Genomic DNA, 72,089 nt, shown 5'->3' with positions numbered 1-72,089 from the left:
CGGCAGATACGAGCGATAGTTACTTGGTTAGGTTATGATCTGGCCTTAAAAAGTGAAATAAACTAAAGATTTGTAAACAAATGAAAATTTAAGAAATTTCTTTTATTAGGAACATAAGAGTAACGAAAGAAAACAATTGAAAACCTAGTATGACATGTTTCAATACTAAATAAAATTGAGAACAAACAGCGGTGTGCATTGGCATTGTCTACGCCGAAGAGAAACGTAAAAAAACGATAGAGCTTATTAGGAATAACAATGAATAATCTTTTAATTCGTATATATTGATAATGATACTGTCGACAGTCGTCAGGTAAGTGAAACGGCAGATAAGAGTGATAGTGAATGGCTTTAAATTAAATACGGTTTTGATCTGGCCTTAAAAAGTGTAAAAAAAAGAAAAGATTTTTAAACAAATAAAAATTAAAGAAATTTTGTATTTGAATGATTGGTAGGTCTAATATAAGAGTGACATAAAGAAAAAAAAAATTTATAACACTAATATAAAATGGTATAGTCACTTGTAAAACTCGACAAATACGGATAATATACAGCGGTGATGTGTCATCAATGGCATTGCCGAAGAGAAACGTGAAAAACGAGATATGTTTGGTGGCCTTTAAAAAGGCCTTTTGTGGGGCGATGTTGCGCGCGGAACAGTCGGCAGCTCAGCTTAACCTCCGAAACCGTACAGTGTGCGGCCCTGGCGTTTGAGCGCGTACACGACGTCCATGGCGGTGACCGTCTTCCTCTTGGCGTGCTCGGTGTATGTGACCGCGTCACGGATCACGTTCTCCAGAAACACCTTGAGCACTCCGCGGGTCTCCTCGTAGATGAGGCCCGAGATACGCTTGACACCGCCGCGGCGAGCCAGACGACGGATTGCGGGCTTGGTGATGCCCTGGATGTTGTCACGGAGCACCTTCCTGTGACGCTTGGCGCCTCCCTTTCCCAGCCCCTTACCACCTTTGCCTCGACCGGTCATGTTGCTGTTGCAGTGGCGTTAGAAACAGATGATAAAATCGCCCGTTCTCGGTAGTTTTGTCAACTCTGGCCGCTCTGTGATTGGCCGGTAGCGCGGCGACCAATCACAGTCGTTCTCAGCTCGTGCCGGCCCGTATATAATAAATTGGACTTGAATTTCGAAATCACTCTCATTTCGGCTAGACTAGCTGATGATATGGCACGTACCAAGCAGACCGCTCGTAAGTCCACCGGAGGCAAGGCGCCCAGGAAGCAGTTGGCCACCAAGGCAGCCCGTAAGAGCGCGCCGGCCACAGGAGGCGTGAAGAAGCCTCACCGTTACAGGCCCGGCACCGTCGCCCTGCGTGAGATCAGGCGTTACCAGAAGAGCACCGAACTGCTGATCCGCAAGTTGCCGTTCCAGCGTCTCGTCCGCGAGATCGCCCAGGACTTTAAGACCGACCTGCGTTTCCAGAGCTCCGCCGTCATGGCACTGCAGGAGGCCAGCGAGGCTTACCTGGTCGGACTCTTCGAAGACACCAACTTGTGCGCCATCCACGCCAAGCGAGTCACCATCATGCCCAAGGACATCCAGCTGGCGCGCCGCATCCGCGGAGAACGAGCCTAAGTGACACACAAGCGTGCACTGCCTGCCCCGCTGCCGGTGGCTACGACAAACGGCCTTTCTAAAGGCCACCAATAACTCGTTCGTTTTCGCTTATTTTACCGCTTATAGTTGTAAAACCGGTGTAAACCTGGTTGTTTCAAGTCGCTCTCGACTATATTTTCTATCGAAAATACCCAATTTATGACTTTGTGCTTGTCATAAATATTTTATTCCAGGAATTTTTCAATTCCTTTTTACTTTTTAAACATAGTCCGATTTCACTGAAAAATTTTATAATTTTCTGTTTATTTATTTATTTTATTTTTATTTTTCAAACAAACATTTAGTTTACAATAATAATACGTCAATTGCAATCCGATCGAAAACCATAGTTTCGGTCATGTTTTATACACATGACTTCTAATTAACCAAGAACCGCGTTGAACTCTGATTAAACATAACTTGTAATTTTCGCTTATTTTACCGCTTTTAGTTAAATAAACATTGGAATTCTGTTATTATATTGAAATTACATAATTACAGAGTTGTCTGTTAACAAGTGTAAATCTGCTCCGTCTAGCGAACCTGATTGCGATTGCTTGATTTATACCTCTAATGTGATCCAAGTCAGTTTACATTTAAGTTTACGAGTTTATTAATTTCCGTACGAAAAAAAACACAAATTAGTAATGAAACACGTTTAAAACAATATACCCTACTATTCTGAATTTAACAAAATTTTCAGAATGGGTCAGATCACGCGATGCTTGCCTGCTGCGCAGCGCTTCGCGCTGCTTGCTCTTTTAGAAAAAAAATTTACTCGAGCTTGCAAACTCCAAGCCCAGATCAAGCGGCGCGCGTTTATCACTGATATTTAATTACGATCTTTGTGAATGCGGGGACATATTAGTTTGCAAGTTTGCTCAAAATAAAATATTGACATCACACTACAATATGGTATTATGATTTAACATAAATATTAATGTATATGACCCAATGAAAAGAACTAAGAAATTAGTGTGTGTGTGTGTGTGTGTGTGTGTATATATATATATATATATATATATATATATAAACGAACGGAAGGTTATTTATAAACGTTGGGATTTATATCTTATGAAAAGTTTATCAATAGAAGAGACTTAGGTAATATTGAATGTACATAAATATCTTTCTAAACTAAACATAACATTAACGTGAAATCGTATAACATATAGTGTTCATTTATAAATCCAAAAATCAATCGTAATTAGTTATAAAAAAACCGTTAATATTGATTATAATATGTGCATGTGAGTATTTGTAATTATGAGTCAAACATTAAATAAATTTCGTCAAATACAAGACGGCAAACAATATTATAACTTTTATAATAATAAAAAAAAAAAAAAAAAAAACAAAACAAGCCGTATCGTAATGTAGGCTATTTGTTATAATAACATCAACAAAAGAAAAACGTGGTTAGCTAATAAAACACGTTAAAACGAATGACATTTTGGGTGGCCTTTAGAAAGGCCGTTTGGATTTCCCACAGTCGAGGGAGGAGAGCGACTGGCCGGCCGGTTTACTTCTTCTTGGCGGCGGTCTTCTTGGGCGTTTTGGCTTTCTTCACGGCCACTTTCTTCGGTTTGGGCGACTTGGGCTTTTTGGTCGGCGGTTTTGGCGACCTTCTTTGCCTTGCTGGGAGTCTTGGGCTTGGCGGCCTTCTTGGTCGCGGCGGCGGCGGCCGGTTTCTTGGCTGCGGCTGGCTTTTTGGCCGCCTTCGGCTTCCACTCTCGTCTCACCCGCCGTACTGCTCGGACGTGCCGCGCTTTCGCTCCGCTCAGTTTGTGCCTTGTTTGTGGTTTACTCACAGTGTTGTTTAAAACTGTGCCTATTTCCTAGTGACACCATGTGTTAGTGTGGCGCTGTGCTGTTTTTGGATTAACCATTCATCGCTGCCCTGCTATTTGTGAGTTCTAACATTAGTACTTTACAAACTAACAATTTTTCCCAACTATTATATTTATTTTAGACTTTTGTTCTGCCCTTAACTATTCCCTTTTATAAGGAGAAGTTTAGTGTTTGTCCCACATGGAACTCTGTCGGAAACTAAATCCTATTTGCACACTATAAACAATTATCAAATAGTGTTACTAAACTTGTTATTTACGTAGTGTAATAACACCAGACTTGCCTTTTGGCGGAACGCATCGTGTTTATTTATCATTCTCATTAATTAACATATTTATTATTGTAGTCTTGTTATTAATACACATATGAATTGTTAACAATGTTAGCTAAGTTTTTTGTACAGTGTAGTAGTTTGTAAGATAACCAATACACCAACTGTAAGTGTGCAAAACATTCTTGGTCGCCACGTGGTCCGGAGCCAGCGGAAGCTAACGGTACTTGTAACGGTACTCCCGCTCGCCCGCCCAACAACCGATCAATACTCGGCGCCTACACGCGCCGCTGCCCTGCCTGTGTGTTAATTTAGTAAACTTGTTTTACAAATATCTCAACACAGTGAAACAGTTTGCCTGCATCCGAGACATTAGCCGAAATTAATCATGGACTAAATAATTTCCTAAATGCAGCAAGAAACTCTATTATCATAACATAATTGTTAATATAGAATTGTAATTATTATTAATATTATATTATTATAGTGTAATAGCATAGGACTTGTCCTTTGGCGAAGCGCCTCGTGTTTACTTATTGATATTCTTTATTTATTTATTACTCTTAAAACTCAACATATTATATTATAGTATTCTAGTAATTTTATTCCGCTTAAGAATTGTTAACAGTGATGTTAAGTTTTGTGTATATACAATAGTTTGTAAGATCAACCATTATAACTGTTAGGTATTATATCAATTGTTAGTGTGTAAGCATTCTTGGTCGCCACGTGGTCCGTAGCTAGCGGAAGCTAACGGTACTTGTGGCGGGGCTCCCGCCCGCCCACCCACCCACCGATCAATAATCAGCGCCTACCAACACCGCTGCCCTGCCTGGCGGGACTAACTACACTACTCCGTAGTAGTAGAACCCCACCCCAGTGAAGACGCTCCGGCCACCTCCGATCCGCACAACGGTGAAGACGAGCAATGGCAGGCCGTGCACACCAGGAAGAGAGGGAGACGCGCCTCAAACGCCTCCAGCTCATCAAACGCCTGCACAATTCCACAGGCACGAGAACCTGCTGTCGGCGAGCGCCGCAAACAAAGGATCCCTCCTTTAGTTGTCCAAGGCGTAACCGCGTGGACGCCGCTATTTCGCCGGCTAAGGGACGCTGGCTGCCAATTTGAAGCTAAATATGTAGGCACCCGCATGCATGGTAGCACCTGTAGACCCCACGTATTACCCACCGCGACTCAACGCCCTCCCTGACGTGCTGGACCTCTTCCTGTTCAAGGAACTCCAACATCAGGTGGACTTAAGCGTAGCCAACGACCTGTCATCTGACCACCTACCCGTACTGGCGACAATAGCTACATCCCCAGTCTCGAAAACTCCACCCACTGGCTTGTCAGTTAGGACGGACTGGGAACGCTACAGCGGCCTCCTGAGCGAACGACTCCAGCCCCCACCCCCAGCAGCGACGCCCAACGAGCTTGACGTCTATGTTTCAGAATTGCACACCGCAATCTCGGACAGCTTGGTGGAAGCGTCTCGACCTGGTCGCCCCCCGCACACCAGATCAGCACTGCCTGCCATCATCCGAGCCGCGGTGGACAAACGAAGACGCCTGCGACGCATCTGGCAACTAACCCGGCAGCCAGTTGCTAAACGAGCCTTCAACGCCCAGTGTAACATCGTCAAGCGGATGCTGTTCGACTACAGGACCGAGACGTGGAACTCCTATCTCTCTGGCCTGGAGTTGGAGGACGGCAGTGCTTGGAAAACGGCGAAGATCTTGCGCAGCGAGAAACCGACAAACCAGCCCCTCCACGGACAGCGAGGCCTGGCCTATTCCGCCATGGACAAAGCAGAGGCCTTTGCTGACACCATGGAGGAACAGTTCAGGCCTAACGCAGACATCTACAATGAGGACCACTGCGAGCACGTGGAGGAAACTCTTGAACACTTCTTTAGTATGGAGCCTGAGGAGGAGCTGGAGCAGTTCACCCTGGAGGAAGTACAGGCGTTCATCAAAAAATCCAAACCGAGGAAAGCTCCCGGACTGGATAGAATTGGTAACAGAGCCCTACTCGCTGCCCCTGCATCACTGCTGAATTGCCTGATTAGTATGTTCAACAGCGCCGTCCGACTGCATCACTTCCCGGCTAGCTGGAAGGTGGCCAAAGTCATTCTCATTCCCAAACCTGGAAAATCCCGCCTGTTCCCACAGAACTTCCGCCCCATATCACTCCTCCCCACTATCTCTAAGCTCTTTGAGAAGCTTCTCCTTTCCAGATTAGTTCCCTACCTAAATGACTTCATCCGGCCAGAACAGTTCGGATTCAGGAGAGATCATTCGACGACTCAACAACTAGTTCGCGTTGTGAACATGCTGGCTGACAACATGAACTACAACCTGTGCTCAGTTGCAGTATTTCTAGATGTCAGCAGAGCGTTTGACAGAGTATGGCACGAGGGGCTCCTGTACAAACTTGCAGATTCACCAGTTCCCCCCACCATGGTACATCTCCTCCGCTCCTACCTCACAGGAAGAACCATCCGCATCGCCGTGGACGGCGAACTTTCTACAGAAAGGACGATCGAGGCGGGCGTGCCACATGGCAGCGTACTAGGACCAGTGCTTTATCTCGTTTACACCAACGACATGCCACTGGTACCTAGGGTAACGTTGTCCTTGTACGCAGACGACGCCATGTTCCTCTGCAGGAGCTTTCAGCCGACACGAGCCGCTGACGTCATGCAGCAGCAGATGGACCTTCTCTCTCCGTGGCTGGAAAAGTGGCGCATTTCCATCAACACTGAGAAGAGTTCAGCTGTCTGCTTCAGAAAGCGTAGGAAAATGCCGAAGAGACTCCCGCCACCCGTGACTCTGGATGACGATCCAATTGCATGGAAACCCCATGCCAAATACCTAGGAGTTATTCTTGACTCTAAACTAAATTTCGGACCCCACGCTAAGAAAAAAGCCGAGGAGGCGAAGAAAATTGCTGGGTCAATAGGCCCACTAACAAAACCGTCGCTCGCCCCTCCCTATGAGCGTCAAGACCACAATTTTTTTCGCTGTGGTTAGATCGGTTATGATGTATGCCTCCACAGCTTGGTGGACCAACTGCAGCCGATCTAACCGCAAGTCACTTCAGACCATACAAAACAAGGCCCTCCGATCCATCACCCGGCAACCATGGTTTGTGCGGAACGAAACCATAAGGAAGTCCCTAGAAGTCCCGACGTTGGAGGTGTTTGCGAGAGCATCGGCTGAGAGGTTCTTCCAGACAGCTGCAGCGTCGGATCATCAACATATTGCTGCAATCACAGCGCCGTACGATGGTCCGGACGACTACAGGCGGCGCCCCATCACCATCCTGGACGACCCACCGTAGCAAATTCATCTACAGGAGAGAGCCTGCGATCCCAACTTGAGACGCAGTTGTTAAAATTCAATATTTTTCTTTTAAATTATTAATTTGTTTCGTAACAGTGATTTCTAATTAGGCGACTCTATAAAAATTTTAAGTTTCAGCGCTTCATTCTACAGCCAGTGAACCTAGAGTTCAGGTGCTGTACGGCCACGAAGGACGTGGCAGCAGAGTGGTTTAGTGCGGTAAGAATCCCACATAACCGGGACGCCGGTACCTTTTGAAGGTTCCCTCTGCTTAACAAAAAAAAAAAAAAAAAAAAAGCCTTCGGCTTCTTGTCGCCAGCTTTCGGCTTGGCCGGTGCTTTCTTGGCGGCCTTCTTGACCGTCTCGCTGCCGGCGGACTTGGCTCCTTCTCCGGAGGATTTCACCGACAGTTTGAAAGAGCCGGTGGCCCCCTTGCCTTTCGGCTGGGTGAGAGCGCCGGACGCTACGGCCGACTTGAGGTACTTCCTGATGAAAGGGGCCAGCTTCTCGGCGTCAACCTTGTAGTTGGCCGCGATGTACTTTTTGATGGCCTGCAGCGACGAACCGCCGCGCTCTTTCAGGCTCTTGATGGCCGCGTTCACCATGTCCGACGTCGGTGGGTGAGCCGGCTTGACGCGGGGCTTCTTGCTGGCGGCCGCGGCCTTCGCCTTCTTCGGTGTGGGAGCGGCTGGTGCCGGTGCCGTTGTAGCGGAGTCTGCCATTCTGTATGTCGGGAATATCAGATGGCTCCGCCGCCAGCCGCGACTCGGCTCGCGGCCTGAGTACGTACCGTACAGAGGTCGCCGAGCGGTGCCGTCCCATCGCCACGCCAGTCTGCCGGATTTTAGTCGTTTCTCGACACTAAAACCTCTCGTAAACAGTACGTAAGGTCCTGATTAAACGTAAAAATCCGTTTTTTTTCCGATGGCCGAGACGTCTTACCAACGATAAGCGAGTAGAACGCCGTTTTAAAACGAATTTTAACGTCACCAGACAGTATTTAGTGGAGGTCGAACCCCGTCTGTACGCGTTACACAGCCAAAAAACTGTCTATAAAAACTATAAAACGCGGTCTAATATCGGATTTCACTCGTTTATATTGTACACTGAACGTGTCCGGAGGGCTACAATGAGGAGCGGAGCACAGGATCTAACCGACACGACGGTGAAACGCGATAAAGTGAGGCCCTGTTGACACAAGTACCGTGATGGTGTGTACTCTACATACCGGTCAGAGAAATGGGCCCGTCAAGTCTGTACGGCTAATACGTACTAAAGGATTGTTTTAATCTATAAATCCGAGTGGGAATATAGTGTTTAAGTAAAAAAAAATAAAAAATAAAAAAAAATGTATGTCCAATTTACACGCAGTGAGTGTTGCGATACGCCTAGTTTTTATAACGCTTAGCTGTGCAAGATATCACAACATGCCGTAATGATAAACGCGTGAGTTACGATTATTGTCTATAAAGTTTTTTTTTTCTAGATAGGAGTGAAATTAAATATTATTTTCATTATCAAGATTAAAATATTATCAACGACTGTAACGATCGAGCTTGATTGAATGCCGTCAGAGAATTTATTAGTGCACTAATCTATTTACTTACATCGATATACAAGTGATATAACTAAACAATATTCGTCGTAAAAAAAAAAAAAAGCGTAAACAAAAAACTAGTGATGATTTAGGTAAATAAACTTCAGTTTTACTTGATGGCATCACGACCGAAGGTATATGCTCGACCGTTGAACTAAACAATAAGAATATAGTAGACTAATAATAATAGCTAATTAACTCAGCCAATTTCATAAAAATTGTAGAATTTGTTGATATATATAAGTATTTCTAGTATTTCGGTAAATAAGTGAGAAAAAAAAAAACGCGTCAATATTGAAGATATTCGTTTGTTAAATACTGTTTAAGCGTAACATCTATGTACAGTGCGAAAGTTATAATTGTATTCAGTTTCAACCAGTGCTCGGTACGATGTATATATGCTGGGCGTGAATCCTATTGAACATCGTTTATTGTAATTATTATTTAAAACCACTACATTAATTCGGGGGAAAACAGTGCGTTTTTCTCCTATACGTTTATTCTTATTACGATTTAAATTATTCACGTTGCATTTTCGTTTCAATTACTTTAAATTTCAAACAATACGGAAATATTTGTATGTACTGAATGAACATACTTTTCCAACTATGTTTCAGATTGAATCTAAATAGTATAATATAAAAAAAGGAATAAAATTAAATTTATTATTAAAAGTGTTTACACTGAATAAAACAATGTGGATTGGTTTGAGATACGATAATTGTACATTTGGCAGTTACGTCACTTGATAATGTTAAAATAATATTGTCTCTATTTTAATAGAAAATTACAAAGGCAGTACAGAGTAATCGGAGTAACTATTCAAAAATGAAGCTCTTTTCTATAAATTGCTAATACCGGGCGATATCCATAGAGGCCAAAATAACAATAACAGTACTAGCCAAACATTGATTAACACATATTATGATATTACGAAACTATAAACATAATGTATAGATCGGATTTAGAACACATACTCGGTTATGAATATACTCGATTTCGTCTGTAGTACGATTGTCAACACGTTTATTTTATTTACTCTAAACGATTTCATTGGTTAATCACTATGTTCCAAAATTATTAAAATAATTGGCCGGAATGTGTACTGAATATATCGGTATTAGTCTGTATTTTCAAATAATTCTTCAACTCATTATCAATACTCGACGTGAATTAAGTAAATAAGTTTCATTTCGAACAAGGATCGTCATTAAAACGGTCAAAATTCATTGTCAATTGAAAGGCGGGAAATCTTCTCGACTCTGGTTGGTCACTTTTAACCGACGAATCACGAGTTTGGCCACCTCCTACCTATATAAGCGTCTTAACAGTTCACCGTATATATTCTATCTCCACGCACATGCGCAATGAAGAAATCGCCAAGAATCGACCAATAGGAATACAGAATATGATTTATCGGTAGTGATAAACGCGGACCGCTTGGTCTGGGCTTGGAGTTTTGCAAGCTCGAGTAAATTTTTTTTCTAAAAGAGCAAGCAGCGCGAAGCGCTGCGCAGCGGGCAAGCGTCGCGTGATCTGAGTTATTAATTGGCAAGCTAGGTTCTGTTGTGCCTAAGGAAATAGAGAATATAATATAATGAATAATCTTGTATATGTTGTATATTGATAATGATCGGCAGATACGAGCGATAGTTACTTGGTTAGGTTATGATCTGGCCTTAAAAAGTGAAATAAACTAAAGGTTTGTAAACAAATGAAAATTTAAGAAATTTCTTTTATTAGGAACATAAGAGTAACGAAAGAAAACAATTGAAAACCTAGTATGACATGTTTCAATACTAAATAAAATTGAGAACAAACAGCGGTGTGCATTGGCATTGTCTACGCCGAAGAGAAACGTAAAAAAAACGATAGAGCTTATTAGGAATAACAATGAATAATCTTTTAAATTCGTATATATTGATAATGATACTGTCGACAGTCGTCAGGTAAGTGAAACGGCAGATAAGAGTGATAGTGAATGGCTTTAAATTAAATACGGTTTTGATCTGGCCTTAAAAAGTGTAAAAAAAAAGAAAAGATTTTTAAACAAATAAAAATTAAAGAAATTTTGTATTTGAATGATTGGTAGGTCTAATATAAGAGTGACATAAAGAAAAAAAAAAAAAATTTATAACACTAATATAAAATGGTATAGTCACTTGTAAAACTCGACAAATACGGATAATATACAGCGGTGATGTGTCATCAATGGCATTGCCGAAGAGAAACGTGAAAAAACGAGATATGTTTGGTGGCCTTTAAAAAGGCCTTTTGTGGGGCGATGTTGCGCGCGGAACAGTCGGCAGCTCAGCTTAACCTCCGAAACCGTACAGTGTGCGGCCCTGGCGTTTGAGCGCGTACACGACGTCCATGGCGGTGACCGTCTTCCTCTTGGCGTGCTCGGTGTATGTGACCGCGTCACGGATCACGTTCTCCAGAAACACCTTGAGCACTCCGCGGGTCTCCTCGTAGATGAGGCCCGAGATACGCTTGACACCGCCGCGGCGAGCCAGACGACGGATTGCGGGCTTGGTGATGCCCTGGATGTTGTCACGGAGCACCTTCCTGTGACGCTTGGCGCCTCCCTTTCCCAGCCCCTTACCACCTTTGCCTCGACCGGTCATGTTGCTGTTGCAGTGGCGTTAGAAACAGATGATAAAATCGCCCGTTCTCGGTAGTTTTGTCAACTCTAGCCGCTCTGTGATTGGCCGGTAGCGCGGCGACCAATCACAGTCGTTCTCAGCTCGTGCCGGCCCGTATATAATAAATTGGACTTGAATTTCGAAATCACTCTCATTTCGGCTAGACTAGCTGACGATATGGCACGTACCAAGCAGACCGCTCGTAAGTCCACCGGAGGCAAGGCGCCCAGGAAGCAGTTGGCCACCAAGGCAGCCCGTAAGAGCGCGCCGGCCACAGGAGGCGTGAAGAAGCCTCACCGTTACAGGCCCGGCACCGTCGCCCTGCGTGAGATCAGGCGTTACCAGAAGAGCACCGAACTGCTGATCCGCAAGTTGCCGTTCCAGCGTCTCGTCCGCGAGATCGCCCAGGACTTTAAGACCGACCTGCGTTTCCAGAGCTCCGCCGTCATGGCACTGCAGGAGGCCAGCGAGGCTTACCTGGTCGGACTCTTCGAAGACACCAACTTGTGCGCCATCCACGCCAAGCGAGTCACCATCATGCCCAAGGACATCCAGCTGGCGCGCCGCATCCGCGGAGAACGAGCCTAAGTGACACACAAGCGTGCACTGCCTGCCCCGCTGCCGGTGGCTACGACAAACGGCCTTTCTAAAGGCCACCAATAACTCGTTCGTTTTCGCTTATTTTACCGCTTATAGTTGTAAAACCGGTGTAAACCTGGTTGTTTCAAGTCGCTCTCGACTATATTTTCTATCGAAAATACCCAATTTATGACTTTGTGCTTGTCATAAATATTTTATTCCAGGAATTTTTCAATTCCTTTTTACTTTTTAAACATAGTCCGATTTCACTGAAAAATTTTATAATTTTCTGTTTATTTATTTATTTTATTTTTATTTTTCAAACAAACATTTAGTTTACAATAATAATACGTCAATTGCAATCCGATCGAAAACCATAGTTTCGGTCATGTTTTATACACATGACTTCTAATTAACCAAGAACCGCGTTGAACTCTGATTAAACATAACTTGTAATTTTCGCTTATTTTACCGCTTTTAGTTAAATAAACATTGGAATTATGTTATTATATTGAAATTACATAATTACAGAGTTGTCTGTTAACAAGTGTAAATCTGCTCCGTCTAGCGAACCTGATTGCGATTGCTTGATTTATACCTCTAATGTGATCCAAGTCAGTTTACATTTAAGTTTACGAGTTTATTAATTTCCGTACGAAAAAAAAAACACAAATTAGTAATGAAACACGTTTAAAACAATATACCCTACTATTCTGAATTTAACAAAATTTTCAGAATGGGTCAGATCACGCGATGCTTGCCCGCTGCGCAGCGCTTCGCGCTGCTTGCTCTTTTAGAAAAAAAATTTACTCGAGCTTGCAAACTCCAAGCCCAGATCAAGCGGCGCGCGTTTATCACTGATATTTAATTACGATCTTTGTGAATGCGGGGACATATTAGTTTGCAAGTTTGCTCAAAATAAAATATTGACATCACACTACAATATGGTATTATGATTTAACATAAATATTATTGTATATGACCCAATGAAAAGAACTAAGAAATTAGTGTGTGTGTGTGTGTGTGTATATATATATATATATATAAACGAACGGAAGGTTATTTATAAACGTTGGGATTTATATCTTATGAAAAGTTTATCAATAGAAGAGACTTAGGTAATATTGAATGTACATAAATATCTTTCTAAACTAAACATAACATTAACGTAAAATCGTATAACATATAGTGTTCATTTATAAATCCAAAAATCAATCGTAATTAGTGTAAGACTTATGTAATTATTAGTAATATAAAATTCATAGAATCAATGTACAGATAGTTGCTGGAAAGGAAGTCTCGTATTGCAATTCGAGACAAACATCCTCCGGATGTAAGTAGATACGCACATCCGCCCAGACGCCGATGGTGAACAAACAGGAAATGCTTATTTGTAAAAACCGTGCGACAATGTAAGGGACAGCCATGCTGATATGGAAAATTGTTACTCACCAATTATGATGGATAGATTTGGCAGAGGCGTGGTCAATGAGCTGGCGGGAGAAGAACATCAAAACTGAAGAACAAGGAGGAGAGGTGGAAGTGGAGGCCGGGAATTCGAAAAGTGAAGTTCGGGAGTGTTTGTGTTCGTGTGCGGAAAAATATCTCTAGGCGTAATAAGTGTGATGTGAAATAAAATGTAAGTAATTTTAAGAGCTTAGTATATTTTAGGGTTCATTAATCATTTTCAATTCCATATCTATTTAAATGTTCACAATTTCGAAAATATAAATTCATGTAAATGTTTAGCTATTTTAAAGAAAGTTTCTCATGTTAGTCCATGAACTCATTATTATTGCAACACTACAAAATTACTAGTAAATGTTATAATGAATTAAATTCAAAATAAATTGTAATGAATAATTTAATATTAAATATGTCTTCAAAGTATTAAGACATTAAGTTTTGTGCTTAATATGTCGATTGACGCAATCAATTAATCAATTTAATGAAATGTTGTCACAAATAAATGTGTTGGTTCATTTGAGGGTATTTGTACTGCCAATCTAACCTATTATTAAATCCTCTCACAGCAACCCTTGCTCAAAATATGTCACAACCTTAATCTTAAACTAAACCAACCCTACAAAACCTTACATGGTGGAGGCGCTAAAACTCGATTGGCATTCAAATTCCTCACATGGGCGAGCACATAGTTTCATAGGCTAGGTATAAATTAGAACTAAATAATATTTATAAGAAAGTATTTAACTAAAATAGCCTACTTCAGTGACAAACCACTCATTTACCTAAAAGATAAATTAAATTTCCAATAACTCAAAAATATTTTCAAACCCGTAATTAGAGTAACGCCAAGTAAACTAACGAGGTACGTCAATGGACATGTATAATTAAATGGAAACCATACTACATGAAGATTTAATACCATTAGACACATATAGGACTTCCAAAAGTGATATAATAAAAATATTAAATGAAAATGGAATTCTATCTAGAGACACAGACACTGTAGCAGACCTCAGACCTATACTAGCGGCACTTAAGAACTTAACACGTATAAGCGCAAGTCACCCTAATATTAAAACCATATTTAATTATTTAACTACACGAAAAACTCACCTAAGTGAAGAGGACAGGGAAAACTATAAGGATCTAGCTACAATCGAGGATTTTCTAGTGCAGAGAACAAATTTATACGACATAGTACATAACCCTGAGGCGGACATCAAGACACAAGCACCCCCAACCTTAGCACAACATTACGAGCCACTCACACTACCTGACAGAACGAACACAGCAACCATGGGGGAAAACATACCGCTAATATCAGCTGGGACTTACACAGGTCTCCAGAGCGAAAATCCACAAGATTTTTTAGACAAATTCTTAGTTGCAGCAACTTCAAACAGATGGACAGATAACACTAAAGTTAATTTATTCCCAGCGCATTTATCAGGCACAGCACTAACTTGGTTCAAACACTACAGGCAAAAACAACGAGGGGAAGCCATACAATGGGATCAACTTGCTAAAAGTTTCATAGAGGCTTTCACTCCATTAGCACAAACCCAGAGTCTACAAATGATTTTAGAACACAAAATACAGGGAGAGAACGAGCCAACACTAAACTATTTTTTAGATATATTAACAACATGCCGAAGATATGACCCTACAATACAGGACAAGCAAATTATACATTTTATCATACAGGGACTAAAACCAGAAATCTGTGAACGAGTTATAGGACTGAAAAACGACACCTTAAGTGATCTAGAGACTAATTTAAAAATTACAGAACAGCTAGTTCTAACACAAATGAAAAACAAAGAAAGATACAATAGGGTTGCAGCAAACAGACCCTATAGTACACCCTTATATGAACAAAACATCATCCATAAACTACAAGCAGAAGTTAACACCCTAACCAATTTAGTAGCTACCCTAACTACAAACCAAATTTCAAATCATAACCACAGGTACGAAAGGTCTCCATCCCCGTATGAAAACTCAAAATATAAGCCAAGATATGATAGAACACCTAGTCCTCACCAGAATAGACATATGGAAAGCCCAAACTACCCCAAACAAACCCAAAGGCCACCTATGATTAAACACGTTACTTTCAGTGATAGGAGAAGACAAAACCATTCCCAAATACAACCTGCTAGACAAAATAGGTATTGCACTATTTGCCGTAAAGACAACCATAATACTGAACAATGTTGGTTCAAGCAACGTTCATTAACTTCTCAACCCCAAAGTAACCGCTTGGCACCTAAAACCAACAATACACAAGAGCTGTTCTGCAGGTACTGCAAGCGAACAAACCACAATATCGAATCATGTTACAAGTCTAAATATTATAAACAAAATCAACAAAAAAACGGGAAATAGGGGGAGGTTATACTAACCCTTACCGAACTTCCCCCTTACTAAAAGCGAAAACAAATAACACTACAGATTTTAACCAAAGGAATCGACAAACTTACAAATGTATAAAGTCTATGACATTTACTCCAACTAACCCCAAAGTAATACCACTATCAACCCCTGGAAAGACCAGTTCAGAAGTGATATTTAAAGCCATAGATTATAATCAAGAATTCCCACCCTTAAAGAAGATGGAAGAAATTGAACAACCTATTATGCAAAAGCCTATACACACCATAAAACTTCAATCTGTCTTCAATCCAACACCAACCCTAAGCGAACCAAATATAAATAAAACCAGCTTTACAAGAAACCTTGCAGTCTCAGAAAATTTCACACGACAGATAAAACCTAGTGTATTAAAGGGGGTAGCGCACGTAAAACAGGACCCAGATTGTAGTATGGGGGAGGTAAACACACATACTGGATTGGAAGAAACCATTGAGATAGACACTATACAGATTTTAAATCACATAGAGCAACAGAAGAAACAGAATATGATAGATTGTACTAACTTGCAAGAAATAACGCAAGACAGGATACACAGACCGAGGAAAAATAAAACATTATTATTAGAGGATATTTATGAACTCATATTTAATTGCGAAAATAAAACCAAGAAGAAGATACCTGTCCTAACAATAGACGTAGCCTTGACCACAAACCCTCGACATCCAGTACCCTGCATTATAGATACAGGATGTAACATAAACATTATTAGAGCAGACCTAGTTTGTGAAACAAAATTAAATACTAGCAACATACCCTCGTTGATATCGGCTAACGGTATACCATTAACAGTTTTGGGTTCAACAAAGATCGCCATAAAAATTGGCAAAGTAATACTTGAAGACACGTTTTATGTGACACCTGATCTAAACAGCCCTATATTGGTAGGAAACATATTCCTATTTCAGAACTGCGTGGAGTTAAACTATAAAAATAAAACAATAAAAATTACCAAATATCAGATTGAACATATAATACCTATGAATGAACAGTGGCAGTTAGACATCAAGAATTTTAAAAACACACAGGAATTAGAAGTACAGCAAGTAACAGAGGTAACAGCCCCACAAGACATAATTATAGCACCACATCAGCATATTAGGATTAGCTCTTTAAAAGGTATAGAGTCTCGAACAGCCATCGAAACAGATAGGAATCTAAGAATAAAAAAGAAATGTCATGCATATCTTACAGAAGGGGAAGATGGTACAGATACAATTGTAAATATTTATAACGCATCAAATTTCCCAAAAAGGATACCCGCACATACTACGATAGGACATATACATTACCCAACTCTCGAAGCACAGCCTACCCTGGAACACCATACCACTACAACTGACACAAGAAAAACAATATTGACAGATAAGGACGGCATAGTATTTGATATCTCACCACATTTAACCCTCCAAGAACACAAACAAGTCCTTGACGTTTTACAAAAATACAGACACATATTTACAACAAAGGTAATCGATTTAACTCCTGCAAACATACCTCCTGTTCAACTCGAATTAAAACCAAATACGAAACCTGTAAACTCACCACCGTATAGGCAGAGTAAAACAGAAAGGGAAAAATTAAACAAATTATTGGACGATTTAGTACAAGCAAAAATATTAGAGGAATGTCAGGATTACACAGAATATGCAAGCCCAGTATTTTTAGTGAAAAATAAAGATGGAAGCGACAGAATGGTAGCTGATCTCAGGAAGGTTAATGCACAATTGAAAACAGATGCCCACCCCATTCCTTCAGTAAACCTGGTTTTAAGCTCTTTGAACAAAGCGCACACATTTACAAAATTAGACCTTAAAAATGCATTTTATTCCATGGAGGTTAGGAAAGAAGATAGGCATATCCTAGCCATAAAAACACCCGATAGACTTCTACAGTTTTGCCGACTGCCGATGGGACTTTCAACTTCAACCACATTATTTAGTAAAGCTTTGAATGCGATATTAAACCGTCACCTTTATAATAAAGTCATCTGTTACGTGGATGACCTAATTTGTTATGGTGACTCATTTGAAAATGACTTACATAATCTAGAAACTATATTAGAAGAACTAGAAAAAGCTAATTTGAAACTAAATACAAAAAAGTGTAAATTTCTCTACAAAAGTGTAAACATTTTAGGACACGAGGTATCTGGAGAAGGCATTTTACCCCAAAAACAGTCAGTAGAAGCTATCACCGAATTTAAAAGACCAACTTGTGTAAGGCAAGTGAGACAATTTTTAGGATGCTCAGGATTCTTTCGCAGATTCATCCAAAATTATGCCAAAATAGCACAACCCCTTACTGAGATAATAAAAGATTCAAATAAAAACATGGCATTTAAATGGACGGATCTATGTGAACAGGCTTTTATAAAAATCAAACAAATTTTGACAAACCCACCATTACTATCACATTGGAAGGACAACAGGGAAGCACACATTTATGTAGATAGCAGTTTGATTGGATGCGGAGCAGCGTTAGTACAGTTAGATGAAGAAAATAATAGAATGCACCCAATTTATTACATGTCAAAAAAATATTCAAATACCCAAATGCGTTACAGCAATGCTGAACGTGAAATGCTAGCGCTAACCTATGCTGTGAACTACTTCAGAGAATTCACGCTTGGTAGACAAACAACAGTTTATACGGACTGTGCCGCATTACAGTTTTATAAAAATTTTAAGCACACTTCCACTAGATTAAACAGATTAGCACTGTCATTAACAGACTACGACATTGTAGTAAAACATAAACGTGGCGCTACAAACGTGTTAGCAGACGCCTTAAGCAGAAATCCTTTAGAACAACCTTTGGATGAAGAATTTACGGACGTGTGTTTAACTGTCAATACTTTAATACAGACAAATCTACCCCTACTACAAGCTCAAGACAGTTATTTGAAACAAATACGCCTTGCGATGACCTCACCTGAGGCGGTAAATAAAAAAATCAGACGGGCTTCAAGACATTACGAAGAAATAGATGGATTGTTATATTTCAAAACTTTCAACGGACAAGAAACTAGAAACTTATTGGCTATACCCCAAAAACAAACACAAGAAATATTAAAAATATTCCATGACAACCCCTACACGGGTGGACACTTATCACATTACAAAACAGCTTCAAAAATAAAATTACGATATCACTGGCCGAATATGTACCGTGATATCCTCCAATATACAAAAACTTGTGAAGAATGTCAACTACGTAGGCCAAAAACGAACAAAAATTACGGCCTACTACAACCTATTGCACCCTCCATAAAACCCTTTGACAGAATAACAATAGACTTTGTAGGTAATATTACACAAAGTAATGGTTACAAATATATCCTAGTTGCAACCGATGCCTGCACTAGAATGGCATTTGCAACCCCTTGTAGAAATGCAGATGCGAACACAGTAGCGCAAAAATTATTAAATCTATTCTGCACATTTGGATTTCCTAGAATTATTAATCATGACAGAGGAACGCACTTTATGAATTCTGTAATTTCACAGTTACTAAATGCACTCGGGATTGAACAAAGGCCAGGCGCTGCTTATATGTCACAAGTACAAGGTGCGGTTGAAAAATACAACCACACGCTAATCAAGGCAATATCTCATTACGTTGTGGAAAAACCCCAAACTTGGTCAAAATACGTACAAATAGTTACCTTTGCCTACAACACGTCTGTAAACATTTCAACAGGCTACACACCGCACTACCTCATGTTTGGTTACGAAGCTAACTTACCGTCTGATTGTATATATTTACAGGTTAATCCCGAAAAAATGGTGTTGGAAAATATAGAAATTTTAGAGCAAATACGCAAAGATATGCCGAAAATCATGAAAAAAGCCCAGGAAGCGCAAAAGAAATACTTTGACCGTGACAAAACTCATTTGGATTTAAACCCCGGCGATGAAGTCTTGGTCCATTTCCCGAAAGACCACACAAAAAAATATAGTAAATTTCAAACACCATTTAGAGGTCCTTTCGTTGTCAAGAAAAAAATTAACGAAGTGACATATGCAGTAGAAATTTACCACAGGGGAAGGTTAACAGAACAACCAATACATGTTGCTAGAATGAAATTATTCTATAAGAGAATATAAAACAAATATGAAGGGACTTGAGCAATAATAAAATATTCAAGAATAAAATATACAATATTTCTCATGAACATCACTGTGCACTCACTGCCTTGTAGTAAAATTTGAAGAGAGTGAAAAGTATCTTCGCAATACTTTCATAATATATGAGGTTAAAAAGCTACCACATAGTCACGCAAGAATCGCTTTAAAGAATAGGTATTATACTCCAGGAGTTGAGAGACCGGTTAACTTGATTACGGTTTGAATGATTCATTATAACGTTATATAACCTTGAGAGTCACTGAAGTAAGTCTAAGAGAAATAAAAATGTATATTAAAATCTCGATGTTGTGTCGGAAAACGATAGAGAATAAAGACATAAAAGATTTAGAAAATTAAAACGCCTAACTTTGTATTTTAATGTGAGGTTTAGTGTAATTTAGTGATTAAGTGATAGGTTACACGTACCAAAGATATTGGTATAGATAATCCCAATACACAGGACACTAACACAGCACACACGACACGACACGAGCAGAGCCTGTAACCCACGGTAACCGTACTTAGACTGGCTAGTAAGACTTGACCGTGACTCTGGTATGTCTCCCAGGCAGATAAGTTTTCTGCTAACTCAACTAACTTCCCACGCTATACTACACCGACTATGTTGTGACTATGACTAGGGGGCATTGCCTTGTACCAGCGGTCTGGGTCGCCAAGGGCCCTGGTGGTTCAGACAGCTTAGTATGCAAGTAATGTTTCCCACGTACTCGTTTACTGCAATAACAAAGCGTACTCTAACTTGACACAACGTACATATTATACTTACCTGAGGGATACGTGTATACATAGCCTAGTAATAAAGAATATAAAATATGATAAAGTATACTACATATATCATATTTATTTAAGTTAGTAGATAGCAGTGTTAACATAATATACCCTACAAGGACTCAATTTTCCTGAGATGCATCTCAAAGAAAGAGACATACATGTTCTATATTATATAATCCTAGGATAAACAAATACTTCAATATATGACATGTAAATGACTTATATAACATGTTTAATTATTACATAGCTAATCTAACATTGAAGGAAAGTAACATATATCTAAATAGCATGTATTAGCACGGCAATATTGCTCACAAACAGACTATACAGCCTTCATTTGGCAACATATATTATGATCATAATAATGACTATGGACAATAAGCACAAAGAAGGGACATTACATATTCCTCAGAAACAAAAGTGCGTAGTATCGTTAAAATTAACATAATATCGAACCTTATTTAAGAACACTAGAGACCAAGATGCTTAGTAAATATTATTACATAGACCTATGGAAATACGACACACCATCGAGAGGTCATTAAAAGATTTCTGTAAATAAAAACCTTAGGCATAAATGTGTATTAATTATAAAATATTAACCTGAAATGTATATGTAACCTGTAAATATTTAGTTTTAGAATTTCGACACCAAAAAGCCAACTACAACCTGAGACACCAGTCTACAAGACACCAATCTACAAGACACCAGTCTACAGCACTCTAACCGATCCCGACCACCCACGAGAAAAATGAAGTCTTCACAGCACTTCCTTCTACTACTCACAGCACTTGCCATGCCTCTTTTGACCACCTTTGCCAGCACATCAACCCACAACATAGAAGAACCCAATAAGCCCCTAGTACAAATCTTCACAGGAGCGTACTTTACTCCAATGCCTCAGACACTACCTTATATCAGTTCCATCCCTATTACATAAAAAATTCTTTTCAACACACAGCAAAATTTACCTAAAAACGAACCCTCTTTAAATTTCTGCCCTAAAAACCTCAACAACTCCCAAACCTATTTCAAGATACAGAACAACCTTTCCACATTACAAACCCTCATACATCAACAAATGGTAGCAGAACACCTCCCATTCATCCAAAGACAGCAACCAGATAGAAACAGAAGATCGCTCACGTTCGTCGGAGATTTCTTCGAATGGTGTTGTGACATTGCGACAGAACACCAAATACATGACTTGGCAGACAACAAGGAAGATGTCTACACAGCATTCTCAACACAACAACACTACCTACTCTCCGAGCTACCTGCGCATTCACCTGCTTTGTTCACAATCTACAAAGACAACACCACTTCCAGCTAAAGCACGACGACAAAAACATAGTAAACAACATGGAACTCATTTTGTACATTTTATTAGCCTGGACTTCTATAATAACACTACTTCTTTTTATGGACCTCTACTTCATCCACATTAACAACATCAAAATAAAATTCCTGAAGCCTACAGTACATGAACGTGACTAGCCAATGGATAACCTAAATTAGACAATAAGTACGATTCGTAGGTAGAATCGTCATTAAGCCAGGGGAATGTAAGACTTATGTAATTATTAGTAATATAAAATTCATAGAATCAATGTACAGATAGTTGCTGGAAAGGAAGTCTCGTATTGCAATTCGAGACAAACATCCTCCGGATGTAAGTAGATACGCACATCCGCCCAGACGCCGATGGTGAACAAACAGGAAATGCTTATTTGTAAAAACCGTGCGACAATGTAAGGGACAGCCATGCTGATATGGAAAATTGTTACTCACCAATTATGATGGAGAGATTTGGCAGAGGCGTGGTCAATGAGCTGGCGGGAGAAGAACATCAAAACTGAAGAACAAGGAGGAGAGGTGGAAGTGGAGGCCGGGAATTCGAAAAGTGAAGTTCGGGAGTGTTTGTGTTCGTGTGCGGAAAAATATCTCTAGGCGTAATAAGTGTGATGTGAAATAAAATGTAAGTAATTTTAAGAACTTAGTATATTTTAGGGTTCATTAATCATTTTCAATTCCATATCTATTTAAATGTTCACAATTTCGAAAATATAAATTCATGTAAATGTTTAGCTATTTTAAAGAAAGTTTCTCATGTTAGTCCATGAACTCATTATTATTGCAACACTACAAAATTACTAGTAAATGTTATAATGAATTAAATTCAAAATAAATTGTAATGAATAATTTAATATTAAATATGTCTTCAAAGTATTAAGACATTAAGTTTTGTGCTTAATATGTCGATTGACGCAATCAATTAATCAATTTAATGAAATGTTGTCACAAATAAATGTGTTGGTTCATTTGAGGGTATTTGTACTGCCAATCTAACCTATTATTAAATCCTCTCACAGCAACCCTTGCTCAAAATATGTCACAACCTTAATCTTAAACTAAACCAACCCTACAAAACCCTACAAAACGGGGTTTTTTATAAAAAAACCGTTAATATTGATTATAATATGTGCATGTGAGTATTTGTAATTATGAGTCAAACATTAAATAAATTTCGTCAAATACAAGACGGCAAACAATATTATAACTTTTATAATAATAAAAAAAAAAAAAAAAAAAAAAAAACAAGCCGTATCGTAATGTAGGCTATTTGTTATAATAACATCAACAAAAGAAAAACGTGGTTAGCTAATAAAACACGTTAAAACGAATGACATTTTGGGTGGCCTTTAGAAAGGCCGTTTGGATTTCCCACAGTCGAGGGAGGAGAGCGACTGGCCGGCCGGTTTACTTCTTCTTGGCGGCGGTCTTCTTGGGCGTTTTGGCTTTCTTCACGGCCACTTTCTTCGGTTTGGGCGACTTGGGCTTTTTGGTCGGCGGTTTGGCGACCTTCTTTGCCTTGCTTCCAAGTCCAAGTCTGTACAATTGTGGAGGGGTGTCCTCCACGTCTAGTTGGGCTTCTGCCGTTGTCTGGCTTTTACCCAATGACTATTCGGGTCATAGCCCTAGCAGCTCTCGGCGCCTGTCAGTGGTCTAGTAGTGTAGTGTTGGTAGTAGTCCGTCAGTCGTCCGTAGGAAGACGAAGTTGGGGGACCTCCTGGGCACGTAGTGTCCGTAGGTGTTCCCACGGCGAGGATTCTGCAGCCTCTTCGAAGGTGGATGTCAAGCGGTCCACGAAGCACCTGATGGTCGGGATGTTGGCGGACTCTCTGATCACGGTGTTCCTCACGAACCAGGGCGACCCAGTTGCCTTCCGGAGACACACGCTCTGGACCGCGAGCAATTGTCTCCTGGCGGTCTTGGAGGTGAGGTGGTACCAGGCAGGGGCCGCGTACGTGAGCACTGGTCGCGTGAGGGCCGTGTAGAGGAGGACCTTTGTCCTGGTCGGTAGCTTCGTGGAGTAGAGCAGTGGGCTGATGCTTGCAAAGCCCTTCCTTGCTAGGCTGCAGGTTCTCGTGACGTGGGGTGTCAGTGTCAGTCGACTGTCCAGGAGTACCCCCAGGTACTTGACTTTCGTCTTCCATGGAATGTTGTCTCCGCCTAGAGTCAGATGTCGTCCATCGGCTTGCCTCGGTCGTCGGGTGAAGTTTATAGCTTCGCACTTGTCCACGTTGACTTTTATCCTCCACTTGGTCAGCCAGGGCTCCAGAAGATCCAGCTGTCGTTGGAGGTATATTCTGGCCATCCTCAGGTTGGCAGAGGTGGCCGTCAGCAACGCGTCATCTGCGTAGAGAGACAGCTGTACCCTCGGGGCGACTGGGAAGTCGTTTGTGTACCACAGGTACAGTATCGGCCCAAGTACCGACCCCTGTGGCACACCGGAGGAGACTGGCCGTGACGTGGAGGCTGATCGTGCAACATGGACGGAGAAAGTCCGACGGTGGAGGTAGCTCCGGAGTAGCATGAACATCTTTCCTGGCAGCGGAGACTCGGTGAGTTTGAAGAGTAGGCCCTCGTGCCACACTCTGTCAAAGGCCTTGCTGACGTCTATCAGGACCTAAGTGGAGTGGTGCTTCCTCTCGATCGCCCCTGAGAGGTGGTTGATGACTCGGCGAAGTTGTTGGGTGGTGGAGTGTCCACTCCGGAAGCCGAACTGTTCGGTCCTGATAGAGTTGAAAAACTCCTCTGGGAACCTTGACAGGATGATCCTCTTCAGGATCTTGGAGAGCACGGGCAACAGGGAGATTGGCCTGTGGTTCTCCGGAAAGAGGGGGTCCTTGCCAGGCTTGGGGATCATGATCACCTTGGCGTCCTTCCAGATGGTGGGGAAGTGTGCCAGGCGCAGGCAGGTGTTGAAAATACAGGTGATCGTGACGATCACCCAAGCCGGCAGGTTCTGCAGGGCTGGTGTTCCCAGGGAGTCAGGGCCGGGAGCTTTCTTCGGGCGTAGTCGTCGGATGTGTTCATTCACCTCGAGTGTGGTCACGAGTGGCAGTGGGTCTGTGGAGTCAGGAGAGTAGTCCTCGAGGAAGTTTTCGACCGCCTCGCAGGTGTCCTCGTCGTAGATGTCTGCGTGTGGAGAGAATTGATCTTCCATGGTGTCGGCAAAGGCTTCTGCTCTGTCCTCGGGGGAGTAGACGATTCCACGTTGTCCGTGGAGAGGTCGAATGGTCTTCTTTTCCCCTCGGAGAGCCTTGGAGATCTTCCATATGCCGCCGACACCACCGTCAGCCTAGTGTTCCACGTAGTCATCCCACGCGGCCGCTCGGTGTTCTGCCAGGAGGCGTGTGCATCTCCTGGCTTGGCGGTTGAAGGTGTGCTTGGCGTGGGGACAACGGGACTGCTGATACTCTCTTCGCAGTCTACGGCGCAGACGTATCTCCTCTCTCAAGTCCTCAGGTAGAGGTGGAGTGAAGTTTACCCCTGAGAGAGATGATGAGGAGACGGTCACTGCTTCGTGGAGGGTGTTTGTAAGTTCCAGTACTTGACGGTCTAGCTGGTCTGATGACTCGGCTGGAGTTGGTGGAGGCCGAGGTCTGTCGGCGAGGTAGTTTGCGTACCTGTGCCAGTTGACCTTGGTGGAGCGAGCTGGAGGGTAGGCTGGAGCTCCATCGTCAGGCAGGTCGAAGACAACTGGCACGTGGTCTGACGAGAGGTCGGATACGGCAAATACCTCGATGTGTCCACTCAGTGATCCAGCTAGGCCGAAGTCAAGAATGTCGGGTTGAAAATGTCCGTTGCGGTGGTAGTGAGTCGGTTCCGTAGGGGCCAGTAGTTGGACGTGGTGACGGTTCTCCAGGAGACGTTTGAGGTCATTTCCGGAGTTGTTGGGCCTCCGGCATCCCCAGTCCGGGTGCTTGGCATTGAAGTCCCCGGCGACGAGCGCGGGGGAGTCAGGACGAAGCAGGGCGTCCAGGCAGCGAGGTTGAAGCTTCCTCCCAGGTGGGTTGTAGAGAGAAGTCAGCTCTAGCTCCGACCCGTTGTGGTGGACAGCGATCCGGGTGAGCTCTGCCCCCAGAGCAGGAGGTGTGACTAGGAGCCGGTGAGCCACTCGCCGGTGGACAAGAATCGCTGTGCCACCGCTTGCCCTGATGCCCTGAAGCTGCCTGTCGGTGCGGAGCACCTGGTAGTTGGGGATGCTGAATTTGTCCGTCGGCCTGAAGTGTGTCTCCTGGAGAAGTGCCACGTCCACGTCCATGTCAGTCAGTAGTTGGCTGAGTTCCTGCCGCTTTCCCGCTGCCCCGTCGGCGTTCCAGCTTACAATTCTGAGTCTACCCATGGATGGTGTTGAGTAAGTCGAGTATTCTCGACATTATTCCAACCATGGTGGTGAGTTGGGAGAGGATCTCCGTGATCCCTGCCTTGAGATCCTGAGGCAGGGTAACAGCGGGCTGCTTAGCCGCGGGTTCAGTCGTGGGTGGCAGTGGGGCTGAGGTGTCTGCGGTGGGTGTCGCTTTTGGCATCTCCAGCCTGACTCGTGGCGTGGGCCTCGGCCTAGTTGGGGTGGCAGGTGCAGGAGCGCTTTCCTTCCTGGTAGTCTGGCTGGTGGAGGGTTTCTGGCGCTCCGGAGCCGGGGTCTGTGGTGGAGTGTGGGGTCCACGATTCGCCGGGTTTCGAGGGAGGCGGTGGCGGCGGCGACTTCTCACTCGCTGAAACCCATCCTCGTCTGTGTCCTCCTCAGATGTAGGGCGTGGGACGTCTCGCTGATTTGGAGGCTCGGCCTTGGCGGGTGCGGCCCTCCGCGGTGCCTTGGCTGCGGCGGCATAAGAGAGTTGCTTCTCTCTCTTGAAGCACTGGCAGCCTCGGTAGTTGGCGGTGTGTCCTTCACCGCAGTTGCAGCATCTGGCCGGGGCGGATGACTCCTTTGGGCAGAGGCTGGACGGATGTCCCTCTCCACAGCGGACGCAGCGGAGCTCTCGGTGGCAGTGGTTTGAGCCATGCCCGAAGCCCTGGCATCGATGACACTGGACCGGTCCCCCGGGCCTAGTGTATTTTCGCACTTCCAGTCTACAGTGGAACAGAGTGCGGACACTGTAGACATCGGATGGTGGCCGGAGTCCGTCTCCTCCACTCAGGGTCACAATCCAGAGGCTGGTGAGGTGGCCTCTCCTGGTCTTAAGAAGTTTTGCCTCGACGATGCCGTAGTTTTCGCACTTGAAGGCCTCTGAGACTTCTTCAGGAGTAAGGGTGGCCGGGAGACCCCTGATGACCACTTTCATCAGCTTCTCGTTGGCCATGGCGAAGGTGTGAAACTTCAGCCCCTGATCCTGAAGGTAACGTTGCAGGGACCTGAAGTGGGCCACGGTGGAGGTCTTGAGGCGGAGAGTTTTGGCCGTGCAGACGGCCTCTAAGTCTCCTCCCAGCAGCTGTCTGAGGGTCACCGCGTGGGAGCCCCATCCTTTGGGGACGTCCAGGATGATGGGAGGAATGCGGGGGCCTCGCTCAACCTCCATGTCTTCTCCGGCAGCGGTGTCCGTCCGTCGGCTCTTCGGCGGAAGAGTCGGAGCTGGAGCCGCTTGTCGCTTCCGCAGGCCCGCGGCAGGACGGCCTGATGAGCCGGAGTTGGCCCCAGGGGTAGCTGGCTCCACGGCCTGGGCCACCGGGGTGGAAATCCCCGGAGTTTTAGGGTGGCCTTTAGAAAGGCCTTTTTGGGCCTCAGACCGGCGCAGGTTCCCCTGGCACTTAGTCGCCGCACCCTGGCAGCTTTCCGGGGTAGTCCGGACTTCACCCGGGCCCTGACAAGTCCCGGGTGGAATGCTGGCCTGAGCAGCAGTGCGGTGCTGGGATCCCGCGGCCCGGTCGGCTGACTGGGGCGGGCTCACCTGGCACATCGCGTGACAGGACTCCGGTAAAAACCGGACTTCACCCGGGCCCTGACAAGTCCCGGGTGGAATAAGTACGCTGGCCTGAGCAGCAGTGCGATGCTGGGATCCCGCGGCCCGGTCGGCTGACCGGGGCGGGCTCACCTGGCACATCGCGTTACAGGGCTCCAGTAAAAACCGGACTTCACCCGGGCCCTGATCTCCCGTCCCGGGTGGAATGATGTTGCTGGGTCGAGCAGCGGTTGTTTGGCCTTGTAAAAGGCCTTTTGGGCAGACAGCGCTGGGGCCCGCTTGGCAGGCCGCGCGGGACCCCAGTAGTGTCGCCAGCGGCTCCGGTAAACCGGTTCCGCCAACTGGGACCGCCGGGGCAGATCCCTCTTCTTCCACTTTGATCCGTGGTCGACTCGTCTCGCTGGAAGGTCTTGTCGGGTCCACGTCTCGGAGCAGAATGCGTTCATATATAGTTGCCTTGCTGGGAGTCTTGGGCTTGGCGGCCTTCTTGGTCGCGGCGGCGGCGGCCGGTTTCTTGGCTGCGGCTGGCTTTTTGGCCGCCTTCGGCTTCTTGTCGCCGGCTATCGGCTTGGCCGGTGCTTTCTTGGCGGCCTTCTTGACCGTCTCGCTGCCGGCGGACTTGGCTCCTTCTCCGGAGGATTTCACCGACAGTTTGAAAGAGCCGCTGGCCCCCTTGCCTTTCGGCTGGGTGAGAGCGCCGGACGCTACGGCCGACTTGAGGTACTTCCTGATGAAAGGGGCCAGCTTCTCGGCGTCAACCTTGTAGTTGGCCGCGATGTACTTTTTGATGGCCTGCAGCGACGAACCGCCGCGCTCTTTCAGGCTCTTGATGGCCGCGTTCACCATGTCCGACGTCGGTGGGTGAGCCGGCTTGACGCGGGGCTTCTTGCTGGCGGCCGCGGCCTTCGCCTTCTTCGGTGTGGGAGCGGCTGGTGCCGGTGCCGTTGTAGCGGAGTCTGCCATTCTGTATGTCGGGAATATCAGATGGCTCCGCCGCCAGCCGCGACTCGGCTCGCGGCCTGAGTACGTACCGTACAGAGGTCGCCGAGCGGTGCCGTCCCATCGCCACGCCAGTCTGCCGGATTTTAGTCGTTTCTCGACACTAAAACCTCTCGTAAACAGTACGTAAGGTCCTGATTAAACGTAAAAATCCGTTTTTCCGATGGCCGAGACGTCTTACCAACGATAAGCGAGTAGAACGCCGTTTTAAAACGAATTTTAACGTCACCAGACAGTATTTAGTGGAGGTCGAACCCCGTCTGTACGCGTTACACAGCCAAAGAACTGTCTATAAAAACTATAAACGCGGTCTAATATCGGATTTCACTCGTTTATATTGTACACTGAACGTGTCCGGAGGGCTACAATGAGGAGCGGAGCACAGGATCTAACCGACACGACGGTGAAACGCGATAAAGTGAGGCCCTGTTGACACAAGTACCGTGACGGTGTGTACTCTACATACCGGTCAGAGAAATGGGCCCGTCAAGTCTGTACGGCTAATACGTACTAAAGGATTGTTTTAATCTATAAATCCGAGTGGGAATATAGTGTTTAAGTAAAAAAAAATAAAAAATAAAAAAAAAATGTATGTCCAATTTACACGCAGTGAGTGTTGCGATACGCCTAGTTTTTATAACGCTTAGCTGTGCAAGATATCACAACATGCCGTAATGATAAACGCGTGAGTTACGATTATTGTCTATAAAGTTTTTTTTTTCTAGATAGGAGTGAAATTAAATATTATTTTCATTATCAAGATTAAAATATTATCAACGACTGTAACGATCGAGCTTGATTGAATGCCGTCAGAGAATTTATTAGTGCACTAATCTATTTACTTACATCGATATACAAGTGATACAACTAAACAATATTCGTCGTATAAAAAAAAGCGTAAACAAAAACTAGTGATGATTTAGGTAAATAAACTTCAGTTTTACTTGACGGCATCACGACCGAAGGTATATGCTCGACCGTTGAACTAAACAATAAGAATATAGTAGACTAATAATAATAGCTAATTAACTCAGCCAATTTCATAAAAATTGTAGAATTTGTTGATATATAAGTATTTCTAGTATTTCGGTAAATAAGTGAGAAAAAAAAAACGCGTCAATATTGAAGATATTCGTTGTTAAATACTGTTTAAGCGTAACATCTATGTACAGTGCGAAAGTTATAATTGTATTCAGTTTCAACCAGTGCTCGGTACGATGTATATATGCTGGGCGTGAATCCTATTGAACATCGTTTATTGTAATTATTATTTAAAACCACTACATTAATTCGGGAAAACAGTGCGTTTTTCTCCTATACGTTTATTCTTATTACGATTTAAATTATTCACGTTGCATTTTCGTTTCAATTACTTTAAATTTCAAACAATACGGAAATATTTGTATGTACTGAATGAACATACTTTTCCAACTATGTTTCAGATTGAATCTAAATAGTATAATATAAAAAAAGGAATAAAATTAAATTTATTATTAAAAGTGTTTACACTGAATAAAACAATGTGGATTGGTTTGAGATACGATAATTGTACATTTGGCAGTTACGTCACTTGATAATGTTAAAATAATTGTCTCTATTTTAATAGAAAATTACAAAGGCAGTACAGAGTAATCGGAGTAACTATTCAAAATGAAGCTCTTTTCTATAAATTGCTAATACCGGGCGATATCCATAGAGGCCAAAATAACAATAACAGTACTAGCCAAACATTGATTAACACATATTATGATATTACGAAACTATAAACATAATGTATAGATCGGATTTAGAACACATACTCGGTTATGAATATACTCGATTTCGTCTGTAGTACGATTGTCAACACGTTTATTTTATTTACTCTAAACGATTTCATTGGTTAATCACTACGTTCCAAAATTATTAAAATAATTGGCCGGAATGTGTACTGAATATATCGGTATTAGTCTGTATTTTCAAATAATTCTTCAACTCATTATCAATACTCGACGTGAATTAAGTAAATAAGTTTCATTTCGAACAAGGATCGTCATTAAAACGGTCAAAATTCATTGTCAATTGAAAGGCGGGAAATCTTCTCGACTCTGGTTGGTCACTTTTAACCGACGAATCACGAGTTTGGCCACCTCCTACCTATATAAGCGTCTTAACAGTTCACCGTATATATTCTATCTCCACGCACATGCGCAATACATTCTTCTTCTAGACGTGGACCTGAAATCAGCAAAAAAATCGACCACTCCAGAACATCATGGAATACATCGAGGGAAGTGCTCCGGCACCCCCTGACGGAGAATCAAGCCTCCCGGGGCCACTGGCTGCTCTCCTGGATGCCTGCGCGGCTTCCAAAGACAGTTTCAGTTTTGGCGCCCCAAAAGGCCTTTCTAAAGGCCACTTTGGACTTTCTTCGGAAAGTCATTCTGAAGCCCGGACTGCGGTTCCTGCTGCCCCAGCGACCTCCCACGGCCCGTTGGAGACCAGGAGCAGCCTGCCAGCGCCCGCTGCCCAGCCTGCGGCGAAGTTGAAAAACTTCGCCCAAAAAGGCCTTCTTAAAGGCCACTTTAGCCGATCTGCGAAGACCGGCCCAGTGACCCGCCCGACGGTTCCTGCCGCCACGGGGTGCTTCCCAGGACACGAGGAGACCACCCTGACCCTGCCCGAGTCAACTACAGCGACAGCGGCGATGTTCAGCGACATCGCCAAAAAAGGCCTTATTAAAGGCCACTTCAGCCAATCGGCGGATTCCGGCACTGCGGCCTGCCTGACGACTCCAGCTACCTCAGGAGCCTCCCCTGGACTTCAGGAGCCAGTCCAGACTCCTCCGATGGCCGCTGCCCTGCCTTCTACGGACTTAGCAGTACAAGGTAATTATAGCCTTCCACAAGGCAATAACCCACCTGGGACAGGAGATCAGGGCCCAGGTGTAGTCCGGAATACCCCGGAGACCAGCTATGGTGCGGTCACAAACGGCCAGGGAGCCCTGAGCCGGTCGGACGTCTGCTCCGCAAACTCAATGCGGAAGAGGCAGGCGACGACCGACTCGGCCCTTCCCTCCAAGTGCCGTAGAACGGCGGGCGATGAGATGGAGGTTGTGAGAGAGCCTCGCATCCCGCCCGTTGTTCTTGACGTCCCGAAAGGGTGGGCCAGTCATGCCGTCACCTTGAGGCAGCTACTGAGTGGCGACCTGGAGGCGGTGTGTACAGCCAGGACTCTTCGTCTGAAGACGTCGACGGTGGCCCACTTCAGGGCTCTCCAGCGATATCTCCATGGCGAGGGGATATTATTCCACACCTTCTCGCTCGCCAGCGAGAGGCTGCTGAAGGTTGTCATCAAGGGTCTGCCTTCCACTCTGACGTCTGAGGAGATCATGGCGGAGCTCCACGAGGAGGGATTCAACGTCGCGGACGCCAAGTTGCTGAAATCCAGGAGGGGCCAGCCAACCAGCCTCTGGCAGATCTCCCTACGTAACAGCGAGGGACGGAGACCCGCCTCCGAAATCTACGGTATTAAGAGCCTGTTCTACTGCAGACTGGAGGTGAGGAAATTCACCAGGTCCGGCGGCCCGATCCAGTGCCACAGATGCCAGGAGTTCGGCCACGGCTCCAACCACTGCCACCGGGAGCTCCGCTGCGTGCGCTGCGGCGATGGCCACCCTTCCAGCCTCTGCCCGAAGGAGGCGTCTGCACCAGCGAAGTGCTGCAACTGCGGCGAGGCACACTCTGCTAACTACAGGGGATGTGCCAAATTCAAAGCAGAGCGCCAGAACTCCTACGCAGCCGCAGCCAAGGCTGGGAAGCCAACACCTGCCCCGGCGAAGACGCAGCCGCCAAAGGCACGAGGATGCCCTCCCCCACCACCTCCAGTCGCTGACGCCGCCAGCCCTGACTCCTCCACTGACAGCCAGGACGAGGATGACGGCTTCGAGACCGTCAATCGCCGCCGCCACCGACTTCCACGGAACCCCAAAAACCGTGGAGGCCGCTCACCGGCGAGGGCCAAGGATTCGAAGCCCCCCCCACCACCAGCTGCCCGACAACCTGAGAGGCCCAAGGAGCCGACCACAGCCCCCGAGCGCAGACCCAGGCCGACTCCTAGACTTCGCCTGGAAGTGCCGAAGCCTGCTCAGGCCACCACTGTTCATGCGACCACTGCTCAGGCCACCACTGCTCAGGCCACCACTGCCACCTCCGCCCCTGCCCCACAACCCACCCGGGACACACCCACGGCCACACAGCCCGCCGCCCACCTGCATCAGGAACTAAAGGCAGGAATCTCCGAGATCCTCACCCAGCTGACGACCATGGTCCATATGATGGGCCGACTCATGGAGCTCCTGAGTACCTCCATCCATGGGTAAGCTCCGGATCGTCAGCTGGAACGCCAACGGGCTAGCGGGCAAGAAGCTGGAGCTCAGCCAGCTTCTAACCGACATGGATGTGGACGTCGCCCTGATCCAGGAGACCCACTTCAGACAAGCAGACCGCTTCGGTATCCCCAACTTCCAGGTGTACCGCACGGACAGGCTGCAGCAGAACATTCGACCCAGCGGAGGCACGGCAGTCCTGGTACATCGCCGATTGCCTCACCGCCTGCTGCCCGCTGTTCCCACGCCGGGGATCGAGGTTACTCGAGTAGCCATTCCCTTCTACGGAGCCGAACTCGAGATAGCCTCGATCTACAACCCACCTCAGAAGAATCTGCAGCCACAACACCTGGACACCCTGCTGCGACCTGGCGTTCCTACACTGGTGGCAGGAGACATGAACGCCAAGCACCAGGACTGGGGATGCCGAGTCACCAACTCCGTCGGAAGTGGCCTCAAACGGTTCCTGGAGGGGCGCCAACACATACAACTACTAGCTCCTGAGGATCCTACCCACTACCACCACGACACTCAACACGAACCTGACATCCTTGACGTTGGTCTAGCTGGATCACTTCACATGGACTTCGAGGTATTTGCCGTGTCCGACCTCTCGTCGGACCACGTGCCAGTGATATTTGACCTGCCAGACGACGGAGCGCCGGCCTACCCCCCGGCGCTTCCCACCAAAGTCAACTGGCACAAGTACGGCAACTACCTCGCCGACAGACCCCGGCCACCACCAACCCCTGCCGAATCACCAGACCAGCTAGAACAACAAGTGATAGCACTGACAACTACTCTCCAGGAAGCAGTGACCATCTCCTCGTCCCCTCTCTCACGGAAGGAACTCCACCCACCACTCCCCGAGCACCTGAGAGAGGAGATAAGACTTCGTCGTAGGCTGCGTCGGGAGTACCAGCGAACACGATGTCCCCACGCCAAGCGAGATTTCAACGGCCAGGCCAGGAGATGCTCTCGTTTCCTGGCGGAACACCGAGCGGCCGCGTGGGACGACTTCGTGGAGCTCCAAGCTGACGGTGGTGTCGGCGGCATCTGGAAGGTCTCCAAAGCTCTCCGAGGGGAGAAGAAGACAATAAGACCACTCCAAGGTCAACGAGGCATTGTCTACTCCCCCGGCGACAAAGCCGAGGCCTTCGCCGACACCATGGAAGAGCAGTTCTCCCCGCACCCAGACGTCTACGACCTGGACACCTGCGAGATGGTTGACAACTTCCTGGACGACTACACACCAGCAGAAGACGACCCACTGCCCCCCGTGACAACACTCGAGGTACGAGAGCATCTTCGCCGCCTCCGCCCGAAGAAGGCTCCTGGCCCGGACTCCTTGGGAACTCCTGCACTCCAGAAACTGCCGGCTTGGGTGGTCGTCACGATCACCTGCATCCTGAACTCCTGCCTTCGACTGGCGCACTTCCCGACCACCTGGAAGGATGCAAAGGTGATCATGATTCCCAAGCCTGGCAAGGATCCGCTCCTACCAGAGAACCACAGGCCGATTTCACTGCTGCCTGTGCTCTCCAAGATTCTTGAGCGGATCATACTGGCGAGATTTCCTGAGGACTTCTTCAGCTCTATCAGGACCGAACAATTTGGATTTAGGAGAGGACATTCCACCACTCTTCAACTCCGCAGAGTGCTCAACCTCCTCACCAGCACGGCGGAGAAGAAGCACCACTCCACATCGGTCCTGATAGATGTCAGCAAGGCCTTCGACAGAGTGTGGCACGAGGGGCTACTCTACAAACTTACTGACTCCCCGCTGCCCGGCAGACTGTACAGGCTGATCCGCAGCTACCTCCAGCATCGGACTTTCTCCGTCAGCGTTGCCAACTCCAAGTCTACTTCTCGACCGGTCTCCTCCGGTGTGCCACAGGGATCAGTGCTCGGCCCGATCCTGTACCTGTGGTACACAAACGACTTTCCGGTAGCTCCGAGAATCCAGTTGTCGCTCTACGCCGATGACGCCCTCCTCACGGCCACCTCCATCAACCTGAGGATGGCTGGTGTCTACATGCAGCGGCAACTGAGTCTACTGGAGCCCTGGCTGAGGAGATGGAGAATAAAAGTCAACGCTGACAAGTGTGAGGCCATCAACTTCACGAGAAGTCCGAGGCAAGCGGACGGCCGACATCTGTCCCTCAACGGGGACAACATCCCTTGGAGGACAACTGTAAAGTACCTGGGGGTACTCCTGGACAGACGACTCACGCTGACTCCCCACGTCACCAGAGTGTGCACCCTAGCGAGGAAGGGCTTCGCCAGCATCGGCCCCCTGCTCTACTCCAGGAAGCTTCCCATCAAGACAAAGGTCCTGCTCTACACGGCCCTGGTGCGACCGGTGATTACCTACGCGGCTCCTGCGTGGTATCATCTAACCTGCAAGACTGCCAGAAAACAGCTGCTCGCAGTCCAGAGCAGCTGTCTTCGGAGAGCCACCGAGTCGCCATGGTTCATCAGGAACACCGTGGTCAGAGCATCGTCTAACATCCCTACGATCAGGACCTTTGTGGATGGCCTGACTTCGTCCTTTGAAGAAGCTGCAGAGTCCTCGCCCTGGGAGCACATTCAACTACTACAGGCCCAGGAGGTCCCCCGTCTACGTCCTCCAATGGACGACTAAACACTACTCCACTTCACTTACTACTTACTATACTGACTCGTAGCACTAGCTACTAGGGCACTGACCCGCAACTTACATAAGGCAAGTGCCTAATCGGCAGACGCCTTAACAGAAGTGGGGGATCCTACCCCCCCACAGTCACAATCAGCCAGCCAGCCAGCCATGCGTAATGAAGAAATCGCCAAGAATCGACCAATAGGAATACAGAATATGATTTATCGGTAGTGATAAACGCGGACCGCTTGGTCTGGGCTTGGAGTTTGCAAGCTCGAGTAAATTTTTTTTTCTAAAAGAGCAAGCAGCGCGAAGCGCTGCGCAGCGGGCAAGCGTCGCGTGATCTGAGTTATTAATTGGCAAGCTAGGTTCTGTTGTGCCTAAGGAAATAGAGAATATAATATAATGAATAATCTTGTATATGTTGTATATTGATAATGATCGGCAGATACGAGCGATAGTTACTTGGTTAGGTTATGATCTGGCCTTAAAAAGTGAAATAAACTAAAGATTTGTAAACAAATGAAAATTTAAGAAATTTCTTTTATTAGGAACATAAGAGTAACGAAAGAAAACAATTGAAAACCTAGTATGACATGTTTCAATACTAAATAAAATTGAGAACAAACAGCGGTGTGCATTGGCATTGTCTACGCCGAAGAGAAACGTAAAAAAACGATAGAGCTTATTAGGAATAACAATGAATAATCTTTTAATTCGTATATATTGATAATGATACTGTCGACAGTCGTCAGGTAAGTGAAACGGCAGATAAGAGTGATAGTGAATGGCTTTAAATTAAATACGGTTTTGATCTGGCCTTAAAAAGTGTAAAAAAAAGAAAAGATTTTTAAACAAATAAAAATTAAAGAAATTTTGTATTTAAATGATTGGTAGGTCTAATATAAGAGTGACATAAAGAAAAAAAAAATAAAAAATTTATAACACTAATATAAAATGGTATAGTCACTTGTAAAACTCGACAAATACGGATAATATACAGCGGTGATGTGTCATCAATGGCATTGCCGAAGAGAAACGTGAAAAACGAGATATGTTTGGTGGCCTTTAAAAAGGCCTTTTGTGGGGCGATGTTGCGCGCGGAACAGTCGGCAGCTCAGCTTAACCTCCGAAACCGTACAGTGTGCGGCCCTGGCGTTTGAGCGCGTACACGACGTCCATGGCGGTGACCGTCTTCCTCTTGGCGTGCTCGGTGTATGTGACCGCGTCACGGATCACGTTCTCCAGAAACACCTTGAGCACTCCGCGGGTCTCCTCGTAGATGAGGCCCGAGATACGCTTGACACCGCCGCGGCGAGCCAGACGACGGATTGCGGGCTTGGTGATGCCCTGGATGTTGTCACGGAGCACCTTCCTGTGACGCTTGGCGCCTCCCTTTCCCAGCCCCTTACCACCTTTGCCTCGACCGGTCATGTTGCTGTTGCAGTGGCGTTAGAAACAGATGATAAAATCGCCCGTTCTCGGTAGTTTTGTCAACTCTGGCCGCTCTGTGATTGGCCGGTAGCGCGGCGACCAATCACAGTCGTTCTCAGCTCGTGCCGGCCCGTATATAATAAATTGGACTTGAATTTCGAAATCACTCTCATTTCGGCTAGACTAGCTGACGATATGGCACGTACCAAGCAGACCGCTCGTAAGTCCACCGGAGGCAAGGCGCCCAGGAAGCAGTTGGCCACCAAGGCAGCCCGTAAGAGCGCGCCGGCCACAGGAGGCGTGAAGAAGCCTCACCGTTACAGGCCCGGCACCGTCGCCCTGCGTGAGATCAGGCGTTACAATTAATGTACTTGTAAATAATTTCCTGTCCTGTTCTGTGTATATAAGATTGTTAAATTAAATACTGTTTTTATTCGTATTATAGTATCACAATGGTAATGACAAGAAGTCAGTATCAATGCAATGCCCTACATGATGATAGCATGGAAGGGTTGATTATAAATCTTAGTTCCCAAATTAATTCTTTGACAGCAAATTATCCTGATCTAGACTTAAATGATCTGGTATCTACTATTGGGCTGCTAATGCAAAGGACTGATCATCTAAATTCAGAAATTGTTTCTCAGCGTGAAGTGTTAGAATCTTCTCATTGTGAAATACAGTCATTAAAGACAAAACTTGAAATTCAACAGGAACTAACGGCTAAAGAAATAAATAATTCATTCAAAATTCAGGATGAAGTGGATGAAGAAGTTGTTAGTTTTAAAAATAAAATAAGTAACTTGGAAAAAAGGCTTCAAGATTATGTAACTCAATGTCGAGACGCTGAATCAGCAACGAATTTAGCTTTAAGTGATTTAAAAAATGCAAGAGAAAGAAATTTTCAGCTGTCAGAAAAAAACATTAACTTAAGTAATGCCGTAGCTCTTGCAAATAGTAAAATTGTTGTTCTTAGTGATAAGGTAGCATGTTTGGAGAGCAATACAGAAACATCGTGGAACAGGAACTTGTGGACTGATGACAACACCTTAAACTCATATTTCGATGCTATGTCATCAAGTGTAACAAATAAGGATGAGATAATATTTTTAGGACCCTCTCAAACACATCTGTTAAAACTCTGCGATCCAGTGGATGCTCCTGCCATCTTTGAACAAATTTGCCCTCCCATGTTAAAGTTTGCATTTTGTTGTTTGAGTAACTCTGTAAGCCCAAATCAGGACTCTGGTTCTCATTGGAGCCTGTTATTTTGTGACCTGGAGGAATGTAAAGCTTTCCATTTTGACTCGCTAGCAGGCTCAAATGCTCTTTCTGCTCAAACGATGGCCAAAGTGTTCAATATTGGTAAAGACAAAGTTCTAGAAATGCCATGTTTCCAACAGAGCAACTCATTTGAGTGTGGACTTAACGTTTTAGTTAATGCTAAGCAGATTTTACAATTTTATTGCCTAGACAACTCACATTTATGTAAATTTGAAGAGTGGTGGGGGTTACGCAGGCACACTCGTCTGACCTGCCCTGAAAATGAATCAGTTCCTAGTGTTCCTTCTGAACAAATGAGTGACTCAAAAAAATTTGTCAAGAACTCACAAAACAAGTTTCAGGAAAAAAAAGTTAGTGAAAATTGGACCTCTGTTAGGTCTAAGAAACGCGGTAAAAGGCGGGTGTGGTTGGGTACTCCGAATGTAGTTTGTAGGAATAGGTTTCAAGTACTTAGTACAACTGTGAACCATACCGTTACGGAACCATCTTTCGGAAAAAATGAAAATGTGCAAGCATGTGAAGTGTCTGACTTGCAGAACAACTCTAATCTAAGAAAGCGTAAGACTAGAAATAGAAAACATTTGACACGCTTAAATGCTGGGGCCGCTGGCTGCTCCTGGGGTGTTCGTGACAGCATGGGTACTGAAGTTGGCAGTAAGAAAGAGAAATGTAACGCTACAGATATTGTTACCCCACTAGAAACTAATAATGTCGTGACTACTGACCAGTTAAGTTTAAAGAATGTTCTAGTTGTGGGTGACTCAATGATCCGTCATGTAGGACCTGGTTTGTTAGAGAAAGGAGCCTTTCTGGAATGTTATCCAGGCGCTCGAATCCGTGACTTAAAGAGAGTATTGTTAAGCTATGTTAGCTACAGTCTTGATATAATTCATATCCATGTTGGCACGAACGACCTGGGATGGGGTTACAGGGGAGGTCCAGGATACAACGGTGGCCATGGTAAGCGCGAGGCCCTCCATGACATGGCTGATTTGCTGTTTACTGCAAAAACTCATTTTCCAAATTCCAAAATATATGTAAACAGCATAATAATTCGCTCTGACATTGGTTATAAAGCTCTCTACGATTTCAACACACAACTTGATCTGATGTGTAACAATTTTGGGGTCATGTTCGTGGAGGCCAACTGTTGGGTGGCGCGGAGACATCTCGCCCGCGATGGGAGGCATCTCAATCGAAAGGGTGTGGCGCGTCTGGCTTCCTTGTTTGGAGCGGTGATCCCGGCGGCACTGCGTTTGATGGGGAGGTCGGCGGCTACGACTTCCCAGGTGGATCCTCTGACCCTGGGGTTGGATCCGGAACTGAGCCCTCTACCATCCCAGGAGGGAGGTTTGGGACCGGCTTCCCCAGGGGTGTCGGGAAACGGACTGGTGAGAACCTGTGTGTTGCGCATTTGAATATGCGCTCACTTAATACGGGTTTTGATGAGATGTCTGCACTGACAACTGATTTCGGTTTTGATATTTTCGGCGTCACAGAGTCTTGGCTTAGTCCAAGTACCCCCTCTGACCATTACGAGATACCTGGTTACACTCTCCTGAGAGCTGACCGAGCAGTTGGCACTGGAGGTGGCGTCGCTCTCTACATTAAACAGGGGATGGTCTTTGAGCGGATCCAAATAACGAGTGTTGATCCAGGCATAGAACTGATTTCCTTGATACTCAAGATTAGAGGGGTTAAACTCTGTGTAGCCGTAGTGTACAGACCACCGCATGTGAGCTACACTTGTCTCGGCTCTTTGTTTCAGACACTTTTTGTAGACATTGCAATTGAGGTTGACTCAGTTGTATGCTTAGGAGACCTCAATATAGATTTGTTGTCAAATTCCTGCCATGAAACCAAATATCTCCGTCGCCTCCTAAAACTCTATAACAGCGTGCAACACATAACAGAACCGACACGAGTAACTGCCAGATCTGCTACGTTGATTGATCACATAATAACTAATAAAGCAATGCAGTTAGAGAGGTGTGACGTTATTGATGCTACAACTATAACGGATTACAGAAAAATGAACATCACTGATCATAAACTCATTTACTGTACATTGAAACTGAAGAGAGAGAAATGTATCGCCAGATTTGTGACATACAGAGATTTTTCAAAGTTTAATATAACTGACGCAATTGCAATGCTACAGAATGTTAAATGGGAAGCAGCCAAAGATATGAATAATACGGAGGACATAAACGCTTTTGTAACCTCCAAGATCATAGATATTTATGATGCACAGGCACCTCTTGTTACAAAAAGAGTGACAAAGAAAAAAGCCCCCTGGAGAAATGAGGAAGTGATCATGTTAACAAAATTGAAGAATAAACTAAGGAGCAAATTTGCAAAGAGTAGGCAGGAGTTTGAGTGGACGGAGTATAAAAAAGCGAGAAATAGATTGAATGGGGCTATAAGAAACGCAAAAAAGAACTTCTTCGCAGATAAACTGGCAGACTGTAAGGATCCAAGAGCTTTTTGGAGGTGTCTGAAGCAAAGCGATATTGTTGGTAAAAAGAATAATAATCTCCCCCCAAAAGCATTTAAGGTCAGTGAAATGAATGAGTACTTTGTAAATATGGGATCATTCTATCAAGTGAACGAAGATCTGATAAGTTCATACAACCAAGAGATATACAATGGCGAAAAAAAGAGTTTTGAATTCAAAGAAGTATCAGAGTATGAAGTAAGATCGGTAATAAATGAAATAACCTCTAGAGCCGTTGGAGTGGACAAGTTAAGCATTGCAATGATAAAAGCCGTCAGTCCATATGCCATCGAAGCTATAACTCACTTAATGAATACGTCATTGAAAAAAGGTGAGTTCCCACAGTCATGGAAAAAAAGTATAGTTCATCCATTGTCTAAAAAACATAATCCCTCAAATGTCAGTGAACTAAGACCAATTTCAGTCTTGCCAGCAATGTCCAAGGTACTCGAAAAATTAGCAATTCGCCAGATTGTTGAATACCTTAATTATGAAAATTTGCTTCCAAAATTGCAATCAGGGTTCAGAAAGAACCACAGCACTTGCACTGCATTGCTGAATATGTTTGCAGATGTTTTTGGGTCGAGGGACGCCGGCAGGTGTAGCTCTATAATCATGCTTGATTATTCGCAGGCATTTGATTCCATAAGCCATAGTTTGCTCCTTGCGAAATTGAAGCACTTCGGCTTCCATGAGAGTGCAATTGTCTGGTTCAAGTCTTACTTGGAAAAAAGACTGCAGGTGACGAAGCTGGGTACCGATATCTCACCTCCCCTTGAGAAATTAAGGGGAGTGCCGCAGGGGAGCTGTCTGGGGCCCATTTTGTTCACCCTTTACACTGCAGATCTGTCCAACTGTGTAAGTCACTGCAAGGTGCATGCCTATGCTGATGACTGTCAATTGCATTTTTCTTATGAGTCAGATTCCATTAACCAAGTTTTCGCAGGGGTAAACTCTGATCTGGAGAGAATAGATGATTGGTCACGGAAGCATGGTCTCAAGTTGAACGCTGAAAAATGCATGATTCTTCATATTGCCCCGCCAACTGTCTGTCAAAAAATCCTGCTTGGAGATATGCACGTTAAACTTGGTGACAAAATGTTGATGGTGAGTGATACTGTCAAGACTTTGGGAGTGGTGCTTGACAGGGGCCTCACATTCTCAGATCACATCACTCATGTTTCCCAGTTGGCTTTAGGAAGGCTGCGAGGTCTGTACAGGTACCGATCAATACTGCCAGAATCTGCTAAGCTGCAGCTGGTCCAGTCATTAGTTTTGTCAGTGCTCTATTACTGTTTTCCTGCATACGGCAACAGCATTACCAGGGAGGAAATGTCCCGATTGCAGAGGCTGCAGAACACCGCAGTGCGCTTCGTTTACAACATTCGTAGACGGGAGCGTATATCTGCCTATCGTGAGGCTGCCGGTCTTTTGCCAACTGATGCCGTGTGTAGGATGCAGACTTCCTCATCCACCGGGTCTTGGTACAGCAGGAGCCTCAGTACCTGGTGGAAAGACTCGTTGCTCGTGGGGGGGTGGCTCTGCGAAGCACCCGGCAGGATGCGCTACTCCATTTTCCAAAGGTCAGACTAGAGGTGGGTAGAAAAGGGTTTTCTTATTTTGGCCCTACTCTTTATAATGACCTCCCTTGGGACCTCAAACAAATGGGCATCCTAGCATTTAAGTCTAGAGTAAAATCTCATTTTATGAATACGTCTTAATTATATTTTTTGTTACCATTTATGTGCACCATGAAAATAATGTGTAGTTTTTAATTTTAAGTTTGACTTGAGTTACTCTGTAAAACAGTTGTACACTGAGAGACGCTTGAAATAAAGGCATTTTTATTTATTTATTTACTTATTTACCAGAAGAGCACCGAACTGCTGATCCGCAAGTTGCCGTTCCAGCGTCTCGTCCGCGAGATCGCCCAGGACTTTAAGACCGACCTGCGTTTCCAGAGCTCCGCCGTCATGGCACTGCAGGAGGCCAGCGAGGCTTACCTGGTCGGACTCTTCGAAGACACCAACTTGTGCGCCATCCACGCCAAGCGAGTCACCATCATGCCCAAGGACATCCAGCTGGCGCGCCGCATCCGCGGAGAACGAGCCTAAGTGACACACAAGCGTGCACTGCCTGCCCCGCTGCCGGTGGCTACGACAAACGGCCTTTCTAAAGGCCACCAATAACTCGTTCGTTTTCGCTTATTTTACCGCTTATAGTTGTAAAACCGATGTAAACCTGGTTGTTTCAAGTCGCTCTCGACTATATTTTCTATCGAAAATACCCAATTTATGACTTTGTGCTTGTCATAAATATTTTATTCCAGGAATTTTTCAATTCCTTTTTACTTTTTAAACATAGTCCGATTTCACTGAAAAATTTTATAATTTTCTGTTTATTTATTTATTTTATTTTTATTTTTCAAACAAACATTTAGTTTACAATAATAATACGTCAATTGCAATCCGATCGAAAACCATAGTTTCGGTCATGTTTTATACACATGACTTCTAATTAACCAAGAACCGCGTTGAACTCTGATTAAACATAACTTGTAATTTTCGCTTATTTTACCGCTTTTAGTTAAATAAACATTGGAATTCTGTTATTATATTGAAATTACATAATTACAGAGTTGTCTGTTAACAAGTGTAAATCTGCTCCGTCTAGCGAACCTGATTGCGATTGCTTGATTTATACCTCTAATGTGATCCAAGTCAGTTTACATTTAAGTTTACGAGTTTATTAATTTCCGTACGAAAAAAAACACAAATTAGTAATGAAACACGTTTAAAACAATATACCCTACTATTCTGAATTTAACAAAATTTTCAGAATGGGTCAGATCACGCGATGCTTGCCCGCTGCGCAGCGCTTCGCGCTGCTTGCTCTTTTAGAAAAAAAATTTACTCGAGCTTGCAAACTCCAAGCCCAGATCAAGCGGCGCGCGTTTATCACTGATATTTAATTACGATCTTTGTGAATGCGGGGACATATTAGTTTGCAAGTTTGCTCAAAATAAAATATTGACATCACACTACAATATGGTATTATGATTTAACATAAATATTAATGTATATGACCCAATGAAAAGAACTAAGAAATTAGTGTGTGTGTGTGTGTGTGTATATATATATATAAACGAACGGAAGGTTATTTATAAACGTTGGGATTTATATCTTATGAAAAGTGTATCAATAGAAGAGACTTAGGTAATATTGAATGTACATAAATATCTTTCTAAACTAAACATAACATTAACGTAAAATCGTATAACATATAGTGTTCATTTATAAATCCAAAAATCAATCGTAATTAGTTATAAAAAAACCGTTAATATTGATTATAATATGTGCATGTGAGTATTTGTAATTATGAGTCAAACATTAAATAAATTTCGTCAAATACAAGACGGCAAACAATATTATAACTTTTATAATAATAAAAAAAAAAAAAAAAACAAAACAAGCCGTATCGTAATGTAGGCTATTTGTTATAATAACATCAACAAAAGAAAAACGTGGTTAGCTAATAAAACACGTTAAAACGAATGACATTTTGGGTGGCCTTTAGAAAGGCCGTTTGGATTTCCCACAGTCGAGGGAGGAGAGCGACTGGCCGGCCGGTTTACTTCTTCTTGGCGGCGGTCTTCTTGGGCGTTTTGGCTTTCTTCACGGCCACTTTCTTCGGTTTGGGCGACTTGGGCTTTTTGGTCGGCGGTTTGGCGACCTTCTTTCCCTTGCTGGGAGTCTTGGGCTTGGCGGCCTTCTTGGTCGCGGCGGTGGCGGCCGGTTTCTTGGCTGCGGCTGGCTTTTTGGCCGCCTTCGGCTTCTTGTCGCCGGCTTTCGGCTTGGCCGGTGCTTTCTTGGCGGCCTTCTTGACCGTCTCGCTGCCGGCGGACTTGGCTCCTTCTCCGGAGGATTTCACCGACAGTTTGAAAGAGCCGGTGGCCCCCTTGCCTTTCGGCTGGGTGAGAGCGCCGGACGCTACGGCCGACTTGAGGTACTTCCTGATGAAAGGGGCCAGCTTCTCGGCGTCAACCTTGTAGTTGGCCGCGATGTACTTTTTGATGGCCTGCAGCGACGAACCGCCGCGCTCTTTCAGGCTCTTGATGGCCGCGTTCACCATGTCCGACGTCGGTGGGTGAGCCGGCTTGACGCGGGGCTTCTTGCTGGCGGCCGCGGCCTTCGCCTTCTTCGGTGTGGGAGCGGCTGGTGCCGGTGCCGTTGTAGCGGAGTCTGCCATTCTGTATGTCGGGAATATCAGATGGCTCCGCCGCCAGCCGCGACTCGGCTCGCGGCCTGAGTACGTACCGTACAGAGGTCGCCGAGCGGTGCCGTCCCATCGCCACGCCAGTCTGCCGGATTTTAGTCGTTTCTCGACACTAAAACCTCTCGTAAACAGTACGTAAGGTCCTGATTAAACGTAAAAATCCGTTTTTTCCGATGGCCGAGACGTCTTACCAACGATAAGCGAGTAGAACGCCGTTTTAAAACGAATTTTAACGTCACCAGACAGTATTTAGTGGAGGTCGAACCCCGTCTGTACGCGTTACACAGCCAAAAAACTGTCTATAAAAACTATAAACGCGGTCTAATATCGGATTTCACTCGTTTATATTGTACACTGAACGTGTCCGGAGGGCTACAATGAGGAGCGGAGCACAGGATCTAACCGACACGACGGTGAAACGCGATAAAGTGAGGCCCTGTTGACACAAGTACCGTGACGGTGTGTACTCTACATACCGGTCAGAGAAATGGGCCCGTCAAGTCTGTACGGCTAATACGTACTAAAGGATTGTTTTATTCTATAAATCCGAGTGGGAATATAGTGTTTAAGTAAAAAAAAATAAAAAATAAAAAAAATGTATGTCCAATTTACACGCAGTGAGTGTTGCGATACGCCTAGTTTTTATAACGCTTAGCTGTGCAAGATATCACAACATGCCGTAATGATAAACGCGTGAGTTACGATTATTGTCTATAAAGTTTTTTTTTTCTAGATAGGAGTGAAATTAAATATTATTTTCATTATCAAGATTAAAATATTATCAACGACTGTAACGATCGAGCTTGATTGAATGCCGTCAGAGAATTTATTAGTGCACTAATCTATTTACTTACATCGATATACAAGTGATACAACTAAACAATATTCGTCGTATAAAAAAAAAGCGTAAACAAAAACTAGTGATGATTTAGGTAAATAAACTTCAGTTTTACTTGACGGCATCACGACCGAAGGTATATGCTCGACCGTTGAACTAAACAATAAGAATATAGTAGACTAATAATAATAGCTAATTAACTCAGCCAATTTCATAAAAATTGTAGAATTTGTTGATATATAAGTATTTCTAGTATTTCGGTAAATAAGTGAGAAAAAAAAACGCGCCAATATTGAAGATATTCGTTGTTAAATACTGTTTAAGCGTAACATCTATGTACAGTGCGAAAGTTATAATTGTATTCAGTTTCAACCAGTGCTCGGTACGATGTATATATGCTGGGCGTGAATCCTATTGAACATCGTTTATTGTAATTATTATTTAAAACCACTACATTAATTCGGGAAAACAGTGCGTTTTTCTCCTATACGTTTATTCTTATTACGATTTAAATTATTCACGTTGCATTTTCGTTTCAATTACTTTAAATTTCAAACAATACGGAAATATTTGTATGTACTGAATGAACATACTTTTCCAACTATGTTTCAGATTGAATCTAAATAGTATAATATAAAAAAAGGAATAAAATTAAATTTATTATTAAAAGTGTTTACACTGAATAAAACAATGTGGATTGGTTTGAGATACGATAATTGTACATTTGGCAGTTACGTCACTTGATAATGTTAAAATAATTGTCTCTATTTTAATAGAAAATTACAAAGGCAGTACAGAGTAATCGGAGTAACTATTCAAAAATGAAGCTCTTTTCTATAAATTGCTAATACCGGGCGATATCCATAGAGGCCAAAATAACAATAACAGTACTAGCCAAACATTGATTAACACATATTATGATATTACGAAACTATAAACATAATGTATAGATCGGATTTAGAACACATACTCGGTTATGAATATACTCGATTTCGTCTGTAGTACGATTGTCAACACGTTTATTTTATTTACTCTAAACGATTTCATTGGTTAATCACTACGTTCCAAAATTATTAAAATAATTGGCCGGAATGTGTACTGAATATATCGGTATTAGTCTGTATTTTCAAATAATTCTTCAACTCATTATCAATACTCGACGTGAATTAAGTAAATAAGTTTCATTTCGAACAAGGATCGTCATTAAAACGGTCAAAATTCATTGTCAATTGAAAGGCGGGAAATCTTCTCGACTCTGGTTGGTCACTTTTAACCGACGAATCACGAGTTTGGCCACCTCCTACCTATATAAGCGTCTTAACAGTTTACCGTATATATTCTATGTGCCCAAAGGAGTCAACTAGCCCGGCAAGATGCTGTAATTGTGGCGAGGCACACTCTGCCAACTACCGCGGGTGTGCCAGCTACAAAAACGAGAAACAGCTCTCGTATGCTGCCGCTGCAAAGAGGACTCGGAGGCCTGAACCTTCCAGGGCCGAGCCTCCAAAGCCTCGGGAAGCTCCTGACTCTGCCCCAGCTGCCCCTGTTGACGACATCACAGAGCCCTCCACTGACAGCTGAGAAGACGAGGACTTCGAGGTGGTTCGACGTCGCCGACACCGACCTGCTCGGAAGCCGGAAAATCGGAGAGCCCGGCCTGCCGCGAAAACCTCCATCTCTGAGCCGCGAGAAGAGAGCCCGAGGATTGAAGCTGTACCAGCCCCTGTGAGACCTGAGAGGAGATCAGCCCTACCCAGGCCTACGCCGAGACCTCGCTTGGAACTGCCAAAGATGGCTGCTAGTGCAGAACCACAGGCCCAGCCGCCCACACAAAGCAACATGCCGACCTCTCAGCCTGCTGCCTGTATTCCTGAGGAACTCAAGGCAGGAATATCGCAGTTCCTCTCCCAGCTGACCAGCATGGTGGCGATGATGTCTCGCCTCATGGATATGTTGTCCGCCACCATGCATGGGTAAGCTGAGAGTTGTCAGCTGGAATGCCAACGGGCTTGCTGACAAGAGGCTGGAATTTAGCCAGCTCCTCCAGGACATGGACGTGGACATCGCTCTCCTCCAGGAGACCCACTTCAGGCAGACGGACTCCTTCACCATCCCAAATTTCCAGGTGTATCGCACTGGTAGACAGCTGCAGGACATCCGACCCAGCGGAGGCACGGCGGTCTTAGTCCACCGGAGGGTGACTCATCGCCTACTGGCTGCAGTTATTACCCCGGGGACTGAAATCACCCGGGTTGCCGTCAGCTACAATGGGACGGAGCTAGAGATAGCTTCCGTCTACAACCCGCCAAAAAGGTTGCTCCAACCGCACTGCCTCGACTGCCTGCTGCGACCCGGCTTTCCTGCACTCATCGCCGGGGACCTCAATGCGAAACACCTGGACTGGGGATGCCGGAAGTCAAACTCCACCGGCAGGGACCTCAAGCGTCTCCTGGAAACCCGCCACCACGTCCATGTACTGGCCCCTGAGGAGCCTACACACTACCACCACCAAGGACACCCGCCGGACATCCTTGACATTGGTCTAGCTGGGTCACTGGATGGAAATATCGAGGTGTTTGCTGTGTCTGACCTCTCGTCAGACCACGTGCCAGTTGTCTTTGACCTACCGGACGACGGAGCGCCAGCCTACCCTCCGATGCGCCCCACCAAGGTCAACTGGCACAAATATGCAAACCACCTCGCCGACAGACCTCGGCCCCCACCAACCCCGGCCGAATCGCCAGACCAGCTAGACCAACAGGTTCTGGACCTGACCAACACCCTCCAGGAGGCTGTAGAAATTTCCTCGTCCCCTCTCTCACAGAAGAATCTCACTCCACCTCTTCCCGAGAACCTGAGAGAGGAGATACGCCTACGTCGTAGACTGCGAAGGGAGTACCAGCTGACACGGTGTCCCCACGCTAAGCAAGTCTTCAACCGCCAAGCCAGGAGATGCTCACGTCTCTTGGCGGAACACAGAGCAGCTGCGTGGGACAACTTCGTGGAACACCAAGCTGACGATGGTGTCGGCGGCATCTGGAAGGTCTCCAAAGCCCTCCGAGGGGACAAGAAGGTAAACCGCCCTCTCCACGGCCAACGTGGTATCGTTTACTCCCCCAGAGACAGAGCTGAGGCCTTCGCCGACACCATGGAGGACCAATTCTCCCCACACGCTGACATCTACGACGAGGTCGCCTGCGAAAGAATCGAAGACTTCCTGGAGGACTACGAACCTGAAGAGGATGACCCGCTGCCCTTGGTGACTACACAAGAAGTACACGACAACATCCGTCGCCTCCGCCCAAAGAAGGCTCCTGGCCCAGACTCCCTGGGAACGCCAGCTTTGAAGAACTTGCCGGCTTGGGTGATCGTCACTATCACATGCATCATGAATTCCTGCATACGCCTGGCCCACTTCCCGACCACCTGGAAGGATGCCAAGGTAGTCATGATTCCCAAGCCCGGCAAGGACCCCCTTTTCCCGGAAAACCACAGGCCCATCTCCCTGCTGCCTGTACTCTCCAAGATCTTCGAGAGGATCATGCTGGCTAGGTTCCCTGAGGAGTTTTTCACGTCTATTAGGACTGAACAGTTCGGTTTCCGAAGTGGACACTTGACCACCCTCCAACTCCGCAGAGTTCTAAACTACATCTCAGGAGCGGTGGAGAGGAAACACCATTCAACTTCGGTCCTGATAGACGTGAGCAAGGCCTTCGACAAGGTGTGGCACGACGGCCTACTGTACAAACTCACAGAGTCCCCGCTGCCTGGCAGGATGTTCCGGCTAATCCGCAACTACCTTCACCACCGGACCTTCTCCGTCTGCGTTGCCCGATCCACCTCCACGACTCGACCAGTCTCCTCCGGTGTACCACAGGGGTCAGTGCTCGGCCCGATCCTGTACCTGTGGTACACAAACGACATCCCCGTAGCTCCAAGAGTGCAGCTGTCGCTGTACGCCGATGATGCACTCTTCACGGCCACATCTGCAAACCTGAGGATGGCCAGAGTCTACATGCAGCGGCAGCTGGATCTACTGGAGCCCTGGTGTGAAAAATGGCGGATCAAGGTCAACGTAGACAAGTGTGAAGCGATCAACTTCACAAGGTCAAGGAGGCAAGCGGACGGCCGACAACTGACTCTCAACGGGGACAACATTCCTTGGAAGACGACGGTCAAGTACCTGGGGGTACTCCTGGACAGCAAACTGACCTTCACTCCCCACGTCACGAGGATCTGTGGATTGGCAAGGAAGGGCTTTGCTAGCATCGGCCCACTGCTCCGCTCCACGAAGCTGCCAGCCAGGACGAAGGTCCTGCTCTACACGGCTCTGACCAGACCAGTGATAACCTACGCGGCTCCAGCATGGTATCACCTCACCTGCAAGTCCGCCCGGAGAAAACTACTCGCAGTCCAGAGTAGGTGCCTCCGGCGGGCCACTGGGTCGCCCTGGTTTGTAAGAAACACCGTGATCAGAGCATCGGCCAACGTCCCTACGATCAGAAGCTTCGTGGAAGGACTTACTTCGACTCTTCAAGAAGCAGCAGAATCCTCGCCGTGGGAACACATCCGTCATCTACGTGACCAGGAGGTCCCCCAACTCCGTCTTCCAATGGACGACTAGACAACAACACTACACTACACATTACACTACAACACTGACAGGTAGCGAAAGCTACTAGGGCTTTGACCCTTGTTGACACAAGGCAAAAGCCAAACCGGCAGAGGCCTTGAGAGAAGTGGGGGATCCAGCCCCCACAGTCACAGCGACTTGTACTTGTACCGTATATATTCTATCTCCACGCACATGCGCAATGAAGAAATCGCCAAGAATCGACCAATAGGAATACAGAATATGATTTATCGGTAGTGATAAACGCGGACCGCTTGGTCTGGGCTTGGAGTTTGCAAGCTCGAGTAAATTTTTTTTCTAAAAGAGCAAGCAGCGCGAAGCGCTGCGCAGCGGGCAAGCGTCGCGTGATCTGAGTTATTAATTGGCAAGCTAGGTTCTGTTGTGCCTAAGGAAATAGAGAATATAATATAATGAATAATCTTGTATATGTTGAATATTGATAATGATCGGCAGATACGAGCGATAGTTACTTGGTTAGGTTATGATCTGGCCTTAAAAAGTGAAATAAACTAAAGATTTGTAAACAAATGAAAATTTAAGAAATTTCTTTTATTAGGAACATAAGAGTAACGAAAGAAAACAATTGAAAACCTAGTATGACATGTTTCAATACTAAATAAAATTGAGAACAAACAGCGGTGTGCATTGGCATTGTCTACGCCGAAGAGAAACGTAAAAAAACGATAGAGCTTATTAGGAATAACAATGAATAATCTTTTAATTCGTATATATTGATAATGATACTGTCGACAGTCGTCAGGTAAGTGAAACGGCAGATAAGAGTGATAGTGAATGGCTTTAAATTAAATACGGTTTTGATCTGGCCTTAAAAAGTGTAAAAAAAAGAAAAGATATTTAAACAAATAAAAATTAAAGAAATTTTGTATTTGAATGATTGGTAGGTCTAATATAAGAGTGACATAAAGAAAAAAAAAAAAATTTATAACACTAATATAAAATGCTATAGTCACTTGTAAAACTCGACAAATACGGATAATATACAGCGGTGATGTGTCATCAATGGCATTGCCGAAGAGAAACGTGAAAAACGAGATATATTTGGTGGCCTTTAAAAAGGCCTTTTGTGGGGCGATGTTGCGCGCGGAACAGTCGGCAGCTCAGCTTAACCTCCGAAACCGTACAGTGTGCGGCCCTGGCGTTTGAGCGCGTACACGACGTCCATGGCGGTGACCGTCTTCCTCTTGGCGTGCTCGGTGTATGTGACCGCGTCACGGATCACGTTCTCCAGAAACACCTTGAGCACTCCGCGGGGTCTCCTCGTAGATGAGGCCCGAGATACGCTTGACACCGCCGCGGCGAGCCAGACGACGGATTGCGGGCTTGGTGATGCCCTGGATGTTGTCACGGAGCACCTTCCTGTGACGCTTGGCGCCTCCCTTTCCCAGCCCCTTACCACCTTTGCCTCGACCGGTCATGTTGCTGTTGCAGTGGCGTTAGAAACAGATGATAAAATCGCCCGTTCTCGGTAGTTTTGTCAACTCTGGCCGCTCTGTGATTGGCCGGTAGCGCGGCGACCAATCACAGTCGTTCTCAGCTCGTGCCGGCCCGTATATAATAAATTGGACTTGAATTTCGAAATCACTCTCATTTCGGCTAGACTAGCTGACGATATGGCACGTACCAAGCAGACCGCTCGTAAGTCCACCGGAGGCAAGGCGCCCAGGAAGCAGTTGGCCACCAAGGCAGCCCGTAAGAGCGCGCCGGCCACAGGAGGCGTGAAGAAGCCTCACCGTTACAGGCCCGGCACCGTCGCCCTGCGTGAGATCAGGCGTTACCAGAAGAGCACCGAACTGCTGATCCGCAAGTTGCCGTTCCAGCGTCTCGTCCGCGAGATCGCCCAGGACTTTAAGACCGACCTGCGTTTCCAGAGCTCCGCCGTCATGGCACTGCAGGAGGCCAGCGAGGCTTACCTGGTCGGACTCTTCGAAGACACCAACTTGTGCGCCATCCACGCCAAGCGAGTCACCATCATGCCCAAGGACATCCAGCTGGCGCGCCGCATCCGCGGAGAACGAGCCTAAGTGACACACAAGCGTGCACTGCCTGCCCCGCTGCCGGTGGCTACGACAAACGGCCTTTCTAAAGGCCACCAATAACTCGTTCGTTTTCGCTTATTTTACCGCTTATAGTTGTAAAACCGATGTAAACCTGGTTGTTTCAAGTCGCTCTCGACTATATTTTCTATCGAAAATACCCAATTTATGACTTTGTGCTTGTCATAAATATTTTATTCCAGGAATTTTTCAATTCCTTTTTACTTTTTAAACATAGTCCGATTTCACTGAAAAATTTTATAATTTTCTGTTTATTTATTTATTTTATTTTTATTTTTCAAACAAACATTTAGTTTACAATAATAATACGTCAATTGCAATCCGATCGAAAACCATAGTTTCGGTCATGTTTTATACACATGACTTCTAATTAACCAAGAACCGCGTTGAACTCTGATTAAACATAACTTGTAATTTTCGCTTATTTTACCGCTTTTAGTTAAATAAACATTGGAATTCTGTTATTATATTGAAATTACATAATTACAGAGTTGTCTGTTAACAAGTGTAAATCTGCTCCGTCTAGCGAACCTGATTGCGATTGCTTGATTTATACCTCTAATGTGATCCAAGTCAGTTTACATTTAAGTTTACGAGTTTATTAATTTCCGTACGAAAAAAAACACAAATTAGTAATGAAACACGTTTAAAACAATATACCCTACTATTCTGAATTTAACAAAATTTTCAGAATGGGTCAGATCACGCGATGCTTGCCCGCTGCGCAGCGCTTCGCGCTGCTTGCTCTTTTAGAAAAAAAATTTACTCGAGCTTGCAAACTCCAAGTCCAGATCAAGCGGCGCGCGTTTATCACTGATATTTAATTACGATCTTTGTGAATGCGGGGACATATTAGTTTGCAAGTTTGCTCAAAATAAAATATTGACATCACACTACAATATGGTATTATGATTTAACATAAATATTAATGTATATGACCCAATGAAAAGAACTAAGAAATTAGTGTGTGTGTGTGTATATATATATATATATATATATATATATATATATATATATATATATATATATAAACGAACGGAAGGTTATTTATAAACGTTGGGATTTATATCTTATGAAAAGTTTATCAATAGAAGAGACTTAGGTAATATTGAATGTACATAAATATCTTTCTAAACTAAACATAACATTAACGTAAAATCGTATAACATATAGTGTTCATTTATAAATCCAAAAATCAATCGTAATTAGTTATAAAAAAACCGTTAATATTGATTATAATATGTGCATGTGAGTATTTGTAATTATGAGTCAAACATTAAATAAATTTCGTCAAATACAAGACGGCAAACAATATTATAACTTTTATAATAATAAAAAAAAAAAAAAAAAAACAAAACAAAACAAGCCGTATCGTAATGTAGGCTATTTGTTATAATAACATCAACAAAAGAAAAAACGTGGTTAGCTAATAAAACACGTTAAAACGAATGACATTTTGGGTGGCCTTTAGAAAGGCCGTTTGGATTTCCCACAGTCGAGGGAGGAGAGCGACTGGCCGGCCGGTTTACTTCTTCTTGGCGGCGGTCTTCTTGGGCGTTTTGGCTTTCTTCACGGCCACTTTCTTCGGTTTGGGCGACTTGGGCTTTTTGGTCGGCGGTTTGGCGACCTTCTTTGCCTTGCTGGGAGTCTTGGGCTTGGCGGCCTTTAGACCCCACGTATTACCCACCGCGACTCAACGCCCTCCCTGACGTGCTGGACCTCTTCCTGTTCAAGGAACTCCAACATCAGGTGGACTTAAGCGTAGCCAACGACCTGTCATCTGACCACCTACCCGTACTGGCGACAATAGCTACATCCCCAGTCTCGAAAACTCCACCCACTGGCTTGTCAGTTAGGACGGACTGGGAACGCTACAGCGGCCTCCTGAGCGAACGACTCCAGCCCCCACCCCCAGCAGCGACGCCCAACGAGCTTGACGTCTATGTTTCAGAATTGCACACCGCAATCTCGGACAGCTTGGTGGAAGCGTCTCGACCTGGTCGCCCCCCGCACACCAGATCAGCACTGCCTGCCATCATCCGAGCCGCGGTGGACAAACGAAGACGCCTGCGACGCATCTGGCAACTAACCCGGCAGCCAGTTGCTAAACGAGCCTTCAACGCCCAGTGTAACATCGTCAAGCGGATGCTGTTCGACTACAGGACCGAGACGTGGAACTCCTATCTCTCTGGCCTGGAGTTGGAGGACGGCAGTGCTTGGAAAACGGCGAAGATCTTGCGCAGCGAGAAACCGACAAACCAGCCCCTCCACGGACAGCGAGGCCTGGCCTATTCCGCCATGGACAAAGCAGAGGCCTTTGCTGACACCATGGAGGAACAGTTCAGGCCTAACGCAGACATCTACAATGAGGACCACTGCGAGCACGTGGAGGAAACTCTTGAACACTTCTTTAGTATGGAGCCTGAGGAGGAGCTGGAGCAGTTCACCCTGGAGGAAGTACAGGCGTTCATCAAAAAATCCAAACCGAGGAAAGCTCCCGGACTGGATAGAATTGGTAACAGAGCCCTACTCGCTGCCCCTGCATCACTGCTGAATTGCCTGGTTAGTATGTTCAACAGCGCCGTCCGATTGCATCACTTCCCGGCTAGCTGGAAGGTGGCCAAAGTCATTCTCATTCCCAAACCTGGAAAATCCCGCCTGTTCCCACAGAACTTCCGCCCCATATCACTCCTTCCCACTATCTCTAAGCTCTTCGAGAAGCTTCTCCTTTCCAGATTAGTTCCCTACCTAAATGACTTCATCCGGCCAGAACAGTTCGGATTCAGGAGAGATCATTCGACGACTCAACAACTAGTTCGCGTTGTGAACATGCTGGCTGACAACATGAACTACAACCTGTGCTCAGTTGCAGTATTTCTAGATGTCAGCAGAGCGTTTGACAGAGTCTGGCACGAGGGGCTCCTGTACAAACTTGCAGATTCACCAGTTCCCCCCACCATGGTACATCTCCTCCGCTCCTACCTCACAGGAAGGACCTTCCGCATCGCCGTGGACGGCGAACTATCTACAGAAAGGACGATCGAGGCGGGCGTGCCACAGGGCAGCGTACTAGGACCAGTGCTTTATCTCGTTTACACCAACGACATGCCACTGGTACCTAGGGTAACGTTGTCCTTGTACGCAGACGACGCCATGTTCCTCTGCAGGAGCTTTCAGCCGACACGAGCCGCTGACGTCATGCAGCAGCAGATGGACCTTCTCTCTCCGTGGCTGGAAAAGTGGCGCATTTCCATCAACACCGAGAAGAGTTCAGCTGTCTGCTTCAGAAAACGCAGAAAAATGCCGAAGAGACTCCCGCCACCCGTGACTCTGGATGACGATCCAATTGCATGGAAACCCCATGCCAAATACCTAGGAGTTATTCTAGACTCAAAATTAAATTTCGGACCCCACGCTAAGAAAAAAGCCGAGGAGGCGAGGAAAATTGCAGGGTCAATAGGCCCACTAACAAACCGTCGCTCGCCCCTCCCTATGAGCGTCAAGACCACAATTTTTTTCGCTGTGGTTAGATCGGTTATGATGTATGCCTCCACAGCTTGGTGGACCAACTGCAGCCGATCTAACCGCAAGTCACTTCAGACCATACAAAACAAGGCCCTCCGATCTATCACCCGGCAACCATGGTTTGTGCGGAACGAAACCATAAGGAAATCCCTAGAAGTCCCGACGTTGGAGGTGTTTGCGAGAGCATCGGCTGAGAAGTTCTTCCAGACAGCTGCAGCGTCGAATCATCAACATATAGCTGCAATCACAGCGCCGTACGATGGTCCGGACGACTACAGGCGGCGCCCCATCACCATCCTGGACGACCCACCGTAGCAAATTCATCTACAGGAGAGAGCCTGCGATCCCAACTTGAGACGCAGTTGTTAAAATTCAATATTTTTCTTTTAAATTATTAATTTGTTTTCGTAACAGTGATTTCTAATTAGGCGACTCTAAAAAATTTTAAGTTTCAGCGCTTCATTCTACAGCCAGTGAACCTAGAGTTCAGGTGCTGTACGGCCACGAAGGACGTGGCAGCAGAGAGGTTTAGTGCGGTAAGAATCCCACATAACCGGGACGCCGGTACCTTTTGAAGGTTCCCTCTGCTTAACAAAAAAAAAAAAAAAAGATTGGCGGCCTTCTTGGTCGCGGCGGCGGCGGCCGGTTTCTTGGCTGCGGCTGGCTTTTTGGCCGCCTTCGGCTTCTTGTCGCCGGCTTTCGGCTTGGCCGGTGCTTTCTTGGCGGCCTTCTTGACCGTCTCGCTGCCGGCGGACTTGGCTCCTTCTCCGGAGGATTTCACCGACAGTTTGAAAGAGCCGGTGGCCCCCTTGCCTTTCGGCTGGGTGAGAGCGCCGGACGCTACGGCCGACTTGAGGTACTTCCTGATGAAAGGGGCCAGCTTCTCGGCGTCAACCTTGTAGTTGGCCGCGATGTACTTTTTGATGGCCTGCAGCGACGAACCGCCGCGCTCTTTCAGGCTCTTGATGGCCGCGTTCACCATGTCCGACGTCGGTGGGTGAGCCGGCTTGACGCGGGGCTTCTTGCTGGCGGCCGCGGCCTTCGCCTTCTTCGGTGTGGGAGCGGCTGGTGCCGGTGCCGTTGTAGCGGAGTCTGCCATTCTGTATGTCGGGAATATCAGATGGCTCCGCCGCCAGCCGCGACTCGGCTCGCGGCCTGAGTACGTACCGTACAGAGGTCGCCGAGCGGTGCCGTCCCATCGCCACGCCAGTCTGCCGGATTTTAGTCGTTTCTCGACACTAAAACCTCTCGTAAACAGTACGTAAGGTCCTGATTAAACGTAAAAATCCGTTTTTCCGATGGCCGAGACGTCTTACCAACGATAAGCGAGTAGAACGCCGTTTTAAAACGAATTTTAACGTCACCAGACAGTATTTAGTGGAGGTCGAACCCCGTCTGTACGCGTTTACACAGCCAAAAAACTGTCTATAAAAAACTATAAACGCGGTCTAATATCGGATTTCACTCGTTTATATTGTACACTGAACGTGTCCGGAGGGCTACAATGAGGAGCGGAGCACAGGATCTAACCGACACGACGGTGAAACGCGATAAAGTGAGGCCCTGTTGACACAAGTACCGTGACGGTGTGTACTCTACATACCGGTCAGAGAAATGGGCCCGTCAAGTCTGTACGGCTAATACGTACTAAAGGATTGTTTTAATCTATAAATCCGAGTGGGAATATAGTGTTTAAGTAAAAAAAAATAAAAAATAAAAAAAAATGTATGTCCAATTTACACGCAGTGAGTGTTGCGATACGCCTAGTTTTTATAACGCTTAGCTGTGCAAGATATCACAACATGCCGTAATGATAAACGCGTGAGTTACGATTATTGTCTATAAAGTTTTTTTTTTCTAGATAGGAGTGAAATTAAATATTATTTTCATTATCAAGATTAAAATATTATCAACGACTGTAACGATCGAGCTTGATTGAATGCCGTCAGAGAATTTATTAGTGCACTAATCTATTTACTTACATCGATATACAAGTGATACAACTAAACAATATTCGTCGTATAAAAAAAAAGCGTAAACAAAAACTAGTGATGATTTAGGTAAATAAACTTCAGTTTTACTTGACGGCATCACGACCGAAGGTATATGCTCGACCGTTGAACTAAACAATAAGAATATAATCGTATTTAACTGTTCAATTGGCGCCACCATTGCTTGTTGCCAGAATCTGTTTTAAAATTTCTTATGATATTTAATTTGAAAAGTATTTCTTCACTTGTTTATTGTTTTAAGTGGTGTACGTTGTATTCCCAATTATTATAGTTTAAGTACTCAACCTGGTTCTTAAAGATTTTGGGAAAGTTTATCTTAGAAAAAAACTTATAGGTATTGGGAGTTGTGGTGGTGGTCGACATATAAAAGTATCAATAGAGTTAAAAATTTGAAATAATAAATTTTTTCTAAAATTATATATCTTAAGCTTTACACACTAAAATGGATCCTCAGAAAAGTAAATATATTTTTAATTATATGTAGACATTTGAACTAACGATTTTCTCTCCCTTTCTTTTAACTGCCTGACTTTGATTAAAATATTACCTCAATGTTAGTATTAAGTATAACGATCCAAGAAAATATTTAAGGAAAGATCCCAGCTTGATATTTTTTTATCCCTTTCGATGCTGTGTCGTTTTGATTCCACTAAAAGTAGCGTGGTTGACAATAGATTTCTTCCAGGTCGACCAGTAAACTAGGATTGATTCTGTCATTTATAAGCTTTATATGAACACTCGTAACTGTACTATCTGACTCAAGTAGACAATGTTGTAAGATCTGTACTAGATTTTTATACTTAAACACATTAATCTTAGTTTTTTCCTATCTGGATTAAATCTAGATAAACAAAAAGTAATGGTGGAATTACATTAGTGCGAAAAAACTAGCCGCTAATAGTGATCCACGACTGATGGCGTACTGACAGGGTTTTCAAATCTCTTGTGATATCAGCACACACAATTTCGTTTTCCACTGCTGTAACTTAAATAAATATTAGACCGCAAGTCGTTTCTCGTTATGTCTTCATTGACGTCATCAATGTATTGCCTCAGTTTGTTTCTCCAGAAAGATCTCCACGGTGTTGGTAAAGGTAGTACCTGTGTGTCCGCTACCTGTGGTCGTGGGCTAACTTCCAACACAGTATCAGTGAGAACAGGACAGATTTTATTAACGGAGGATATTATTAAGAATATGTTTTAAAAATAAAGATTCCATGAGGTTAATAAATTTATGGATTCCATTGTTAGAAAGTTTATATATATACTAAATTATAAGGGTTTCAATATTTAGTAACTTCTAAACGTTGTGAACTTAATCTTTATGAAAAGCTAAGTCCAATGTTTATCATTGTTCCTAAAGTTTTATATACTGTAAACGTAGAAGTCTTATCCTATCAGATCCTAATATTAAATCAAACTTATCTTTAATAATATTGACACATCTTTCAAGTCAGCACATTGTGCACTTGAAGGATTGGGTGCAATTAGGAGTGTAATTCAAGGTCAAATTGAACAAAATATGAAGTAACCTGTAATTACTTAAATTGCATCCGAGAATAGAATGTATTTCCTTTTAATATCAACCGGTGTGTCAAATAAAAATATTTTGTTATTGTCATAATCTACTTGAACTACAATAATAATTAAAAATATAGTGAAAATTTACGGATCTAAATTATTTTCTTTTCGAGGAAGTGCATATTGTCTGTGGTAGATTGCAGCACACGTGACGTAAGCTAAATATCTCAAATAATCAACCTAATAAGGGAGGGGAGTATTACATGGTGGCAGGGTGACGACCTGCCCAAGGCCTGGCCCTAGTACCACGTAATGCTCTAACCTGGGTGCGCATAACAGTTTCACTGCAGCCATTGCTGTTGGTTCTGGTAACAGTGGTGGAGGCACGGCAACTGTTTTAAGCATAGGCAGTCCCAATCACTGTCAAGGTTGGTCATTAGTTTTATAAGATACATTTTAATGGCTCTCATATACATATTCTTCGTTACATATTTTCTGTATGTATTTGCATCACTACAATATTATCTATGCTAAGTATTAGTTTAATAATTTACTCATTATATTTTGATTATTAATATGAAATCATGTTTCAGCATGCTATATTACTTATCCTCAATGCGAGATGACACAGTACCGTAAGTATTTGGGACATTTCAGGTGTAAATGTAATGCCATTCTGAAACTACAGTTTTAGTCAAAGTTTAAGACTTGTAACACTATTTTATGAGGTATTATAAATAAAGCATTCTACTGATTAGTGTCATTTTTGTGATTCCAGGGTTTTGTTCTGATTATTTTCAGGTGGCTTCGGTCCTGCGTTGGCTTGTCGTCCCCTCTTTGACATTATCACGTAACACTTCTCCACGTGTGTTGTAAAACACACAAAGTATGACTGATGATTGAATGGAAAAGTGTGAGAGTGTGCGTGCGTGTAGAACTACATTTAACTACAACAATAATTCTCCACTTCACAACATATTAGGGTAACTAAATTTATCTGCTTTTATTAGACTTCAGTTTACATCCATGAATATAGTTAGTATTAAACCTATTTATTTAATTAACGTAGTTAGTATTAAACCTATTTATTTAATTAACGTATATTTCTATAATTATATTGGTTTTGGAAACTGTATGGTTTACCATGATACACATGCTGTCTTATCTTATTGTTACAGGGTGATGCGGCCAATGCGGCAGGAAGTCGCCCCACTCACACTAATACACACACTACACATACACTAGGTAATGTATTGTTGTATTTAAAATATTTAAATCAATTTGGTTGAAACTGTTGTTTCAGAATGGCATACTTATATTAATTGGTTTAGTATATGTTTACATTATAATAGTGAATAATTTTAATATAACTAAAATTACTCATGACAGTAGTAATAATTTGGTAAATTATATTGTAATATAAATGTGAATCACTACCATGAATGAATCGCACAGTCGTCACTTGAAAGCAAATTACTTGCTTGGTTTATCTTATTCCCTATTAACGTATACATGAAAGTATTGTAAAATAGCAGTGATTCAATTTGCAGGTCTTTTTCTAATTCCTATTTTGTGATTCTCTTCAGTTTCAAATTAGGGCTCGAAACAAGTGCGTTAGTTTCTGTCTTACAATATTAGTGTATGTGTATGCGCGTTTGCAAACGTGTAACTAGAAATTGTAGGATCCGGAAAGTTCAATCACAATAGAAAGTATGCTATATTATATATATATATATATATATATATATATATATATATATATATATATATATTTCCATGCACACTATCAGATTAATCATATTCTTGGAACGATCTAGATAGCACACAATATACCACAGCAAAGTTGGCACTTTGTTTATAATTAAGATACTATGATATGCATATCATTCTAATAATGTCTTTTATATTAAATAAAGCTATCAACCATTCTACTATTATGTAATAAAGTGTTAATTTCATATAATAAAAATTTTTGAATGGAATTCGGAATTTTTGCACAATTTCCAACTTACGTTTCTGTCTGCATTTTAACGAGTACAACACTTGAGTCTGATAGTACAAAATGCTATATCTTACTATATAGGTGTATATGGTGATTATTCCGGAGCCTTAAAATATATTAGCATAGTCAATAAAGCTAAAATTTATAAATATAAAACTACCTGAAAGCTTTATTTGTTATTACTGCATATTTTAAATTAAAACATTAAGTAGCCATTAATTTCAATAAATTAACTAATAAACAATAATGTCTCGTCATTGGAATTTTTTAACCACAGGTCATGGAATTAAACGTTTAAAATTGTACTCACCCAATGTCACTCGCGATCATAGGCTTTAGTCCAGATATGTAATTTATATTTCCAAAATTTGAACGGTCAGATTCTCGAAATCCTGAAGTGATTACAAAACATAAATGGGTATATATTGGAAGATATTTCATTAGAATGTCTCCATAAATGAGAAACACTGCGTTTAAAAACGTTCGATTAAATAACATTGTTTAAAACTCATCCAAGCTATGTGCTATTGTCAAGATGTCGATTAAAATAAATACGTGTCTATTTAATCTATCTAACTGGTAATTCCATTACAAAGGATTAATGTTTAAAATTAATAGACGTGAACCGAGATTTCTAAACTATCTAAGTTAATATGGGAGGGGGTTATTCCATGATAGAAGGATGACGACCTTCCCAAGGACAGGCCCTAGTTCCATGGAATGCTCTAACCTGGGTGCGCATAACAGTGTCACTGCAGCCATTGCTCCCTGCCAAGATTGGTCTTTTAAAATTTAAAAATAGTATTTTTATTATAAAATGTATATCTTAAAAGACAGGTTTTACTAAACTTTTAATGTTAACATTGTTTTTTAAAGTAAGTGTAGGAACAGCTAAAACTAATTATTTGTATAGCTATGGTGGGAAGTGTCGATTCAATTTGAATGTGAGTTTAGCTCCAGTTCACTGTCCTCTTAAGTGCAGCTCCTGAAATCCGATGCTGTAATCCTGAAATGGAGTCATGGTTGTCTGAAGGGATACAAAAATATTCGGCGACGAAAAAGCTCAACGTACTCTTTGCATTCGTTTTTGACGACAAAATGTAGTGCAATCCAAATAAAGAGGCTTTCTCATTGTCTCATCAAGCGCTCATTTGAGTGCACTACACGTTGGAGAGGAATTATTGATTATATTTTTAAAATATTAAGTTGACTTTATATTGTAAACAACTAATAAAAATGTATCAAATATGGCTACTTTCGTCCCAAAATTACACAGAGACACCGATTTTTGCATCACAATTGCGTTATTATAAAGCTAAGAAATTTGACTTTTGGATTCCTCCACACTGAGCTATAATATTTAATAAGTACTACTATACTGCAAGGATGTTAGAGCTAGTATACTAATATTTAATAATAAATACTATAATATTGCAGGGATATTAGAGATAGAGTACAGGTACTTATATCAAATGTTCCATTCTCCGCCTTAACAGTCCTGACAAAATGCAATTTATTTTTCTATTTTAAATTGTATCAGGAAGTTACAATATATTTACACCCTTCTCTACTTTTCTGACGGAGATTATTATACGTATCCGATACGTATTGATATTGTTTACGTATCCTACAGTTAATTTTAAGAGTTAAAAACCAAATTAGCGTTAAGCATATTTTACTCTTTTGCCATCCTCTTTGAATTCCGCCAACCAAAGTGGCTGAGGGTCGCTTAATTTGTAGGAAGTAATCCTGTATGAATTACTATAAAACTATGGAATATAAAAGTATTATCATCATTAAAGGTGCACTATTACTATATAGGTATAGTGCAAATATTATTGTTCTTATCTCCATGTGTGTACAGCTAAGGGTTTGTAAGTATTGTGAGTTGTGGGAGGGGTCTATGCGCTTGTTACGATCAAACTTCAAATTTATTCTGCTGCGGCCAAAAACAACAATTCCCTGGAGAAATCGCTGTGTAAATTGAGATTCCGACAGGCTAAAATATATTCATCGGATCCAGATGTATTAATTCCAGAAGAAGGGACGTAGAAATTCTTTCTGGGCAGTTGAAACATTGGTACGCCAACAAATCTGTTTCATTATAGTATTTGAGAGATTTAGATCAATGTTTCAAATATATCACTAATTTTGAGATCATCTTTTTACTAAAATTATGTGTAATTAATTTATATTGTGTACAATTCTGGCAAATTATTTATTTTATTAAACATGAGGTACTTTTGTATATGTGTAAAATTTCAAGATTTATTCTATATTTATTTGTTTATGTATAGCCAATATTATTTAAATGGCCAGCATATTTTAATCTTCATGATGTTTTCGTTAATTTAAAGGATCGGCCGGGTTGTCCTAAACAGAGATTTTGGCATGCGTTGAATATTTTATTTTGTTCAATAGACAATATTTAAAATAAATTTTAAATTTTAATTTATGAAAAGTTCATTTAAGTTTAAACCTTTAAGTTCATTGTATATTATAAGGCCAAGGTTACTATAAGATTTGAGTTTTAAGTCAGACCCTTATAATTTACTTCTGTCTAAGATATTTCAAATGCCCTAGTTAAGGTTTTGTCTTTTTATAACGAGGAAATAACTTTAAACATACTTAAATATGACTGAAAAGATACTGCAGTCAAAAAGTGTCTATTCCAGCTGTTTAAATTAATTTTCCTTCTCATTTAATGACGGTTCTATAAGTGAAATTACATTATTGAACCGACTAGGAAAATATATGTATTACTGGTTGTTGGAAACCAGCTAACATCAAAAGCGTCCACTTCTGGTTATCTGGCGCTATAATTAATTTTAATTTTATTACTCCTTTTCATCAAATATATACATATGTGGGCTTAAATGACTACTTCGATAAAAAATTATCTACTTCAGTTGCTTGCGTTTTCCTTCCGATACAAGGGGAATAATAAAATATCCTTCAATTCAAAATAATTGTTTATACAGTTTTGCCCTATTTAAATCTTGTATTTTTTGTATTGCAGTTTGAGAAGGAAATTCCTTGTTGAGTTATTTTTAGTTTATGCCTCTGTTTTTTTAAGACAGTAAAAATATCATATGCAATGTCAAAGAAGCCAACTAATTTTGAATATCTCATGTATACAAATTAACAGCTTTGTTCATTATGATGGATTTTATAACTGCTTATCATATTGCTATCACATTCATGGTATAAATTCTTCACTTCTGCAATTTGTTGTAAAACTTGGAAATTAATATCGTCTATGCAATCTGCACTACAAAACTATACGATTAATATTTTCTTTAATTCTAAATCTTAATATATTGTTACGTCTCTTTCGTGAACTTCTGCTGAAAGTGTTACGAGCTCTTTAATTTCAGTTAAATTTGGATTATGTTGCGTGAATATTACTATCATTTTTTTAATCCAAAAAAAATCTGGGTAACATTTCTATTTTTCTTTTCAGGAAAGAATTTCTCGTAGTCCAAACAACATTTTGAAAATTAATTTCCCGAATTTACTTTTTTATATGCGAATGTTCAACTTAGCGCTATACTTAGTGCAGAGTCTGAGATCTGACGCTGCCACAGACTGGTCTTCAAGAATCAAGAATCTATATATGTCTGATGAAATGGAGCTAAACTCACAATTTTCATTGCATCAACTTGTCACAACAGTTCTATATTATATACAGAACATTTTGATAGCAATTTTTTTCTCAACAAGTATCTGACTCTGGGGCCGGAGATGGAAAATTAAGGAACATATGAGAATCATTGCATTGTTACAAACTATCTATAGAAACTAATTTTAAAATTTACTTAGTATTAAGAAGTTTTCACCCGAGATGAAATTTATCAGGAGTCAACATTTCACTGATTTTACGAAACTAAATTATTCTCTTGTCAATGCATATTGTCTGCGGTAGATTGCAGCACATGTGACTTAAGCTAAATATCTCAAATAATCAACCTAATAACGGAGGGGAGTATTGCATGGTAGAAGGGCAACGACCTGTCCAAGAACTGGCTCTAATACCACGTAATGCTCTAACCTGGGTACGCATAACAGTGTCACTGCAGCCATTGCTGTTGGTTACATTAACAGTGATAATTCACGGCAACTGTTTTAAGCACAAGCTGTCTCAGTCCCTGCCAAGGTTGGCCATTTAAGATTTTTAAAGTTATATTTTAATAAATCTCATTCAAATGTCCTTCGCGATATATTTTCCGGAAAGGTGTTTGGAAATTTCACAATTATAAATGTTACGAGAGTAACATACCAACTAGTAAAGAGGTTAAAGTTTATTTCCATGGTCCAAAATTGCTAAACAAACACGTTGAAATAGTCTAGCAAGTCTAGCAAAGTGAAATCCCTTAAAAACAAAGTTGGACTGTAATTTAAGAGTTTTCAGACTTGACGAAATGTTCATATGTAAATAGCCGTTGAAACAATAACATCCGAAAATGATAAGGTTGATTAAAGCCATTTTTGGATCATACAATATAGTTTGAAATTATTTTTATATTTTTAAATTTATATACTCTAAGATAAATTTGCTGGATAAAAAAAGTATAAAAACACATTTTTTATCACTTTACGTAAAGTTTTCTTTTTTAAATTAGCGAATTTATGAAATTTCTTATCGGCCCCATATAAAAACGTCCCATAAGAAATTGTGACATTTTTGCAGATTGTACAGTTTACATACTCACTGAATAACAATTTTGTATTCAAAATGAGTGGTAGTTTCGTTAATTATAAATATAACTTCCTGAAGTCATATATTAATAACAGATTTGTCACATTCTAAAATGTACATTGGGTGGAGTTGTGTACAACGCAGTAAATAAAATTCATATTTACTACAGGAAAAACTTTAGTTTCTATTGATAACATAATAATATGATTGATCCCAATCAATGTGAGATGTGATAATTGTTCACTTTGATAGAAATCAACCATTTACCCCTGTTCCTGTAATTGGAATATCCTCCTGTGTCGGGCAAGACGGCAGCAGCATTACTGAGATCCACTCAAATGCCAAGTGGCTAAACAGTCTCAGATTATTGAGGCTGAGATCCTCGTACCTTCAAGTACAGATAAATACTCTAGAAGACAATGGCTCTGTGGCTAGACAATGACCGAAGAGTTTCACCCCGGCCTCTACTACTTGTACTTAAGTCTATTAGGCACATTTCATCATTTCGTAAATGGGAAACGCCCCTATTCCGCGTCTATAAGATAGTTATACAAGACTCTCCAGAGTTATTTTATTTTATAATGCTCTAATAAGATTCAACTGAACTTTAATCTTCAATTGAATTCAAAGTGTTTATGTCTCTATGTCACATTAAATTCTGTATGTCCGCACAAATATTTCAAACACGAACTGATTTATAGACTGACGTTCAACATGAACTTTGTTTCTACACTTAGGTCAATGATGTTTCGTGCCCAATGCTAAAAGTCGTTGCTGTCCAGCACTCAGTACCATGTCACAGGTTCTCTTACGTACACACAGAAATGAATGTCTTCTTTTGTGTATGTTTAGCTGCCTGTAGAGTTGAAATGTTGTTACCTCAGCGTAATGTGTTACGCAACACGTTGAGTGTCGTAGGCTACTTGGGTCTTACACAATACATAAAAATGTGCTAGATTGCGTAATGTTTGGTTACCTCAAAGATATTTTTATGTAACCAAGCCTGGGAGCTCTTTTGATGTAAGCTAAGCTTTTGCCATATCTTAGACTAATACAAACGCCAATCGACAACAGTACCAAAGTGGTTGTTGTGGTGCAGGCCTGGTGAACGCGATCAACCAAAGCTCTTTCGAATTTAGTATCAGCCATGATCTCAAACCCATCCTACTTAGACAAAGATATATACCGAATTTCATGTCGCAAGAATCTCCTTACTAAGTAATCAACTTTTGTTAAAAGGGCGTAAGTCAATTTTTTTTCGAAACTGAGTTATATGTGGATTTATTATGGTAGATGATAGACACATAGATTTTTGTTAAAAGGGCGTTTTGAAGTGCTACCACAACAGCACAATAAATAGCTGAAATTTGTGGTTTTTTGTTAAAAGGGCGTAAGTCAATTCTTGTTTTTTGTTAAAAGGGCGTGAGTCAGCTGGAAATGCCACAACAGCTGTGCTTAGAGTTGACTCCCGCCCTTTTAACAAAAACTAGTTGCTCTCTTTGCAGTCTTGTACTAGATTCTGACTGTGCAATAAGTAACATAACTTCACTTTGTTGGTTAGTTCATTGTGTATTGTAAACATTTTTTGAATTTAGCGTTTGCATTTTATATTATAGAAGAGATTATAATTGGAAGTCCTAGGAAGAGAAAAGGTCGCAATGACTTTGATTATGCAAGGACTAAAATCAAACAGGCTAGACTAAAAGGACAAGCCTATGTGAACCATTTCAGTAATCCAGTAGCAGCAAAACATCCCGGATTTTACTGCAGGTTTGTTTCTAATTTAATTCATATCTAATTAAACTTATCTTAATATTTGTCCAATATCCTTTTATGCATGCATACATAGATACTAGATACATAGATAGTATTTACAGTCATTGCCGGTGCTCAAACAAACCGTAAACTTAAAATTGTTTACTATCTCATCTAGGCTCTAACAAACTTAACCACTCTTGAATTGGCTAGATGTAATTCATGGTATTTATTTAACCTAAACATAGCTTATTTAAAACACAACTAACTATATTATGTACAAAGAAATACCCTGTTATACAAAATTGCCATTATGTAGTGTCAAACGTAAGATTTATAATAGCCTAATCGTTGTTTTATTTTCTGATGCTCCAAGAAGTGCCTACAATCGATGGGGGAAGAAAACTGTCTCGACATTTTCTCCAAGTTTTCCAATATGACATCACAAAATGAACAGGACTTATTCCTACAAGGACTCATTGATGTTATTGATGTCCAGCAACGGCGACCCAGAGACAATGTAGACAACAATGGTCCAAAAACAGCCTCTTTCAAGATTCATGTAATGGTGGGAACTGATCGAAAGGAGGTATGTTTCAACGCTTTTTTATCAGTATGTTCAATAAGTGAAAAGAGAGTCAGACGAATACGGAAGCTCAAGCTCATGGGAAAGACTCCTGAGGATATGAGAGGAAAAGGTATTACATATTCCTTGCCACAGGAGGTTCAATATGCAGTTAGCGAACACATATAGTCATTTCCCTCGAAGTGCTCACACTATAGTGGCAAAATAATGTACTATTTATCACCTGAGCTCAATCTGAAGCGTATGTAGAAACTGTTTTGTGAGGTAAACCCTACTCTAAAAGTCAGCAAATCCTTTTATTGGAAGTTTTACCGTGACAATTTTAACTATAGATTTGGGCGCCCGCAGGTGGATGTCTGTTGCACCTGTGAGGCTTTGAAAAATAAAATTAGATCACCTCACCTCAACCCGGTTGCTAAACGGGCAGCTGAAGCTGAGCTTGCCGTTCACACTAGAAAAAGTAAAATATTCTTCTCAGCTCTACAGCATGAGTCATCTAATGATGCTAAAGCAGAAACTCATGTTCTATCATTGGTGTTTGACTATATGAAGGCAATGTCTCTGCCAAAAATGCCTGTACAAGAACTTTACTATCTACAACAGCTCTTTGTAAATGTTGATATGATCGCATATACACCCTAAACGAGGTTTCAGACCACATAAAATACAATACTTCAAGATTTGATAGGTTTAAAGTTTGTGAAATTTTATCTTCTGATATTTTGGACTTCAAAAATTGGGCCAAAGTCCACTACAAAAAATCTTGTATTTCAGATGAGACAAAGGGGAAAAATGTCCCAAAAAAAGACAAGGTGTACTTCCAAATAAGTACCTTATTCCAGTTTCTTTATAAAACCCAAAGAAAAGGGTACATCGAAACATTTTCTTCTATAAACAGTTTGTTTCCTCCTTCCACTTTTTTATGTCTAAGTCTCAGGCAGTTGTTCAACCACCAACTGTTCCAGCATATCCATCAGGAAAAGTACCAATAAATAAAGTTAAAATCCTGGATATTGTGAAGATGAGTGAGTACATCCCTAACCAGTACAAAGATTACTATGAGGTTATAAGAAACTGGCCTACAACAGATGCTGAACTTGCTGACAGTGATTTTGAACCTGAGTACAGCGACAATGAAAACTAGCTGCTTTCATGTTTTCTCTTTGTACAATTTTTTTACATTGCAACATTTGTATCTTGATCAAATTGTATTAAATACTTGATGTATAGTTCATTAAAAATATATTGTAACCTCAAAACATTTATTTTTAAAGTTTTTTAACCATATTTCCACATTTACTTTTACATTTTTGTTAAAAGGGCGTTTTTTTACAAACTTTAGGATTTAATTGTATTATCCAATTTATGTAAAATTTGTTAAGTATATTGAACAATAGGTTAACTTTCAAGAAAATGGTTTTTTTTTGGAATTTATTTTTACCAAATAAAAATATATATATGGTTTTTTTTAATTTCCCGAAAGTTTTAATTTGTTGACTTACGCCCTTTCAACAAAAACCGATTCTATATATAGTTATCGCACATGCGGACGGACACATTGACAGACGTACTGTCGGACCTACAACAACATGATTGCAATAAGGCCTGTTGGATTCATAATAAAGTTTATACGTTTGGAGGAAAACTATTCCTTGATTAGAAATTTCTTCAATTACAAGGAATAATATATTGTAAAAGAAAATTTAACATCCACGTAATTCCTTATAGTTACAAAAAAATTTAAACTATTATCTGAGAATTGTTATTTATGCTATAGAACACAACATTATATAGGGTAAAGTAAAAAGCTGTGAGCATGCAAATTTTACAAAACCCTTTGTTAAGAACTTATGTGCCAAATTAGAAGCAGTGTTCTTTGTTGCCGGAACCTGCTCCAGACCTACCCACGTGTAACCAGTTACATTCGTAATTCTTCTGTACATTTTTACTGCAATTATGTGATGGACATTTGTATGTTTCATTTAGTAAGATTGTTTATGAGAAATTATAGTTTACATTTAAGTGAAATTAAAATATTTTTCTCATTTGTTGTTTTGAAATATTTATCTGGAGGTATCAATAACAATCTGTAGTTGTCGGATTGGGTAAATATTGAATTAATCGGGCTCAGCAGCCAAATAAAACAATTGAGATACAACTATCACTATGATTTATGTAAGGTTAAACCTAATGTTACCTAACAATACATATCTTCATTTCCATGAAAACGATTCCGGGGATTAAAAGTTTTCAAAGTTTAGTTGTAGAAGCTTAGTATGACGTAAATTTGTGATTAGACTACTATTAAAAAAGGATTATAACTAGTGCATGTTTAATCAGATGTAGACTACTGTTTGTATTCTCAAGGGACTACAAGGTCATCCAAAACTCTTAAAAATGGTAAATAAAAATGTTATATTTGTTTCCTCGCTCTTAGATATCGTTATGTACATTATAAACACTGTTTTATAGACGACTGTAAGGTATTGAAAGTGTTGCTGTGTATTGCAAATGGTTCTGTCCATCAGTACAAAGCAAACACGACATCATCAGTGCAAGATCGGAACACAATCAGTTGACGCGGGACGCATGAGTTACAGTGAACGTGATCACTTGCATGTAAAAAAACTACGTTGTGAAATACTCAGATAGAGCTTATGCATAAGTAATTCAGTTTAATTGACAGATAAGAATGGAAAGTTGGTACATTTTAATGCTCATACACTGTATACAATATTGTTAATTAAGAGCTAAGAGTGTAGCATTACTTGTTATCGTATATCGTATCGCTTCTTGTATTAGTCGTATCGCTTCACATAGAGTGCGTATTTATTATAAACATATACATGTCTGTATGCATGACTGTACGAAATAGTTGTTTTCATTGTGCTACGTTTAAAAATAATGATGTGCTTCATAGAAAATGTATTTCTAAACTTTAAGAATATGCATTTAGTGATAGGTAATGTAGTAATAACAATTT

At 42.8% G+C, this 72,089-nt stretch overlaps 7 protein-coding genes across 7 annotated transcripts; all 7 read right to left on the bottom strand.

The window, feature by feature from the left end:
- Positions 1–653: 653 nt before the first annotated feature.
- LOC124370783 (histone H4) lies at positions 654–1,036 on the bottom strand. Its single transcript, XM_046829083.1, has one exon. It carries the CDS (start codon positions 983–985, stop codon positions 674–676), a length of 312 nt encoding a protein of 103 aa, XP_046685039.1. The 5' UTR covers positions 986–1,036; the 3' UTR covers positions 654–673.
- A 9,925-nt stretch (positions 1,037–10,961) lies between these two features.
- On the bottom strand, positions 10,962–11,336 carry LOC124370784 (histone H4). Its single transcript, XM_046829084.1, has one exon. It carries the CDS (start codon positions 11,301–11,303, stop codon positions 10,992–10,994), a length of 312 nt encoding a protein of 103 aa, XP_046685040.1. The 5' UTR covers positions 11,304–11,336; the 3' UTR covers positions 10,962–10,991.
- Positions 11,337–23,417: 12,081 nt separating this feature from the next.
- LOC124370782 (histone H1-like) lies at positions 23,418–28,976 on the bottom strand. Its single transcript, XM_046829082.1, has 2 exons — positions 28,427–28,976; positions 23,418–23,594 (listed from the first exon to the last, which is right to left on the bottom strand). Exons 1-2 carry the CDS (start codon positions 28,931–28,933, stop codon positions 23,484–23,486), a joined length of 618 nt encoding a protein of 205 aa, XP_046685038.1. The 5' UTR covers positions 28,934–28,976; the 3' UTR covers positions 23,418–23,483.
- An 8,083-nt stretch (positions 28,977–37,059) lies between these two features.
- Positions 37,060–37,444, bottom strand: LOC124370780 (histone H4). The gene has a single exon (XM_046829080.1). It carries the CDS (start codon positions 37,402–37,404, stop codon positions 37,093–37,095), a length of 312 nt encoding a protein of 103 aa, XP_046685036.1. The 5' UTR covers positions 37,405–37,444; the 3' UTR covers positions 37,060–37,092.
- Positions 37,445–44,749: 7,305 nt separating this feature from the next.
- On the bottom strand, positions 44,750–45,477 carry LOC124370779 (histone H1-like). The gene has a single exon (XM_046829078.1). The coding sequence runs from the start codon at positions 45,431–45,433 to the stop codon at positions 44,816–44,818; it is 618 nt and encodes a 205-aa protein (XP_046685034.1). The 5' UTR covers positions 45,434–45,477; the 3' UTR covers positions 44,750–44,815.
- Positions 45,478–52,024: 6,547 nt separating this feature from the next.
- LOC124370781 (histone H4-like) lies at positions 52,025–52,419 on the bottom strand. Its single transcript, XM_046829081.1, is given in 2 exon segments — positions 52,025–52,201; positions 52,203–52,419. Coding segments are annotated over 2 exon segments (312 nt in total). The 5' UTR covers positions 52,368–52,419; the 3' UTR covers positions 52,025–52,054.
- Positions 52,420–54,465: 2,046 nt separating this feature from the next.
- LOC124370778 (histone H1-like) lies at positions 54,466–57,672 on the bottom strand. The gene is made up of 2 exons (XM_046829077.1): positions 57,151–57,672; positions 54,466–54,669 (listed from the first exon to the last, which is right to left on the bottom strand). The coding sequence occupies exons 1-2, from the start codon at positions 57,628–57,630 to the stop codon at positions 54,532–54,534; spliced, it is 618 nt and encodes a 205-aa protein (XP_046685033.1). The 5' UTR covers positions 57,631–57,672; the 3' UTR covers positions 54,466–54,531.
- Positions 57,673–72,089: the final 14,417 nt, after the last annotated feature.

Source organism: Homalodisca vitripennis, unplaced genomic scaffold (assembly GCF_021130785.1).
Source record: "Homalodisca vitripennis isolate AUS2020 unplaced genomic scaffold, UT_GWSS_2.1 ScUCBcl_482;HRSCAF=2576, whole genome shotgun sequence".
In the NCBI taxonomy this organism is placed as follows: Eukaryota; Metazoa; Arthropoda; class Insecta; order Hemiptera; family Cicadellidae; genus Homalodisca; species Homalodisca vitripennis.
Note: the sequence above shows the minus strand (reverse complement) of the source record. Positions and strands in the feature narration are given on the sequence as shown.

Excerpts from the sequence above, each read along its gene's own strand:
- LOC124370780 (XM_046829080.1), bottom strand. The coding sequence starts at position 37,404 with ATGACCGGTCGAGGCAAAGGTGGTAAGGGGCTGGGAAAGGGAGGCGCC.
- LOC124370779 (XM_046829078.1), bottom strand. The coding sequence starts at position 45,433 with ATGGCAGACTCCGCTACAACGGCACCGGCACCAGCCGCTCCCACACCG.
- LOC124370783 (XM_046829083.1), bottom strand. The coding sequence starts at position 985 with ATGACCGGTCGAGGCAAAGGTGGTAAGGGGCTGGGAAAGGGAGGCGCC.
- LOC124370784 (XM_046829084.1), bottom strand. The coding sequence starts at position 11,303 with ATGACCGGTCGAGGCAAAGGTGGTAAGGGGCTGGGAAAGGGAGGCGCC.
- LOC124370778 (XM_046829077.1), bottom strand. The coding sequence starts at position 57,630 with ATGGCAGACTCCGCTACAACGGCACCGGCACCAGCCGCTCCCACACCG. Across the intron at positions 54,670-57,150 it reads CCGCCGCCGCGACCAAGAAG|GCCGCCAAGCCCAAGACTCC; the intron begins GCCGCCAATCTT and ends TGGGGTCTAAAG.
- LOC124370782 (XM_046829082.1), bottom strand. The coding sequence starts at position 28,933 with ATGGCAGACTCCGCTACAACGGCACCGGCACCAGCCGCTCCCACACCG. Across the intron at positions 23,595-28,426 it reads AGCCCAAGACTCCCAGCAAG|GCAAAGAAGGTCGCCAAACC; the intron begins GCAACTATATAT and ends CTTGGAAGCAAG.